The 70,927-nt window shown below is 48.3% G+C and overlaps 2 protein-coding genes across 3 annotated transcripts; both read left to right on the top strand.

The window, feature by feature from the left end:
- Window positions 1-13,773: 13,773 nt before the first annotated feature.
- Window positions 13,774-15,697, top strand: LOC121458453 (syncytin-B-like). Its single transcript, XM_041667765.1, is given in 2 exon segments — window positions 13,774-15,597; window positions 15,599-15,697. Coding segments are annotated over 2 exon segments (1,923 nt in total).
- Window positions 15,698-23,181: 7,484 nt separating this feature from the next.
- On the top strand, window positions 23,182-63,489 carry Slc25a37 (solute carrier family 25 member 37). 2 transcript variants are annotated; one of them, XM_041671506.1, is made up of 4 exons: window positions 23,182-23,480; window positions 55,957-56,185; window positions 57,817-57,873; window positions 59,949-63,489. In XM_041671506.1, exons 1-4 carry the CDS (start codon window positions 23,271-23,273, stop codon window positions 60,467-60,469), a joined length of 1,017 nt encoding a protein of 338 aa, XP_041527440.1. In that variant the 5' UTR covers window positions 23,182-23,270; the 3' UTR covers window positions 60,470-63,489. The 2 variants fall into 2 exon arrangements, with proteins under 2 accessions (XP_041527440.1, XP_041527448.1); XM_041671514.1 differs by lacking the exons at window positions 23,182-23,480; window positions 55,957-56,185 and adding an exon at window positions 56,223-56,727.
- The last annotated feature ends 7,438 nt before the right edge of the window (window positions 63,490-70,927 follow it).

The following is a 70,927-nucleotide window of genomic DNA, read 5'->3' as shown; positions in this document are numbered from 1 at the left end:
TGGGAATTTAAAGTAGAGGCCACAGGAAGAGACAGCAAAGTTCACTGGCATGCTGTTTGTGGTAATGAGAAACTGTAACCGTATATTACGCCTCTTTGTGTTTGTTTTTGTTTGGTTTGGGTTTTCAAGACAGGGTTTCTCTCTGTAGCCTCAGTGCCTTGGAACTCCTCTGTAGACCAGGCTGGCTTCAAACTCACAAAGATCTGCCTGATTCTACCTTCTGTGTGCTGGGATTAAAGGCGTGTGCCACCACTGCCTGGCATGTGCTAGCCATTTAATGCCGGGTTCCCCCATGGGACTCCGGGTTCTAGGAGGGAAAACCTGCTGGTATTTCTAAGGCCTGCGATGCAGAAGCAAGTGGGGAACACAAAAAGGAAACTAGGAAATTTAATCCATCCCAGCTACTAGTCAAGTAAAATGTGGTATAGCTATAGAACGGAATGCTAGATCACATACAGAAGACATGTATAATTACTTATATACAATTTAAAGTTCTTGCAAGAACTATACCTATATTCCCAGGGTGGTTAGTCTAGTGGGTGGAGGAGGACTTGGAATTATGGATAATTAGGTTCTGGGAATAAATGTCTATTTTTTAAAGGTACATACATTTATGTGTGACTTGCTCAATTAAAAATATTTTAATATAAAAAGTCAGAAGAAAGAACATTTTTAGACCTAGTTCTTGAGAAAAAAATAACCAATGATTTTTCACCATGCTCTTTTTCTTGTAAACATTTTCTAGACTGCCCACAGTGTTTTGTCTATCACATTTGCAATAATAAAAAAACAGTTCTGTTTGAGACTATTACTAGACACTTCAAACATTCTCAGAAAGTTAGATGGCGATCACCCTCTTTCTACCTTACTCCTGCTGCGTAGTCTACAGAACTGTGTTTGCCAGCAGTGGCGAGTTTCACTGCAGCATTACACAAGTCCCCAACATTTGGAAATATAGAGAAAAAAAAGATCCCAAGCTTCACTTAGCCAAGGCTAGTCCAGAGCTTGCAGGTAAATGTTCCTCTTCTTTAGGGTCTACCAACCAGCACATTCCAAAAATTCCACTTTGGAATGTAGGAGATTGAACTCCAGCTGAATGAACCCACACTCTGGCAGTGGTTCCTCTCAGGAAACAATGTTTTATCCTTAGTTGGTGTCCTCATTCAGGGATTTGGGAGCAGAAACAGTCTCAGAGATCCCTTCCAGTTCTCCTTAGCAGAACAGGTGTTTACTCCTAAGGACAGATGACCAGTGTCTGCCACTGGCTTCTCTCACCTTCTCTCCACACCAGAGTGGGCTTGAAAGGTAACCCTGTGGAATTGTTCATGAGATAGCCAGAGGAAGGATTCATGCCCAAGATGAAAAAACTCACTTTTCACGTAGCTGTTTCAGTTTCCTTTTTCAGTTCCTTTTTCTTTTTTCCCTCTCCCCTTTCTTCTCTTACTCTCCCCTCCCTACCCCCTCTCTCTCCTCCCTCCCTTCCTCCTTCCTTCCTTTCTTCCTCTCCTGCCTCTTTCTGATTTTCAGGGATATCTGAAGATCTGGCTTCAAGTCCAGCAAGTAGTTAAAAGGTAGAAAGCAACGAACAGCCTCCTTTCTTGCTGAGCTGTGCCTTTTGTGAGCTGGGAAGCTGTTGGCGCAGGGATCTTGCCACAGAATGAACTGTCTGTAAGGGATGATCCTACAAGGATGCAGCAGACAGGATCTGTTGTGAGGTTGTGAGGTTGCAGGCGAGAATATGTATAAATAACCATTAACAGTCTTCTTAAAGCCATGATGGGTATCTATATTCACAGCTACCAAAGGCCCAGAGAGATTGCACAGGGCCTCTGATCTCTGCTGCTCAGTCAGCCAAATCAGAAGACAAGGAATTCAGAGCATGAGGTAAATAAGATTCTTCTTCCTGTATGTTGCTCAAGTAGTCACTGAGAAAGGTAATTCATAAGAATCCCAAGCCTCTGAGTCCAGGAAGTTCTAGCTCCCTGGATGGTGTCAGGTGGGGGTGGAGTAGAACTAAAAAACCATAAATGATGCAAACACCACATGCGCTCTGGAAAGAGAGTCTCATTCGGAAGAGTGCAGGCCTATGCAGTTGCTCCTATCATGAGTTTGGCCAACATAGGCTTAGAACTAAGTACAAAATAAAAGTTAGTTCAGACACGGTGAGGAAGGAGACTCCAGGACTAGGCAAGGGTGTCATGCTTTGTCCTTCTGGAGTCCCTGGAGTCCAATCTGACCATAGGTTAATATCAGTGGTGTCCCTGGCCATTATCTGCACAAGAGGCAGCTTGTGCAGGATTGGAGGTTAGCTTTGTGTCTTTCCAAAGGCCTGATCCCAGATGAGGGTATCTGATCGGCCCAACTGACCCTCTGGGTTGCAGTTCAGTCTAGGACTATGTGATGTAGTAGGCTTGAGACATCCATAGCTTTGGCAGTGGCTGGATGGTGGTGGTGCAGGCACTGTAAGTGTGGCCGGAGACCTAGGGCAGGAATGTGGTCTAGAGAGATGGAGGCACTTGTCCAAGGCTTGAGCATCCCACGAGTCTGAGGCAGCGCTGCTTTATTTCCACCCCACTGTGTTTCCTTAGAGATGCTCTAGAGGACTAGATGCAGGGAGCTAACACATCTCCCAGAGACATATTAAGAGCAAGTCCTGTTGCCACCACTCAATGCCTTCAGTTAGCCACAGTGAGAGGCAATTAGCTTGATGTCCTTGAAGCCAAAGACATAGGGTTAACATTCACAAGAATCAAAACATATCTAAGAAATAATCCTTCCATCTTCCTTTTCCCTTCCTAGGCTACTCCCCCCTCCCCACCGCCTGCTCTGCTCCCAGCTCTGCAATGGGTGTGTCCCACCAACCAGCCCCTCCCTTCTTATCCGGCTTCACACGTGTGTCTCTGGCCTGAGAGCAGAACCCACCCTCTTGCTAATCAAGCAGCAAGGATGAGCAAATTCATGGGCGATAACTGTGGCTGGGCTCTCGCTAGAGGAGCACCAGCCTCCTGGGTTATTCACTCTGGTGTGTGAGCCTTTGATGGACAGTCCAGCAGCTTCCTCACTGTGCCCATGAAGGACCCTTTTCAGAGCTGTGGTGGGCTGAGCTGGGTACTCCCAGCCAGAATTAAGCTGAAAGATGAAACCTCTGAACCCAGCTGGGCTCCTGTCCCTTCACTGCCCAGAGCCTTAGGGAGATTTGTCCCCTGGGTTCCAGTGCACCTGAATGCCCTACCTGCCTCTAGGATCTGGGCAGCCAGGCTGGGTTACCACACTGTTCCTGGTGGCTCTCTTGGTCCATCCAAGCTGTACACAACAAAAACCGAGCTGGACCTCATTAAGGGAGCCCCTCACTCATAACTACTTCTGTTTGGTACACACAGCAGAAGCTCCCTTCAGCCTGCAGCAACTTAGTTACTTTTTAAAGTATGTTTCATTCTCTCTCACATGTATGGGTGTTTGCCTCCATGTATGTTTATGCATCACTTCTGCACCTGGGGCTGGTACCCACAGAGACTAGAAGAGGGCATGGGATTCCCTGGAACTAGAGTTACAGACAGTTGTGTGCTTCCACGTGGGGTCTGGAAATCAAACCTGGATCCTCTAGAAGAATAGCCAATGCGTTTAACCTCTGACACATCTTTTCAACCCCCTACTTCATCATCATCATCATTATTATTATTATTATTATTATTATTATTTTGGTTTTTCAAGACAGGGTTTCTCTGTGGTTTTGGAGCCTGTCCTGGAACTAGCTCTTGTAGACCAGGCTGGTCTCGAACTCACAGAGATCCGCCTGCCTCTGCCTCCCAAGTGCTGGGATTAAAGGCATGCGCCATCACCGCCCGGCCTACTTCATTATTTTTAAATATAGCCTTGATGTTTAGGAGGATTGGAAACAGCTATTTAAATTTGTCTAAGCTGATGCCCAACAAGTAGGGGCCTGGTAACCCTCACCCTAACCCAGCTCAGGCCCTACACTTTGAGGGTGCTCAGATACTATTTGTTTTTTTTTTGTTTTGTTTTGTTTTGTTTTTTAAACTTTTAATGATGTAAACAAAAATATACCTAAAAGCAAAGCTTCTGGAAAAACCATTTGTTCTTCCCTGTCTTGTATCGTTCCTCAAATTTGACCTTGGCTTCCCGCCTTGCCTTGTGTTTTAGGGCTGGGTCCCTAAATGAATGAATCACTCTTGGGCATTGCCTAAGATGGCTACTTCATTCCGGATAGTGTTCAGAAACTTTGGTGACCGGTCACACACATACAGAATGGGCTGCAGATTTCAATCCTCAGAAGCCTGGTGGGAACACTAGAAGCCTTCAGTTTCCACAGACCTGGTTTGTGCTCCAGACTTATAGAAGGGTCTAGAAGGCAAGGCCAGCTCTGAGTTTCCCAAGAGAAATGAGAATCTAGAATGTGATGATCATGGTGTTGATGACTCTTTGACAGGGTCTTTCTATATAACCTAGGGTGACTGTGAACTCCCAACTTTCTTGTCTTAGTCTAATATGATGTAATATTTAGTGATAAAATACATAAAGCAATCTCTCACTTTTGTATTTTTAAGTGTGTAGTAATGACATTAAGTCTGTGCACATTATGATGCAACCACTCCCTCTGCCATCTCCAGAACATATCTGTCACATCAAACTAAAACCAAACCAGATACCAGTTTCCCCTCTCTTCTCAGGCTCTGAGCACGACAATTGTTTCCATGTCTCAGACTCTTCTAGGTACCTCATATAAGTAGACTCATATAGCATTTGATGTTATTCATAACTAGTATGTATGTGTGCATTATGTGGATTTGAGGGTCCATGTGCCAGGGCCAACACCCGAAGGTCAGAGGACAGCTGACCTTCTCTTGAGTCTTCTCTTTCCACGTTTAGGTAAGTGCCTGGAACCGAACTCAGGTTGCCAAACTTGTGGAGCAGGCCCCTTTATCTGCTTGTCCATCTTGCCAGCCCCATTTGATCTCTTTTGAATTCCTTATTTTACTTATCACGATGCCCTCAAGGTTCTTCCACGGTGTAACATGCATCAGAGTGTCCTTGCTTTGTAAGGCTGAGTCATCTTCCTTGGGAAGCACAGTCCACAATCTATCCATTTATCTTGGGTGGACCCCTCGGTTTTGAACACTGCCCTGGGTTCCCCTGCACCATGAGCTGAGCTTTCTTCCTATGACTAACATCCAGTGCTCATCTCTGCCTTAGGGACCCCAGAGCTTCAGAGCCGACGACTCCCCTAAGGAATCACTGGATTTGAAGAGAGGGCCTGAATTCCAAAGGCCAGAATTTGCGCTGAGCGTTTCCAGATGATTTGTCTTTGTCACTTGAGTGTTTAGGCTTATGTCAACCCGCTTTTCTCCTTCTGAGAAGAAACCAACCTAAGTGGAGTTGATCTGTACCATGGGTACAACCGTCTCTTATCTGATCACTTCACTCGTGTATATAGCAATAAATGCCTTTTTTGGCTATATAGCATTGTTTCAGTCATCAAACATTTTTTTATTGGGTGTCTAATAAAGGTAATCAATGTGCTATCTTGGAATTTGACCTCTGGATCTAGATTTCCTGGGTCAGGATCTAAGGTACACCCTTAACCATGTACCATTCTGCAGGTTTCTTCACTTCGCAGGGCTTCTGGCTCCTTATCTGACCCACCTCATGGAGCTGTTGTGAAGATGAAATGAACTGGTGTGCTGAAAACACAGGAGGGCTTGGCCTTTCATAAATGTGCTATTTCACTGCCCAGGCAGAGCATTGGCCCAGGTGCTGGGAATGGCAGCCAGCCAGGCTGACCAGCAATAGACCCTTGGTGGTTCACAGTCTAGTGAAATGGCTGGACTGCTAAGCCATTGCATGACAGCTTGGATTTATGCATAGGCCAATGTGTAATTAAAAGATGTATTTTTATACAAAGACTAACCTCAGTCAATTATCCTTCAGCAAATCTTAGGATCAGAGAACAGAAACTGGTCCAGAAGAGAGTCCCGTGTCACCTTCTCCTCCTGCTCACAGTGTCACCCTTAGCCAACCGCCACTGGGTGCAGATACACATGGATCCAATCCATTTATTTGGCTCGAATGTCCCCATGCTTATTCTTTAATAACAGCTCTTGAGAGGGAAGGCAATCAGCGATGGGAAAGGGCTTGAAAGCTCCAGAGACCCGGGGACTAAGTGGGCAAGCTGCTTTCTTGGGACAAACAGTGACTTAAAGGACAAGGAGGTGCAACGCTGAAAGAACTTTTCAGCATGTCTACCTGTTTCAATGGATAAGAGATAGTGTTCTTCCACGTAAACAGGTGCACGTGTCTTGAGCGATGTGTCCATGCCCTTTGATAAGTCAAGTGCGCATTTCTGATGCATTCAGATTAGCGGTTGTGGGTCATACACACTTCAGCTTCAGCAGATACTACCAGACTGCCTCCCGAAATGACTGTATATTAATGCTGATTAGTTTTATAACAGGCTAAAAATGCTGTCTGTATTCACGGCCTGCCCTGATTTTTGATAAACGGCCCCTTTGTAGGCAGATTCCCAGGGGAAAGCTGTGGCCGTGTTCTGCTTCTTAGACCAGCTGGCTGAATTTGGGCTACATTTTAGAGAGTGTATGTATCTCATTAAGGGGACCCCTGTAATTGACAATGCCAAATTAGAGCTTGACAGTTTTTTTTTTTTTTTTTGGTTTTTTTTTCGAGACAGGGTTTCTCTGTGGCTTTGGAGCCTGTCCTGGAACTAGCTCTATAGACCAGGCTGGTCTCGAACTCACAGAGTGGAGCTGGAGCTTTAACCAAGGGGAAATGTCCCATCCAGTTGGTTCAAGCACAGTCCCTTGGGAACCTCAGATATTAGATCCTCCTACCAGCACAGCGGGTCATTTAGGACGCCTGAGGCTAAGACTCCTTACAGTCTTCTTTGTGCTAGGCTAATCTTCCTCCCTCCTTACTTCCTCTCTCCCACTTCCATCTCTCTCTTCTTTTACATTTTTGCAAGTAAGCAAGGTTTTCTGAGCATCAGAAGAACAGCTACTTGGAGCATGGAAGGAATATGAAAAGAGGTTGCCCTTTTTGTTTTGGAAAATTTATTTTTTAAGGCTAGCTCTCTTTCTCTCTTTCTTTCTCGTGTTTGTGTGTGTGTGTGTGTGTGTGTGTGTGTGTGTGTGTGTGTGTGTGTGTATGTGTGTGTACATGGAGAGCCGAAGAAGGTGCCACCCCTTGGAGTGTAGGTGTTGGGAATTGAGGGTCCTCACACTCTTTGCCCCCAAACCATCTCTCCACTACCACCCTTTTTTCTTTTCTTTAACTTCCTTTTCTTTCTTCTTTTTTCTTTTTTTGAGATAGACTCTCACTGTAATTCATGCTGGCATGGAACTCACTATATTTATTTCACCATATTTTTTTTATGAGCCTTAGACTTGTAGCAAGCCCCCCTGCTTCAGCCTTCTGAGTGCTGGGATTACGGGTATGTGTCACGCCCACCTCGACCAGCAAGAAAGACGCAACACCTGGAGCTCTTCCTGCTAGCAGTTTATTCAGGACCTTTTTTAACAATTGTATCTCTCTCTCTCTCTCTCTCTCTCTCTCTCTCTCTCTCTCTCTTCCCCTCTCTCTCTCCCAGCCCTTAAAAAGGCATGGGCCGCCAACCCCGGATTGCCAGGTGGGCACTGCCCATATGTCCATGCATATGCAAGTAGCTGACATTCATTGCGTGATCAGGCCTTAGCCATAATAGGAGTCAGGTCTTAGCCAATATTAAGAGCTGATTATCAGGTGTGTCTCCACGCAGCTCTCTATAGGTATGCACCACTATTCTCTTCTGTCCTCTGTTTCTGAAGGAACTCCACATAGGGTGACCCATGGTTACCCTTTGTCTCCATCACCTGAGAGTCTCTGGTGTTGATCCCGCTTTGCTAGGAGGTGACACAGGGTTCCTTTGCATAATCTTCTCCTGTGTATTCACGACTGCTCTGCCACGGTGCTCCACCAGCAGCAGAAATTTGGGAGAGACACGCGCCACATAAATAGAAGCTGCCAACAGAGGCTAGCAGCCTGAAATTCACAGGGACGGTTGTAGGGGCTGGTGTTCCCCATCAAGGGCAACCCTTGGAAGCAAAGGTGTTTCTTGACTTAATCTTGGTGTGTCTCCAAACACAGAAAGTCTTCTGACTTTCCTGCCACCCCCTGTTTGTTCTCCTAAAGTACACCTTTGCTCAGTTGTCTGAGGCATTGGAAATGGGGTACCCATGCTGCCTGGACGGATATAATTACTGATTATCTTAGCCATGGTGTGGAGCCTCTGTGTAACTCATCTGGGGGAAGTCAGCCAACATGGCTGCACTCTAGTGCTGTGTCAGGCGAGCTTATAAATAACTACTGATTTCTTAGAGCGCATATCTGAGCTATGACTCATAACAGCAATAAAGGTATCTTATCAGCCTCAGAGTTTATTACAGAGGTGAGAATATTGACCAGGTGGGAGTGGCTCGTGTCTAATTTCAGCAGTTGGGAAACTCAGGCAGGAGGATTACAGCAACTTCGAAGACATCCCGGATTACATAAGCTCAAGGCTAACTTGGGCTATACATTAAGATCTTGATTAAAGCCGGGCGGTGGTGGCGCACGCCTTTAATCCCAGCACTCGGGAGGCAGAAGCAGGCGGATCTCTGTGAGTTCGAGGCCAGCCTGGTCTACAAGAGCTAGTTCCAGGACAGGAACCAAAAGCTACGGAGAAACCCTGTCTCAAAAAAAAAAAAAAAAAAATCTTGATTAAAGCAAAACAAAACAAGAACAAAATCAAAATACCGCAAAATGAAACAAAGAGTGAGCGTGCGAAGGAGCTGGAATCCATACCTGAAGTTTGCCACTTCTTTTGTACTCTGAGACAAGTTCCTTTACTTCAGTGCCAGGCCTGCAGGTTAACTGGCTAATCTCCTGCCTCACACCTGTTCCTATGTCACAGCTCCTCCTGACTCAGCTCACTCCATTTTTCTGCTCTGTGAGGCTGCCTTTGCTGGAGGCCTCGTGCTGGTCCATATCCCCTTTTATGTCACCGATCTACTTCCAACAGAAACATGTTTGTTTGAACTCCTTTGACTCCAACCCAGAGCCTATCCCAAAGAATGTCAATCCCTTACCCGGCCCTTTGACCCAACCTTACATGACATTTGTTATGAGGGCAGGGAGGATATCTGGATGGCAGTTCGTGCACACACCAACATTCTCCATGCCCAGGCTAGGAATCACAACCCAGTTGGTACTGTGATAGTTTCAGGCACCCACTGGAATAGCCATACAACGCATTTGAGTTCCCAGATGGCTACATGGAAAAGGCTGCCCTTAAGGCAGTCAGTTATGACAAAAATCTAAGGTATTACTCAACGAGCTGATCAAAGTCCGTTTTTCTTTTTCTCCTGCTTACCCAAAACCATGACCAGATACACTAGTCTGACTCCTGACACCCGTGATGGGAGATCATATCTCCACTTTCATTTTATCTCCCTGTCAGTACCCGCATTGGGAAAAAAACTCCAGCTATTAGAGGAATGCCCCTCATACCTCTCAAAGACACTTTACAAAACAGCCTTTAAGGTCTTTCATCACACAGAGAAAAAAACTTAAACTCAGACTCTCTGAGGAGATCAAGCAGAATACCAAATGCTAGCAGCAGCCTCACACCAGGATTTATTGCAGGGTAACTCAAACAGGGGAGTGCCGCTGTTTGCGCTCAGGACGAGCCTACCTAGGGCAACTGAGCAAGAACCTGCCCCAGCCTACAACTGCTTCTCACTCCTGCTTCCCTGAGGGGAGAACAGGTTGCTGGAAATCAAACTGTGCTCAGCTAGACATGTATTCCTGACAAGTCCCAATCACCCAGTCCCAAACTGGGATTGCTGGGATTGACAGTTCCTGGGACTGACAACTGCTGCCGATTGACTGGGCCTGGGGAGGTGCTGCTTCCGCCACCGCCACCCTTGTTTGATGCAGGGAAACGCTGCCTGTAACTGGTAAGGTTGTTTCTTTCTTATCTAATAGAAGAATGAGTTATTCCGTTTTACCAGGGGAACCCCTTCCTCTGTGATGGGGGTGTAAAGTCTTTCCAACCAAACCTAAATGATTGTGTAACCTTTTGGGTCATCTCTTTCCCTGTTCCCCGCTGTCCAACCCCTCTCCTGGGACATTACATTCTGGAAAAGTTCTGTGTCTCTCATCTGTCCATCACAAGGCCCATCCAAAGCAACTCCTCTCCTCCTACTTTGCCACCAGACCTTACTGGGCCCAGGGCACCTTCATGGCTTCATTCTCCAGGTATCCTCTGGTCTGGGATGCTGCTTACCACGTATTGCTGCCTTTCAACCCTCCATACTGATTAAACTGTAGGCCCCCTTTGTTTTTGTTTTATTTTGTTTTGTTGTACACCAGGCCCAATATCCCCTTGCCCCCACTGGCCTCAAGGAACTTAAACCTATAATTATGCGAGTCCTTAAAGCCTCCAATTTAGAACTTACCAACTCTCTCCACAACAAGCCTGTTATGGCCGACTAGAAGCAGATGGTTCTTATCACCTAGTCCAAGACTTGCCTGATTAACCAAATTGTAAATGTCTCTTCCCCTGGTGCTCCTCAATCTTTATACCTGTCTATCCCATAATTCCATCTTCCACCTGTCAGTTCTCAGTCCTGGATTTCACAGCTGCTCTCTCTTCTCCTCCTCTCTCTCTGTCTTCGTCAAGAGCTTCCTGAGGTGACTTTGAAAGACCCTGTCACCTAAATGTCCACCTAGCTAACCCTGAGGATTCCATAAGGTCCCTAATCTCTTGGGCCTGGAAGTCCCCTCTCCCCCCGCACTTGTCTCCAATGTGCAGACAACCTTCTCCTCTGCAGCCCCTCATGACCTGTCTCCACAATACATCTCTGTCTTCCTTAACTTCCTAGCTGACCAGGAATGCCCAGAGTCTTCTCCCAGGTCACCTACTTTGGCTTCACCCTACTCCCCATTCCCGTTGCATACCTCAAAGCTTCAAAGCTATAATCCAGGAAATACTCCCTCCATCAGAAAACAAAACAGAACAAAACAACAACAACAACAAAACTAAGCCTAATGTGTAACTTTCTTATATGGATTTTCAGTTTTGGGGTCTCAGCCAAACCAATTTATCAACCTTCTTGTCGTACCTTCTCAGAACCTTTGGACCTCTCCCAACCTCCCTGACCTACCTTCTCCAAACTTAAGGAGGCTTTGACTTCTGCATTTCCTTTGTTCTGTTTGTTCACTCCTCTTATAACTTAGCCTTAGGTGTTTTCTGTCAATTTTATGGAGAAACACCTGCAAGTAGTAGCCTACCTGACTAAGCAAGATTCAGGAGCATAGGTTTGGTCCTTTGCTTAGAGACCCTCAGAGACTCCTGTCTTAATAATCCAAGCCCTTAAACTCACATTCTAACTCATTATCCATTACTGTCTCTGTCTGCAACCATCTCTCCTTAGGATCATAAGTCAGTGCTATTTTCTTTCCCGGTCACATTAAATAGACACATTCTTTTTATCTCTCCACTGCCCCCAGTCACCTTTCAAAGGTACAAAGCTCTTAATCCAGACACCCTTGTCCCTAAAACTTTTAGTCCTCCAAAGGACTCCGACTCTTGTATTGATCTCCTTGATTCTTTGCTCCATGTCAACCTGTCAAATATTCCCATTGCTGAGACCTCTAACTGGGTCATTGGTGGGAGCATATGTGTGTGTGTGTGTGTGTGTGTGTGTGTGTGTGTGTGTAATTTTTAGTTGCTTCTTTGGGGATTTCACATTATGAACCCTAATCCCACTCACCTCCCTGTCCCTCCATATCCTTCCCTCACCCCTGCAGCATCCCTCCCAAAAGAAACCCCCAAAACAACTAAAAACAACACAACACAAATAAGCAAGAAAACACCTCTCTGGTGGGAGCTTTTTTTTTTAAGGATTCATCTTTATTAACTTGTAATTACAAATGTGTGTGTGTGTGAGCGCACATATGTGTATAGTGTATATACATGTGAGTACAGGTGCCCCTTGAGGCATGAAGCATTAGATTCCCCTAGAGATGGAATTACAGATGGTTGTGAGGCACTTGACATGGGTTCTGGGAAACAAACTCTGGGCTCTGGATGAGCAGTGAGTGTTCTTAGACACTGAGCCATCTCTCCAGCCCCATGGGAGGAGCCCTTTTAAAGATTCCCATTAAGCTTCAGGCTTAATGTCACAGATGATACTACTTAATGTCACAGATGATACTACAAAAAAAAGTGCAACCCCTCTCCCTCCCCTTCTGCCTCCCACCACCTCACAGCAAGCAGAACTCTTTCCTCTTCCCCTGCCTTCACGTTAGCAGGAGGCCAAAGGCTACTGTCTACATCACTTCCAAAGAGGCACACTATACTCTAATTCTCATGCTGCAATTTGGCCAGAGAGAGGGGCTTTCAACAGGTCAACAGAGCACCGCTGTCACTCACGACAAAGTCCTTCAGGTTGGCCATCTGCCTCTGGCAATAGCAGTCATCCACCACACTGGCCGCCAAGGCAGTTCTGACCAGGTAGCCAGAGGCAACTCTTGAAGATGACACCCTCATTAAACAGGTACCACTGGTCTTGGCCTCAGTTTCTTCCAGTCCTCTGGAGTCTGCTCATCCACAGCCTGTCTTTCCTTTGTTCACTTTTATCTTTCCAGCCCTTGTCCCTTTTCAGCCTATCCACTGTGTGTGTGTGTGTGTGTGTGTGTGTGTGTGTGTGTGTGTGTGTGTTGGGGATGTCAGGCTACCCTTAACGATTCTTGAGACTCCCATTGTCCCCTTTTCTGTTCAAGAGTGGTCCCCTTTCCACCCTCCATGGTCACTCCCCTGTAGGACATCAACCTCTGCTCACCTTCTCAAGACTTATCTCTGCTCTCCACCTTGTCATAGACCCCTCCCTCCCTCACCAAGGCCCAGGACATCTCCTGAAACAGAAGTAGCAGATAGGCGTCACTCAACATGCTACCCTCTCCATGACAGAAACTTCCCCAACTAGGTCTAAGAGGAATGTGCAGTTTCTCTTATCCTTCAAATCGATCCTTGCTTTGGCCTGCCTTCAACTCTGCCATTTGACGATATAGCCATGTTTTTATTTCTATGGTCACACAATACTTGGCTGCCTCCTTAGGCCCAAACACTCTTTCCGCATCCTCTATAGACCTCCGTCCTCAGGAAAGGTGTACCATGTCAATGTTCTTCTCACACCACATTAGCTCATGCCATCTGTCCCAGCTATCTTATCTACCTATTGCTTGCCTTCATTTTCAGCTTCTCCCCAGAAATGCCCCTTAACCCCGGCGCCTTAGAATTCAAGTACTGCTGGCCCACCACCTCCTTCCCATTTCTGGATGTAGGAACTGCTTTACATTTAATGAGTCACATTCTGTGTTCATTTGGCTCACAGATACCTTCCTAAATTCACATCCATCCTGAGTCTTCTGGGCGGGAACTTCACCAGGTAGCAAAGGTAGAGGCCATCTCTCGCTGGCTACACCACTCTGAGCTCAAAAGGGCTCCAGATCCTAACTTTAAAACTCTTAATCCTTCCAGTGACCCTCCCCCGCCTCTTCTTTCACAGGTCTGACCTCTCAACGCATAACCTGCACTGCCTGGGGCCACCTGGATTTACCAGCCACCTTTGAACACCCCAACCGAACAAGTTCCAGGACTTGAGAATCCACAGGACCAAATTCTCTACGCCCCACACTACTGCCGGCCACTCCCAAAGCACCATGATCTGCCTTTGGGTCCTCTGTCTCGTCCTTTTCCCCTACTCCTTGTCCTATCCCGAGAGCTGGATGCCCCTCATAAACCTAACCCACCATATCCTGCGTGATACCAACTCCTCCTTTTTTCCCAACTGCTGGGTCTGCTTGTCCACCCGTACCCAGCGCTCCCTAGCGGTCCCAGCTCCTTTGTCCACTTGGACAGACTCACCCATGAAGCTTCACCTCACGTACTCAGTCAAGCCCTTTTCTGGCTCCTATCCCATCACTGACATTGAGAGGCGCCTCCAACTCTTCCCCCCGTTGACTGCCTCCTATTCTTTCCACAATCCTGACCGACGGGCTATTGCTTTCCTTCAGCTCGTCAGTTCGACAGGCATATTCCCGATCATCACCCGACTCACCTCTGTGATCTATCCTGATAAGGACCGCTTCTTTGAGTCTGCCCAGCGCCCTTTATGGGGACCACTCTTTACTGAGACGCTCCTCATGTCACAGGCTCCGCTCTGCATATCCCGCTCCTTCAAGGTCCCGGCTTACTCCACTTTTGTAGGCACGCTCTCTACCTCTCTCTGCAACTACACTCTTCATATATCACCTTCCAATAGTCATGTAAACCTAGATCTGTCCACTACCCATCTATTCAAACAGGCAATGAAAAGACCAGATGCCAAATGGAAAAACCCGCTCCGCTTTTCGGGACCTCCCTCCCTAGTCTCCCCAGAGCCCTCTTACTATCCGTGCCCAGCTGACATCAAACACTGTCATACCTCCCCAGCCACTCCCTGGATGCGCTGTCCTCTCTCCTTGTCTGGCACCTGCTATAATCTCACTCTATTTGAAACAGACAATTTAACCCACCCTGTTACTATGTCAGTGAACCCTACCTACTTCAAGCTCAAACTCCAGGGACACAGAGACCCCTATCCACTCTTCCACTACCAGCCCCTCACAGGAGCTGCGCTGTCTGGACAATATTCTGTCTGGGAAAATGAGGTAACTATTCAAGAAAACTGGGGTGTCACCTCAAACACATTCTCCCATCTCCTCACTTTCTCATACTCCTTCTGTCTCAACTCTTCAGGCGTTTTCTTCCTCTGTGGAACGTCAACTTACATGTGTCTCCCGGCCAATTGGTCCGGGGTCTGTACCCTTGTCTTCCAATACCCAGACATCGAACTTCTCCCCAATAACCAAACGGTGTCTGTCCCCCTTTTTGCTTCAGTTCTTGCCTCAGCTTCTCGCCCAAAGAGGTCCCCTCACCTCTTCCCCTTCCTTGCAGGCCTGGGTATCTCTTCTGCCCTTGGTACTGGTATAGCTGGCTTGGCCTCCTCAACTTTTTATTTCCAGAGGCTTTCAAAGGCTCTTTCGGACACCCTGGATGAAATGGCCGCCTCTGTCACTACACTCCAGAGCCAGATAGACTCGCTGGCGGGTGTTGTTCTTCAAAACCGCAGGGCGCTGGACCTCATCGTGGCCGAGAAAGGGGGCACCTGTCTCTTTCTCCAAGAAGAGTGCTGCTTCTATGTAAACCAGTCTGGAATAGTCCGAGATGCAGCAAGGAAACTTCGAGAACGAGCATCAGAACTTGGCCAACATTCTGACTCTTGGGGACAGTGGCCCGATCCTGGATACTGGCTGTCATGGCTGACTCCCTTCCTGGGACCTCTCCTCTTCATTGTCTTCCTGTTGACATTTGGGTCTTGTCTGCTTAACTGCCTAACCCGTTTTGTGTCTCGGAGACTTGGCTCCTTTGTCCAAGATGCCACCAAAAGGCATGTGGACAGTATCCTTCAAAATGTCCACTATAAAAGACTGCCCCAAGATGCCCCAGATGAAGACATCGCTCCTGTGTACCAGGGAGAAGTTGGGAGAGCACCAGCATTGCCCTCCTTACTTTCCAGTTAATAGAAACCAAGTTGGGTATTAGTCATTGCCACAGTGTTTTGTATCCATGACAATTCCAGAAACTAAGTAATTTTGCCTCCAGAACTAACATTACTTATTTTTCCAGACCCAAGCCCTTTCTGCCTTATCACTACTCCGTCCCCGAGATGTGGCCATGAGAGCTAGTTCTCCATCACCTGAGAGTCTTTAGTCTACCACTCAACTTAGTTCCTAAGCAACTCCTAGCAACAACCGAGTGGAGGCCAGAAAAGGAATATTTTCAATGTCCCTGTCTGTAAGTGGAGAGTGGGCTCTCTAGTTTCTTATACTAGAAGTCTCTGTTCCCCAGGTCTGTGCTGTCATGGAGGTGGCTTGCTCCCTTGTCTTTCTTGCTTTCTGACCTCAAAGAACATCAAGGTGGCAGGGACTTTCCAGAAGCTGGAAGGGGACAGCAAGCTCCCCTCTGACAGCTTTCAGAGAGAGTATAAGACGCTGTTGTCCCCTCAATCTTAGGCTTTAGGCTTCATAAGTTAATAAGTCTCTGTTGTCTCAAGCTGTCCCCTAGAAGCATTTTGGTACAGCCGGCCCAAGACACAAATCAACACTGAGCTGTAGGGTGGTAGAATATTCTGGAGCTGTCTGGGAGCACATGAACCAGGCATGAACAGTAGAGGATGGGGTAGGATGCAAAACTGAGATGGGCTTGGTAACTGGGATGGGCAAGAGGATCACGAAAAGGGAGGGAAAAAGGGAAGACAGAACCCGGAGAGGAATGAGAGGTGGAGTGGGTGGGAAGAAAGAATGGGAAATGAGGGAGGAATTCCAGGGGAAGGATCTAGAAGTTCAGGCTGGGGATGTTACCAGAGTTGTTGGGAGCAGAGCTGGGGCCCTGGCGGCCCTAACAAATTAGACTTGGCCACCTCTCTTCAATAGGCCAATTATCATCACAATTAATAGTGAAAAGCATAAAAAGACTTATCCAATGTGGCCATGGTGGAACAGAGAGGTCCATGGAGTAGCCCCCTCACTCCCCAAGTCTATGCTTAGGGTCCTGATGTGAGCTTTAGGTTTAAATAGAAAGCAAGAGGTGGGCTTAACTAAGCAGTCCTATTGACGGTACAGTTCCACCTGTCATCATTGTCCCAGTTTGGTCTCTTCTGCAAGGTGTTCTGACATGTTGTCATAGCTGTGTGACATCTCTTCCTGGAAGGTAAGCTCCTAACTAGGCACCTGGGCCCCAGCCTCTCCTCCATCTGGTGTGAGACTCCTGGGGAGATTCCAATTTCGTAGGAACCCTTTCAACAGCCTGATAGCAAAACAAAGAAGTCTAAGTGTCCTTTGAAACACCTTTATTCCTGCCAGGGCAGTGACAAGAGCTGGGCTCGGGGGTTCACTTAGCATTGAAGTCATCAGTGAACCTTCTAAGACTGGGAACCCACAAGAAAATGACAGGGGGTAAAAATTACCATGCAGGGTTTTGAAAAGTGTGCCGTAAAGGATTGAGGTAGAGGAGGTAACTCAAGGACTCTGGGATGGCGGAGGGGAATTGGCAGCAATTTAACGTGTGAAGCTGGGAAGAGAGATTTTATTAGATATAGGAGACATTGGTATGCTTGTGATAATGGGCTGAGAGGGGGAAAGATTATGGGTCAGCTGACATGGTGGGCGGCTGGTGGATTGTCTATGGTCCACCATACAGAGTTGCACGTAGGCCTTGTTTCAGACATAGTGTGTTTACCTCTTTGCCTTCCATGCCACCAGCACTGCCTTGCCCTCCCCTTTGACCACTCTGGGCCTTTAGCCTTCTAGAGGTTTGGCTGTGGAGTGAGAGCAAGGCCCACAGCAGTGCAGAAACATTGGTCCAAGCTGGTGTCTTCAGGTCATGCCGCATGGGGCAGGTATCCCCACGAGTGGAACCGAATCACCTCTCAGCACTTGGGCTTGGCTGACATCACGTGTCATGGGGACTTGTGGACTTGAGTGGCTGAGACCGGAGAAGGGGCAGACTCTCGTGAGGTGGAGTAGGCTAACAGGTCCCCTCAATCTGCTGCTGGAATTCACAACTCTATCCTCTCCCCGTTACCACCTGCCATCAAAGGAAGCCTGGAAAATGAGGACAGTTCTGCCTACCTCTTCATTTTGTTTCTGTTTCTTCGTCTTGGGGAAACACAGCCCTGAGGGTGAGTCACAGGTCAAGAGGCTATAAATAGCACTGTCCTTGGAAAAGCAAGGCATTCTGGGATTATAGGGGGCGGATATGTGCAGTTGTGAGGGACTGTATATGTTCAGAGGAATTTGTGGTCTTCTTAATATATACACTTGAGTTAAAATTAGTCAGCATTGTGGATGCTTTCATTCTCAATGTACCAATGTATTTCACTTGGTGTGTGGTTAAGTATCTGTGGCTGTAGCCTACAGAGGAAGCAGGTCAGTCCAGAGGCCAGAGCCTCATTGTCAGTAAATGGTGGAACCAGCGCTGGCACAGGTCTCTGAGCCAAAGTTAGAGGCTGTGCATCTTGCACGCTCAGCAACTTCCTCTTTCTAAGCTAAGCTTGGCTTTCGGTTGGCCTGGGGCAGGAGGCGTGCTGACATCTTCAGGCCTTCAACAGTCAGGAACTTTATTATGCAAGACTCCAGCAGAATCATTGCTCTTCCTCTCCTGACCTGACCCTGGATAGTAGATAAAATATCTATCTACTCAGCAGCAGATCTGATTCTGGGTTCCTGGGCTCCTTCCTCTGTGTGGGTGTGCCCAAAACACAGGGTTCTAGGGCTGGAATGTGGACCTTGTCCCAATAGGCCTTCCTCCAGAAGTGGAGGAGCAGGGCTGACTGCTGGATTCCCATGTCCAGCAGTGAGCCCTCCACCACCGGGCCTTTCTACTGCTATGCCTGGTATTGTTGGAGATATGGAGAGCAGACTCCAGGGTAGGTCTCTGAGGATAACTCTCAGATGCACACAGCCAAGATGGTTTCTTGAGATAACAACTAACTCTCATGTCCCTGAAGGGGAGGAATCAGGGGGTCATATATGAAGCTATCATGAAGGGCTTGGGAGGCTGCCATCAATCTTGCTATCAAAGCCTCTCAACAGCCATGTGTCTAGTGGCCAGACACTGTAGTGCTATCCTCCCTGACACCCCGACCCCAAGTGTCTGCATCTGTAAAGGGAGACTGCTTGTTTGTTTCCTTGCTGCCTGGGCCCAAATAGTCACACAAAACTATATCAATTACAACACTGTTTGAACAACAGCTTAGGTGTATTCCTACCTAGCTCTTATATCTTAAATTAACCTATTTATATTAATCTGTTTATTACCACAAGGCTGTGGCTTACCAGAAAGGTTCTGGTGGCATCTTTCTGCTTGGGCAACTACATGGTATCTCTTTGACTCCACCTATTCTTTCTCTCTCTCTCTCTCTCTCTCTCTCTCTCTCTCTCTGTCTCTCTTCCAGCCTGGCTATATTCTGCCTTGCTATAGGCCAAAGCAGCTTTATTCATTAACCAATAAAAGCAACACATATACAGAAGGACACCCACATCATGCATCCTTCTCAGGGGGCAAGAAACAGCGAGCAGCAGAAGATGACTCTGGCTGCACCTCTGCCTTCCAGATCTCTCCAGTTCATGGACCAGCTCCATGATGGACCCTTGACTGCAAGGGCATTCTAGAAATGTGTCTGCTGCAATGCAGTGAGTGTGAGATACACAAGGGTACACAGTCCATCACACAGAGAAGTAGAAAAAAAGTAATGAGCACTTACAGTAAACCCCTCACAGATTTGCACTCTTTTCATATTTTGATTTTTAATATTTTGTGTAAATTTGATATATAAGTACTATATACAATTTCCCCTCCAACTCCTCCAACTTTTCTCATGCCCCACACCCTTTCTCAAATTCATGGCCTTTATTCTTTTTTTAAAAAAGAATATGACCGGGCAGTGGTGGCGCATGCCTTTAATCCCAGCACTTGGGAGGCAGAGGCAGGCGGATCTCTGTGAGTTCGAGGCCAGCCTGGTCTACAAGAGCTAGTTCCAGGACAGGCTCCAAAGCTACAGAGAAACCATGTCTCAAAACAAAACAAAACAACACAACAACAAAAAGGATTATGTATGTGGGTGCTTTGTCTTCATGCACATCTGCACACTGGAAGAGGGTTTCAGATCCCATTATAGGCCGTTGTGAGCTGCCATATGGGTACTGGGAATTGAACTCAGAATCTCTGGAAGAAAAACCAGTGCCCCTAATAGTTGAGCCATTGCTCCATCCCCAGCTTCTTATTCTTTATTATTGTTACCTATATACATATACGTTTATAAATACAACCTACTGAGTTCATTTAGTGTGGCTCATGTGTATTTAGGGCTAACCTCTTTGGGACTGGATAGCCTGTCCGGGGCTCATCCCTGGAGAATCCTGTGTCTCCCTCTCTTAGCAACCATTAATTGCTTGAAGTTCTTCATCTGGGGGGTGGAGTCTTGGGAGAATTCCCACACCTATGTTGTCATGTCAATAGGTGGTGTCATTTTTCAGGTCTTGTTTAAGCAAACATATTGTTACAGTTTCCTTGGTGTTGCCTCCTGTCTTATAGAAGACATTGTTGAAGGGAGGTGGTGGTGCACACCTTTAATCCCAGAATTTGGGAGGCAGAGGAAGAGGCAGGAACTCCGAGTTCAAGGTCAGCCTGGTCTACAGAGTAAATTCGAGGACAGCCAGAGCTACACAAAAGAAATCCTGTCTTGAAAAGCCAAAACCAACCAACCAACCAAACCAAACACAAAAAAGAAAACTGTAGTGCCCACGCCACTACAGGACAGTATGCGAGCCAGAAAGTAAGCTGGAGACTTAAAAGTACACGCACACAGAGACAGAGACACGGACACGGGTCATCCTTGATACTAGAATGCCAACTTTATTGTGCTCAGGGGCAGCTAGGGCTCTGGCCATGCCCCAGCTCTTGTGATTTTTCAGTTGCAGGCCCACCAGAGACCACTCTCCTACCATCAAGGTCTCATGCTCAGAGCAGGGAAAACAAGTTATTTACAAGAAATTCAGGAAAAAAAAAAGCCGGGCGATGGTGGCGCACTCCTTTAATCCCAGCACTCGGGGCGCAGAGGCAGGCGGATCTCTGTGAGTTCGAGGCCAGCCTGGTCGACAGAGCTAGTTCCAGGACAGGCTCCAAAGCCACAGAGAAACCCTGTCTTGGGGGTCCATAACCCCCAAACAGAAAACCACTCTTCCTCAGCAGATGTTTTGGTCCCCTGGTTCTTAGACTCTTTCTGTCTGCTCCACCTTCATGTTCTGTGATCTCCCTCCATGTTTTGTGAACCTTACATATAGGGGATTCGTTGTATATCTATCAGTTGGGGCTGGGCACCCCATGATCAGTTATTCTTTGAAATTTGGCAAACTCTGGCTTTTTGTAATGGTATTTACCTGGTTCAAAGAAAAACTTCTTTGATGAGAGGTGAGAGATACACTGGAATGAATTTTTAAAAAAAAAAAATTTAAAAATCTTCTGACTCTGAAGATTATAGTCACATCCACATTTGCAGGAATCTCTTTTAATTAAAAAAAAAATCCCCAAGAATATTCTTAGTCACTGGTAAGTTGAATTCCTTCCACCCAGGCTGCCGTTGCAAATTTCAGTTTCCCATTTCCCATCCATTAGGAGGTAGAATACAAATCCTTTTATTTTTAAATCACAGAAATAATATATTAACTGAAATCTGAAAAACAGCAGTTACGAGTCAATTCATTTTTATGTCTATGCACAGACATTTTGTGAGTGTAATGGTCACAGAATTGTGCTTTGCCTTTTTTTTCTCCCAACAGTACATGAATCATTTCCTTTGTGATTGCCTAACAGAACCACCGTTTTTAGGGGCTGTGTAATATTTCACTAATACACATCATCATTTCTTCATTTCCCCTCTTACTGAACATTTAGATAGCTTCTACAAATGACACTTTCAAAAGCTTTCTATGCGTCTCAGGCCTTCAGAAGTGGAATGGGGGTTCAAATGTGTTGGCTGAAGAAACATTTTTGTGTGTGACAGGCTCTCACACTGAACTCAGGCTGGTCTGGGACTCACCATATAAGACAAAGTGACCTCAAACTAGTGGTGATCCCCTTGCCTCACCCTCTTGATTGCTGGGCTACATTCTGTGAGTGTCAACAACTCCTGATCAACAGTTCTTAAACACTACTCTTGTCAGAAGTTGAGCCATGTTTTCCGTCACTTTTGTTAAACAACACTCTGGTATCTACTTTCATAATCTTAGGACTCACCTGGAAGCCACTAGGACAGCTACCCAAGACTGGAAAATGGTTCCCTCGGCTTTGACCCCTTTATTGTTCTCGTTTGATGTGCCCATCACTGAATCTCAGATCCCTGAGAGCTGCTTGCAATGTACTGACCTGCAGCTTGGCAGGCACAGTATCTCCAGGGTCCCCCCAACCCTTGCATATCTCATTGCCCAGGCTTGCTGCTCTTGATAAGTGAGAGAGGCCCAGGCTCTGCAGATCAGCCCACCGCCCTGGAATATGTCCTAAGGCGCATAAGGAAGGAGCCTTCCATAAGCAGACAGACCTCTGCTTTTTGATTTCTACACTTAACCTCAGGCAATATTAAGTTAAAATAAAGCATCCTGGGCTCCAATTCATTGAAGGAGCCAGAGGGGATGACTTTAAAAGAACATCTTAAAAGACAGGCCGACTTTGTTGTAAAGCTTTATGCAGTTACTTGCTGTAACAGCAGCTAAGGACTTTACAAACCCAAAGAAAATGCCCAGTTGTTTAGTGAAGGGTTCTGTTCCTGCTACCATTGCCTTGGTCAATCCAGGACAGGGTGGACTTGGATCTTCAAGAGAACAAGAGGAACACACTTAGCCCTTTGTTATTTTCAGAAGAGAAACACTTCCCAATCAATGAGGCTGTCTCCAAGCAAAGCTTACTAGAAGAGGGACCGTGAGTGATACTGTTCACTCCCTGGAATGCGCCCTAGTGAAACACATAAGGTGCACCTGTTGATATCCAGTGTGCCCTTGAATATAGAACACACCTTTCCCTCGACTCGAATGTCTGTCCACCCACCATGCTTCATAACTCACATTCCCAGTAACTGTCTTCCTTTCCCACTCGATCCCCAGCCTTAGGAACGCTAAAGCTGGGTGACCAGGGTCTGCAAAACCACCGGTTCTGGGAACAGCTCCTGCTCCTTATTTTGCAGCTCCGCGGGTATCTCTTCTGCTGACTCTCCCCAGGAACCTGAGTCCCTTGCAGATGGTCACCACCTCCTAGGTAGCACAACTTCCCGGGACACCCCAACGTCGGGTTCTCGCCCCCATCCGGTTGCTTGGAAATGTGCAGTAGGCTGCGACGTCACACAGGGAGGCGGGTGCCCGCTGCCCAGCGCACCAATAGCTCTGCCGTGGCCGGCCTCTTCTTCTCCAGCCATTGGTGCTTCAGGCCGCTCGGCTCCACCCCAGCCCGCCATGGCGTCAGCCGCAGCAACCCGGGGGAGGAGGTTCCCACTTTAAGAAGTGAAGTTTTCCTCCCCCTCCCCCTTCTGCTCACCTCCTGCCGCCTCCCGCGCCCCGCGGGGCTGCGGATGGAGCTCCACCTCGGTGGCGTGGGGAGCCAGGCTGCGGGCCGGAGGATGGATGGGGACTGCCGAGATGGCGGCTGCGGCAGTAGGGACGCAGGGTCGGAGGACTACGAGAACCTACCGACCAGTGCCTCGGTGTCTACCCACATGACAGCGGGAGCGATGGCCGGGATTCTGGAGCATTCCCTCATGTACCCGTTGGACTCCGTGAAGGTGCGGCGCGCGTAGACTGTGGGGGAAAGGAGCCGGGGGCGGGGGGGGGGGGGGCAGCAGTAGCCGTGCGCGTTTTTTTTTTTTTTTTTTTTTTTTTTCATCCCGTGCAGCGCTAGCTCTAGGGCAGCACCGAGAAGCCACGCTGCTGGTCCCTCGGGGCGCGGCGACAGGCCAGGGGTCTCTCCCGGACTGGGCGTGTGCATCTCAGGCTCTGGGAAGCGAGCCGAGTTGCTCCGCTCCTTCCAGGATGCCCTGGGGGAGTGTTCCCAGATCCTGCTTGGGAGCCCCGCACTTTGGTCCCCGCCTCTGTAGCAGGGGATAAGGTGGTGAGCACTCTTGCACAGCGGAGGCTGTGGCTTTGAACCGTCCTACCCTGCGCGGGTGTAGCACGTGTGCGGCTTCTGAGGGAGCTGGCAGCCGGGAAGCGAAGCGCTCCTCGCTGCTCTGCTCGCTGCGCTCTGTGGAGAATTCTAACAACCCCCCCTCCCCCCCCCCACCCGGCTGTGCACCGCTGGCTCCGGCATGCCTGCTGCTCTGGTGTGGGTTAGGGGCTGGGGACGAGTCATGAAAGGCAGATCCCCAGGCTCTGAACAGCTCCTTTGGGGGGGGGGGGTACTGGATCGGTGACATACCCGTGACGCCTCCCATCCCACCCAATTCTGCTGGGAGGTAATGGGACCTACTGGGTCATTTGCTGTCTTTTGTTTGTTGTGAGGAGAACCTGCAAACTTGTATACGGGTTGTCTATGGGTTGTGTAATAGGCTTCCAGTTTGACCTGGTCACTTCCCTCCGGGTAGTTTCGCTTGTGCTTCTGTCAAGGGGCAACTTGAACAGGTGAGCTGCCTGTGCTGGACCTGGAGAGGCACTGCGAGAGTTCCAGGAAGTAATACCTGTACTGACTTTTAGGGGTGGAACTCATCTTACAGGAGTTGGGTGGGGGCATCTCTGGGAATTAACATATGAATAAACCGAGGTGCAAGGGAGGGGAGCACAGGAGCTTGCTCGGAGTCTTAGCCACTTAATTCCAGTATGGTTTGGGGAACTTAGTGGCCTCGCTAAGTGGCAGTTGTTTTGTAAGGCAGGGGGCCAGGTCTGTACACAACATAACAGTACCTTATTGCTGATGCGGGGTCCACCTGAGCAGGTATGAATATTGGGGTTTTCTCAGAGCTGGCAGTCAATGACTGGACAGGCCAAGTCCAGGGAGAACAGACACTGGGCATACGGCAAGGCCTGTCTTCCAGCTCGCTGCCAGACCCGAGTCATCTTTTCTGTCCCTCCACTGTCCTAGTGGGGAGTCTTGTAGTGCTCCTTGCCTGGCACTGTTGAGGAATGAGTTGGGGAAAAGTCTTAGATTTTTAAATTACCCCAGAAAGACCTGGGGCATACACTAGATGGCATTAGTATAGAACAGATCAAATGAAATGACATTTTTACAGTCATTATCTTGGGTTAGAGCCAGGGGAAAGTTAGGAGCTGTTCATTTGAATAGACCATAGACTTGGGAGATGACATTCCAGCAAAGGAACCAGTGAGGCCTGGTGCCTCTTTGTCATGAATTCTGGTTCAGGGATTTAGCTTACTTTGAAGGTTAGTAGCAGTTATTACTATTTCATTTATTTGCCAGTCAAGGCGTTTGTCTCCTCTGTGTAAGTCATGTGCTGTGTGTTTCATTCCCCCATACTCTTCCCTGCCGGTTTTGATTCAGACTTCATCTGTGTGCTTGGTCTTTTCCAAAAAGTTCCCATCTGTGGAACTTTTTGTGGTGTGTGTGTGAGAGAGAGAGCGAGAGAGAGCGTGTGTGTTTGTGAGTTGTGAGCATGTGTGTGCTGTGTGAGTGAACGTGTGTGAGTGTGTAAGAGAGACCATGTGAATGTATATGAGCTGTGTGTGTGAGAGAATGTGTTTTGTGAGTGTGAGTTGTGAGCATGTGTGTGAGTGTGTGTGTGTCTATCTTCACTGTTGTCAGTATTCACCTTAGGGGGCTTGGTTACAAAATGATGTTTTTCTTTGCCAGTCAGCAAGTTCTCCTAGGTCTGCCATTTTGATCCTGGCTGTGGGTAGAGACCCTTGGGCTCTGCAGTTCTCAGCCTGGGTGTGAAGTTCCTTTGTGTTACCCTGTAACTTTCTTTGGGTAGCAAGGACTCTTTCTTTCTTTCCTTCTTTCGTTCCTTCTTTCTTTCTTTCCTTCCTTCCTTCCTTCCTTCCTTTCTTGTTTTCAGCAAAGACAAAAAAGCACAGAGATAATTACGTGACACAGGCTTTTGAGCCAGTGTCTACCCACATCTGCACGGTTGTCTGTGCCTAGCCTGAGGGGGCAGGGACACATCTACAGCCCAGTCCTGAAAACGTTCCACGTGGGGAAGACCACAGCTGCGTCCCTCTTAAATATTTTTGGATGATGAAGACTGAGTAACTGAGTCAGGAGGCGTTGGTTGGGCTGGCAGCCCTTCAGCACCCTTGCTCTCTGCCTCAGGCACTGATGTGTGCCTTTGTTTTGCTGTGGGGAAAATGGGTACTCCGTTCACCTTTAACCCACCCCCTTTCTCTGGCACACCTATTGTCCTTTCGTGTTAATTATTACAACAGAAACCAAATGTATGTAAATCATGTCTTGGAAAGAAAAAAATGTTTTCTTTGATTTTTTTTGAAAAGGCATCTATGATCTGTGTCGTGTTCTCCCCCCGCCCTGCCCACTTTGAGCTTGTTGTTGTTGTTAAATGTGAATGTTGAGTCAGTCTGCTTTTTTCAGATTTGCTATCCTAGGATGTGTGAGCTGTGGAACCCAGGGCAGGTTCTTTGCAGCTCTGAGCCTGTGGAGCTCCTTGGTTTTGTATAGTAAGAGGACTTATGGATGTTTACTGTTCTAATACTGAAGCTGTTTTTTCATGAGGCTCTATCACCTTCCAATGCCACGTTCATGCCCAGTGTTTTTCAAACTGTGGGTTTTGACCCACTATTGGGCTGAGCATTTGAAAGACAGATTGGTGACAGCATGGTATATAAGCAGTTATGGCGTTGGAAGGAAGAGACACTGTCGAAGTTTTGTTTGGGGCATGTTTCCCAGAGACTGAAAAAAAACACTTCTGGCCAGGCCGGATAGTGCACGCATTGAATCCTAGCACTTGGAAGCTGGGACGGGACAGTGGAGAATTTGAGGTCAGCCTGAAGTCATAGTTCAAGGCCAGCCTGAGCTACCACCTAGCAAGACTCCATTTCCAAACAAAGTATGGGCATCTTAGATGGTCCATTATTTCTCTGATTCCCCAGCAGCAATAGCCTTAGGTTGTTTAAGTCCCCATTGGGAAGACTTGCATCAATTTTTCTAACCTCTTTCTTTTTCCCTTAGTCTTCACAGTCTGTGGTAGATACAAATGCTTCATTTAAAGAGAGCCAGATTGGTGAGACCTCTGAGTGCCCTCGGTTGTAGCAACCAGCAGAGGGAAACCAAGTCAGGGATCTAGGATGTCTGGGTGTCTGCAGGCTCTTGTTCAGCCATAGCATCTCTCTAAACTGGGCTTGGCAGGATTTTCCCAGAAGCCTTTAACTGGTGGGCAAGTGATATGGTGGTTTAGACTGGCCTGTGAGGTGGACGCAAGAGCCCATGGTCAGAAGTGCTTAAGACTGTAGGGTGCATGCCAGGTGGGTGGAGGAGGAAATTCCATCCAGATTAGGCAGAGACCAGGCAAGTCAGCGTGGTAAGTACAGGGAAGAAAGGAAACAGGAAAGATTTGAAGTGGGGAACTTCCGCTGACCCTTTCACAGCCCTTCTTGAGTGGCTTGTCAAGAAAGCACTGCTCAGACTCTTCCTGGGTGAGCCCTCTGTCTTCCATGCCCAGAACGGCTCCTCAGGCTGTCCTCATGGGTATCTCGTGGGGGATGGCCTAGGCATGGTCACAATCCAGCCTGCCTCTGGGACACCCCACAGCCCTTGAGTTTTTCTGGTTGACTGACAGAGAGTGCTAGCAGCTGCCAGAGCGCCCCCCTCACTACCACTTCCTCATGCTTTAGAACAAAGTGTAGGACAGGTGATACCAGTGCAGTTTAAAGACCATGGAGTCCCGATTTTCTGGAGCAAAATGACGGTGCTTTCCTGCTCTACCTCTGTGTCTTCTCTTCCCTGCCTTTCCCTGAGAAGCGTGTTTGGATAGGTGGGTGATAAGCAGTCATGGAATCAAAAAAAGGGTTCTCTTCAACCACAGTTCTTTCCTTCTTTCATGACACCCCAGTGCACGCGGATGACCGTATCTGCTGCCTGCAGCCCACTGCAAAGTTGCTACTTGACCCCTGCTCAGGAATGGAGGGACAGGCTGAGTGGGGCCCAAAGATTGGAGGATAGTACCCAGAACAATAGTGAGTAGTGGAGGGGACTCAGCATTAGAAAGAAAATAAATTACCTATGTTTAAATTGATTTCTAAAACTGATACGTAAACTTTATTTATTTAGATGGAGTCTCTCTCTATGTAACCCTGCCTGGCTTGGGACTCACTGTATAGATCAGGCTGGCCTAAAACCGGCAGAGATTAACCTGACTCTGCCTCCTGAGTGCTCGGATCAAAGGTGTGCATCTGTATGCCCCACCGGGGATGCTGGAAAAATGAGGTGATGGGAAGATTTCTCTCCTCGTTAGGGTTACTCTTGCTGTGATCGAACGCCATGACCAAAGAAATCTGGGGAGGAAAAGGTTTATTTGACTTACATTTCCACAGCACTGCTCATCACTGGAGGGACGTCAGGGCAGGAACTCAAACAGGGCGGGAACCTGGAGGCAGGAGCTGATGCAGAGGCCATGGAGGGGTGCTGCTTACTGGCTTGCTTCCTACGGCTTTCTCAACCTGCTTTCTTATAGAACCTAGGACCACCAGCCCAGGGATGGTACTGCCCACTATGGGCTGGTCCCTCCCCCATCAATCACTAGTTAAGAAAATGCCTTACAGCTGGATCTTAAGGAGGCCTTTTCTCAGTTGAGGTTCCCTCCCTTCAGATAGCTAGCTTGCGTCAAACTGACATAAGATTAGCCAGCACACCTGGCCAGCTTTTCAATATGGAGCGGTATTTGAGGTTTTATTATTATTATTATTATTATTATTATTATTATTATTATTGTGTATGGGTATGATGTGTGATTGGGGGCGTGATCATGATAGGGTACACATGTGGCGGTCAGGGGACAACTTGGGGAGTCAGTTCTCTCCCTCCTTTATGTGGGTTCAGGGGATGGCACTTGCACCATCAAGCACTTTACTGCTGAGTCATCTTGCCTACTGCGTACTTAAGAGTTTAATGGTGTGTGTGTGTGTGTGTGTGTGTGTGAGAGAGAGAGAGAGAGAGAGAGAGAGAGAGAAAGAGAGAGAGAGAGAGAGAGAGAGAGAGAGAGAGAGAGAGAATTGGCTGTGTTTCTTAAGTCACACAGGGCAAGTGTTCAGGGCTTGGGTGTGTGCTCTCCAAACTTTTTATTGGCCAAGTCTTTGCCACATTGATCACCTCCTTTTGGAAGATCCTTTTTGTCCTCTTTTGCAGTGACCTACCTCAGGCCCCTATTTCCACTCACTTTGTTTTGTCTTGGGCTTTTGTATGTGTGTGTGTATGTATGTATGTATGTATGTATGTATGTGTTTAAAGATTTCTGTAATTATTTGTATGTGTGTATTCCTGTGTAGGTATGTGCACATGAGTGCAAGGGCCCACTAGGGGTATCAGATCCCCTGGAATTGGAATTACAGGTGGTTGTGGGTCACCTGACATAGGTGCTGGGAACCAGACTCTTGTCCTCTGCAGGTGTCTCCAGAACCGCCCCCCCCCCCCCCCCCGCCTTTTCTTTTGAGGTGTGAAATTTACTAGGTAGCCTGGGCTAGTCTCAGACTCATGTCAGTCCCACCTTTGAGTGCTGGGATTGCAGGTGGGAGCCAGCAGGCCTACTGGACTTTTGCCTTTTGGTTGCAGATGACTGCCTTTTCCCAATCATTGTCTGAGTCCCTCCCCTCCTTACCCCTCTTTCTCCTTCCCTCCTCTCCCCTCCCTTCACTCTTCTCATTAAGCCATTGGGGGAGCCTCTCTGGAACCCCAGTGTTTCCCTTTTCCCCATCTCCTTTAGTACTCACTCTTTCCTTTTTGGGGCATTGGTATTTGTAATCTGAAGAAGTCAGGTCCCATCGGTGCTGCCCAGGGACATAGCAGTACAGTCCTGTGGTTTGGCCTTGCTATTTTGTGCTCTGTCTTGGTTGAACTCCCAAGGCTTACCTTACACTGACTTTTTCTGTCCTTGGACTTCACATCCCAGTGTTTGGCTTACATGACTGAGGCAAAGCTCATAGTTCTCCTGAGTAGTTCCTTATTCGATGTGGGATTCCCCTCTGTATGCTGTGAATATGTCTTATTACCATTGGTTAATAAAGAAGCTGTTTTGGCCAATGGCTTAGTAGAATAAAGCCAGGTGGGGGAATTCAAACAGAGAGATATATATATATATATAGAGAGAGAAGGCAGAGTCAGGGAGATGCCATGTAGCTGCCGAAGGAGAAAGACATCAAAACAGAACCTTACCCCAAAAAACCACAGTCTTTTGGCAATACACAGATTAATAGAAATGGGTTAATTTAAGATGTAAGAGTTAGTTAATAAGAAGCCTGAGCTAATAGACCAAGCAGTGTTGTAATTACTATAGCTTCTGAGTGATTATTTGGGTCTGGGCAGCTAGGAAACGAACGAGCAGCCTCAGATTACAGGTGGTGCCCAATGTTGGTTGCCCCAATGTTGCAAATGAGACTTTGGCTGATTGCCCAGGTAGCCAGTTGTCTCTGTCATTTACTGTACAATTTGAAAGTTGCTTCATTGCATATCCTGTTTACTCAAGTCCTATTATTTCCCTTCTCAGGGCCTTGATGGGGTTGAAAACTAGATAGTCATAGTTACTTTCCTCTTACGACTTAGCCAAGCCATTTCTTTTTTTTTTTTTTTTTTTTTTTTTTCCGAGACAGGGTTTCTCTGTGGTTTTGGAGCCTGTCCTGGAACTAGCTCTTGTAGACCAGGCTGGTCTCGAACTCACAGAGATCCGCCTGCCTCTGCCTCCCGAGTGCTGGGATTAAAGGCGTGCGCCACCACGGCCCGGCCAAGCCAAGCCATTTCTAACATAAGACTTAGACTCCTTAGGATAGGCTTTCTATCGAAATATTTAGCATATATTTCTTGCTTGATGTAGTTCATGCCACTTGTAATTCTAACTTTTATACTTGATATTTGTTCTTGTTGTATATAGTTTTGTATTGGGCTTGGAACTCTCTTATTTGGACAAAAGGGAGAGGTGCAGTGGGAACTTCTTCTTTGGGATGCTAGCCCACTTTGGGCGTGGTCTCGTGTACTTTATATGCAGATGTAGGGGCATGCAGGAGCCCCTTGGCTGCTGGATTCAGTTTCTGTTCCCAGCACATGCAGAGGACTCTGGACTGCTACCAATTCTGTGAGTTGATTCCCTTATAAATAAACCTGTATTATACTGCATTCTGGGCTAGTGTGGAAATATTTCTTATTGCAACACTTATCTATAGAGGGAGAACCCTAATTTCCATCTTGCTTTCTCTTTCCTGGCCCCACTTCCCATTGATTGCTTCGCCCCTCGTCTTTTCATGGGCCTATGGAAATGTCTGGTTGACATCTTCCCCTGTCACCGAATGCTGCTGCCTCTTGTTCTCATAGAAGTTCGTCTCTCTTCCTAATGGTGGGAAAGTATGGGGACCTTTTACTTATCTTGCTGGCAGTGGGCCCCGGTTCTCACCTGTGTGATCTTGAAATAGTTTCTTAGCCTCTCCGGGCCTGTTTCCCACTTGTGGAAAGAAGTCATTGTTCTCTTGGGTGGTCAGAGAAGGTGAGATCCTTACCATGCCTAGAACAGCAATTGATACAAAGGTGTTCTCCAAGAACGAGCGTGCTTCTTCCTCCTCCCCTCAGGTAATGTGACTGCAGTCACGGTCCCTCCTCCAAGGATTTGGACCCTTGGCAATCTGCTTCTCTCCAGATCTCTATGGATAGGTATGGATGGGCCTGACAGTGCAGGCCCCTGGACCCAGTGCGTGTGTGTGTGCGCACACACGTGCAAAGTACATGCATGTGCCTGTGGATTTCATTGGCCTGGAACTTGCTGATTCAGCTAGGCCCCAGGGATCTGCCTGCCCCTGCCTTCGCAGTGCTTGGATTATAAACATACCCCACAGCGCTAGCTTGTCTTCTTGTAAGTGTTCTCTTTCTTTTCTCTCTCCTCCTCTTCTATCTGTCTATCTATCTATCTATCTATCTATCTATCTATCTATCTATCTAGACAGGGTCTCAGTATATAGTCCTGGAACTCACATGTAGACCAAGCCAGCCTCTAATTTACAGAGCTCAGCCCACCTCTGCCTCCTGAGTGCTGGGATTAAATCCCAGTGTGGGTTCTGGGGATCAAATTCAGATTCTTCTGTTTGCAAGGCAAATGCTTTGCCAGCTAAGCTGTCTCCCCATTCCCACTCTCCCATTCTTCCACCCTGGAGATCACTGACTTTCACTTCCATGGGTCCTAGTTCTCACCCAGAACCTCCCTGCCTCATCGTCTGTTGCCTTCCTTGGTCCATTACAGCAGCTGCTGCCAGGCCTTCAGCTTCCTCACCTTTGCTTCTTTACACTTCGTTCTGGAATTGAGGCCTTGGGTAGTTTGGCACTGCCCCCACTGGCACCCTTTGGGCCCTGAGCTCTGGGTCTGCCCTCCTACGCCCCACCAACTGCTTCTGACCACCTAACTGCCTCTGCTTTCCTCACTGCTACAAGATACATCTCTTCCTAGCTTACAGAGAAACCGGGATCCCAGACAAGCCCATTTTCTGGTCAGTGTCCTTCAGGCTCTTTCGTTTTCCAACCCTCACTGTAAGGGAGCATAGGCTGGCGGTTCTCAACCTTCCCAATGCTGCAACCCTTTAATACAGGTCCTCATGTCCTGGTGACCGCCAGCCATAAAATTATTTCGTTACTACTTCATAACTGTAATTTTGCCGGTGTCGTGAATCATAATGTAAATATCTGATATGCAGGATATCTGATATGCGACATTGGGAAAGGGTCTTTCTGTCCCAAAGGGTCGCAGCCCACAGGTTGAGAACCGCTGCTCCAGGGGACATTGACAGTGACAGGGAGGTGTGATGTTCATGAACCACCCAGATACCACAGGACCGAGTCCTGACTTTACACCTGGGGCATGTGACCTAACCTCTATCACCTCAGGTCCCTTCCTTGCAGACTGGGGGACATTATTAACCCCAGACGTACCTTGCGAGGTTACCGAAAGAAAAAAATGTGACAATGTCTGCCCTGTCCCCTGCGTGGTGATGCTCTCAGTACATGTGCATGAGACAGTCATCTATTTCGCCTCCCTTGGGTGACCCAGTCCAGGGTCTTCAGCCCCTCCTCCATCCAATGGCTCCTCCAGAGCATTTCTGCAGACCGGGGCCAGCTTTGTTGTCTCAGATAAACAAGTCCATCCTAAACTTTATACTGGCATTGTAAGAGGATTGTTGTCATGTGATCTCCCCTTCCTCAGGTCCCAGTTTCCGCCTGGCTTGTGTCCTGGCTTGTGTTTTGAGACCGTATCTCTTGTCGTCCAGGGTGGCTTTGAACTCACTTTGTAGCTAAGGATGACCCTTGTACTTCTGATTCTCCTGCCTATTCCTCCTTAGGGCTGGGATCACAGACGCCCTGCATGGATCCGCCGGCTTCTGCACTCACCACTCTCTGTATTCTGCTAGTGATCTTCTTGGGTTTTGCAACTGACTCCCTCCTGGTCCTTGGGTCCTTGCCCGGCACACCTTCGTCTCCCAAGCTCACAGGGAGTGTTCTGGTCTTAGAGTGTTCCGGTCTTAGTTTCCATTCGGGCTGATAACTCCGCCATCCCTTTCGATCTCTCCATCTCCAGTCCAGGCGCTCAGGAACTGAAGCACCAGTGGTCTCGAAGACATCATGTGTCTCTTTTCGGGGCCCTCTCCAGCCACTCCTGGACTCAGCATGTCTGGACAGCATAACCTATTTATTGGTTTAGGCTTCCCTTTTCCTCACCTCAGTGGTGTCCTTCTGAGAGCGTATTCCCAACTCTTTGGTGTGACGTCTTCAGCTTCTTCCTGGCTCCTGCTTTTGTATCTCCAAGTGCAAGGTCTCTCTACCGCGCTTCTCCACCCCGCTGCCATTCTTTAGGGTCTTCGGATTTGCTGATGGGTCTTGGCTTCCGGGATGCCCCCTCTCTCCTTCTTGATTTTTCTCTATGGTGTCTTTTCCTTCTAACACACATTACCATTTGCTTGTTTATAGTGTTTAGAGTTTATTTGCGGTTACAGCATTCTTTATAATTATTTGTGGACTTCTCCTCTTTAGACTATCCACTTCCGGGAGGCGGGGCTTGTGTTCTGTAAATCTCTGCCTTTCCGTGACCTGAGACCGAATAGGTGCCAGGAAGCATTTGGCGAATCCGTTTCTGCTGAGACCATTCTCCATTCTGCAGAGCTCGCCCTTCACAGCTGCTCCTGGGCACCTGACCTCAGAGCCCTCTAGGTTGATTCCTCTGAAATCCGAAGTGCGGCAGCACCAGTTGCGAGTCACATCTGCTGAGACACCGTGACCAGGATTCTGGGCACCACGGTTTTCAATAGGGAAGGTCCTAGGCCTGGACAGCCTACAGCATTTATGAGAGTCAAACCGAGATCCTGCTGCAAGGGTCATCTAGTTGGCTTGCATGGTGCCAGGCCCTGGGGGTGGGGGGTTGGGGGTGGGAGAAGCAGCTCTGCCTTCCTTCACTGGACCTCAGGGTCCAGTGACTTGGGCTAGAAGGATGAGGTGGGAGTTGTCGGGTTCTGGGGTAGCCAGACTGCTGCTTTCTTGAAGGTCTGGAGTTTAGCGCACTGTGGCCTGGCCTCCTTTGGGGACACTGTTGAGTAAAGACAGTGATGGTGGGTCCTGACTGCCCCCACCCTGCCAGTCATTCTACAAGTTGACACTGGCTCACAGAGGCGCCTTTGAAAACATCCCCCTGCCGTGCTGTCTCCCAGACAGCCCAGTATGCTGCAGCTTAGTCACCCAGGGGCCACAGCCTTAAACCCGTGTCTTTTTTTTTTTTTTTTTTCAGAGAAAATAAAATGTGTTGTAATTGGGAGAAATCCCAGCCGGCTTGGGGCAACAGTTGCATAACAGGTTTAGGAAATGTCTGTCCTCTGATGGTCAAGCTTACCCTGGGTCACCGATGGCACTTCCTGTGTCTGACGCTCCTGCGTCTGTCAGACATGGCTGGGCAGAGTCTAATTCCAGAACCCGGAGGTTCCGACTGTCCACATAGTAGATAGTGCATGCTGTGGCTGAAGGAAGTCCCTGCTCCTGTATTTCAGTGTGCCGAGAGTTTTTACCCCCCAGGATGGCTGGGAAGGGTACTTCTGAGATGTACCTGTAGGCTGGGGCTCAGAAGAGGTGCGCATATGTTCTGTTTATGCTGGCATTGAAGCCTTTTTAAGCTAGGGGACAGACAGCCTTCTGTATTTAATTCCTGGTCCTGCTTTTAAGCAGTTTCAGTGTTGAGGAAGTCATCTCTCTGAGCTGTGTTAGAATTCTGTTGTCCACGAGGGCTGTAGGCTTCTCATCTGAAGGTGGAAAGAGTGGCCATGCTTGGCTTGTCTTTCATTTGCTCCATTTGCATCTTAGAGATGATGCAGCCAGTTTCGTCAGGAGCCCAAAGTGTTTTTTTGTTTTTGTTTTGCTTTGTTTTTTGAGGCAGGGTTTTTCTGTAGCTTTGGAGCCTGTCCTGGAAGTAGCTCTTATAAACCAGGTTGGCCTCGAACTCACAGAGATTCACCTGCCTCTGCCTCCCGAGTGCTGGGATTAAAGGCGTGTACCACCACTCCTCCATCCAAAGTGGCTTTTTTTTCTTTTTTCTTTTTTGGTGTTGTTGTTGGTTTGTTTTTTTCTTGTTTGAAACGGACTTTTGCCATTGTAGCCCATGCTGGCCTCTGACTTCTAATCTTCCAGTTTCAGCTTCCCAAAGTGCTGAGATTATGTATTACCCTACATACAGAGAACATAGGTTTTTTTAAATTTTGCTTTGTTTTCTGTTTCTCCCTCCCTCCCTCTCTCTTTCCTCCCTTCTCCCTCCTCCTTCATTCCTCCCTCCTCTCTTAAGTGTGGGTGTTGGTGTCATGGCATCAGAAGTCAGAGGTCAGCTTTGGGTGCTGACCCTTACCTCCCCTCTTGTTGGGACAGTGTCTCTTGTTCACCACTGCACAGGCCAGGCTAGCTGGCCCAGTAGCTTCCAGAGACTGTCCTGTCTCCACCCCTCATCTTGGGATAGAACAATGAGATTATAGACAGCACTATGCCTGCCTTTATGTAGGATCTGGGGATGAAAACTCCGGTTCTCACTTGTGTGACAAGTGGCTTTTCACTGAGCCACCTCCTGCGCCTGGGATTAAAGCCCTATGCAGGCTGCTCCGCATATTTTATTTATTGTTAAACTGGGCTTTTAGGGAAAAGGGTAAATTCATGTAGGACAGTGGGATTCCCTGTGGCTTTGACCTCGTACCCCGTTGAGCCCTCAGCTGCCTGCTGCTGTCTTTACCTGGGACACAAGGGAGGAGGAGGTGACCACTAGAAGGCCAGGGCTGTTGCTTGGGGGTCCTCTATGGACTAGCATTGCACACCCTCATTCTCATTTTGAGAATGTCCTCTGGAGCACAGGACAGATGGGTCTGGGGATGTCTTGGGGAGGGAGACCCCGGGATCAGCTGGCTCTGAACTGTGTATTGTCCTGGTTTCTGTGCTAGCTGATCTGTGTAGAAACAGCTGTCGTTGTCTTGGGGTCCCCTGGCCTCCCTTTCTTCATGGTTTTTTTGCTGGTATTTGGCATCAGGAATCAAAGGTGGGGATGAGTGCTGGCTTGTGGGTCACAGGTCTTGCCCTCACAGCCTCTGACTCAGCTATGGCCTGAGTGCAGGGTGCTCTCTGTTGGGACATGGCAAGGTGGTTAGGGGTGCCCCCAGGCTCTCTGGTACCTGGATTAAAAGTGCCGGGTAGCTGGTAGGTGATTAGTTTCAAGGAATTGGACCCAAAAGGATGTTTCTCGTGGTGGTGGTGGTGGTGGTGGTGGTGGTGGTGGTGTGTGTGATCTGCCCTGTGCCTGGGTGTGCAAGTGAGCTGGGTGCATCTCAATGAAGAAGTGAGAGGTGGATTTCCATAGTCACCATCTCTGGGGTTGGTTGCTCCTGTAGCCTCCAATCTGTTACCTCCCTAATTCATGGTAATGTCTGGCTACCCTCAAGCATTGTAAGATGGATGCCTCACCCATGGGGTCTGATAACCAAGAGGATAGGCGCTTATTACATCAATTCCTTGAAGGGAGATAGACCATTCTCAGGGACTCTGCACATCAGAGGGAAGGAAAGGGTCTATGAGGCCTTGTGCTGGTTCCGTTGTATCTCAGCTTGTGTCTAGGCCTGAAGCTATGAGTGTTAGAACAGAGATGAGTGCGGCTCATTCTGCTACATCACAGCAGGTCCCCTAGACACCAGCTCATCTTAGGGATCTCCTGATGATCTGCTTTGTGGACTAGGTCCTGATCCCTGGTGAGAACGCTTTGTTGTTTTGGGGTTCCTGAAGCTCAAGCTCAACATTCTCCGTCAGTTCCCTTTTGGGAACTTCGTGGTGACTTGCAGAGACCAGCCTGTCCTAGGGGTGAGAACATTGTCTGAGCAGGGGAAGGTGGAAGCAAAGGTAGGAAAAGGGAAACAGAGCTGGGCCAGAGGTATTGCTTTTCAGAACGGGCCAGAATTAGTGAAAGCAGGAGTGGCCATGAAGTTTCGGGTTTGCCTAAGTAACCCTTACTGCCCCAGGTAGCGGGAAGGGAGAAACTTGAAAAGGCACAGCAAAGATACAAGGGTGTTTTCCAGAGGTGCCAAGGACACCGGAGCTTGTTTTGGAGGTGGAAACTCATAAGTGGTTACTTGTTCCCCGGGAAGGTGAGGGTGTGGCTGGGCATGCTTCCCTTGTTAGCTTTCCTTCGGTTTACTGCCCATAGCTGCACTGATGCAGTGCAAGAGGACCTTCTGCTCCTGCTGGCCAATCCCAGGTGAGAGAGGGGCACCTGAAACACGCACTTGATGGAGTCCCATTTCTCCTGGGGGCAAATCCAGCACCACGTGCACGGACCTCCTGACCACACTACCATGTGACTGTGGCAGTTCCTGGCCCAAGAAGAGGCCTTGGTGACTCAGTTTGTTTTCTGGTCGCTCTGGTGGGGGATGGACCCTTTTCTGTGTCTAGCCAGTGCTGGGTAGTTCCACAGAAGACACAATAGAAGAAGAGATTTAGTCTGATTGAAGTCGAGCCCAAGAAAGCACCAAAGTGTAAGAAGGGAGTCTCTCTCCCCCTCACCCCTTCTTGTGCATGTATGTATGTGGTATGCATGTGTGCGTACGTATGTGTGTTTGCACATGCATGGACACGTGTGGGCAGATCCAAGTGTGTTTTTAGGGAGGCTTGAGCTTGATGCCAGGTGTCTTTCTCCATGTATATGGAGGCAGGGTCTCTCAGTTGCGCCCCCCCCCACCAGTTTGTTGCGGGACAGCTGCTTTCACCTCCCATGTGCTGAGGTTATAGGTGGGCCACCGTATCTGTCCAGCATCTACATCAGGTTCTGGGGTCTGCACTCTGGTCCTCGAACTTGTGCAGCAAGCAGTTTGCCTGTGGAGCCATTTCCCTTGGAGCCTGGAGTTCCCTCCTTAATGAAGCCGTACATCAAACTATTTTTCCCCCTTTAGTCTCATAGCTTTTCCAGAAACATCTAAGTTTCTAAGCACTTGGGTGTGCTGGGAAGGGAGAGGGTTCAAGGAATTCACTTCCAGAATTATTGAAGATTGACAAATGTGTGTTAGAGGTTTAAGGATGTCAGCTCAGAAATGGCCTTTAATTATAAACAGAGCAGCCCTCACAGTCTGCGAGTTGCTTTAGCCCTCAGCTACTTGTTTACTTCTGACAGACCCTTTCAAGTTTTGGATTGGAGCAGGAGAAGTTGAAAATGCAATGTGCTGTCATGGGGTGCATAGCGCCAGGACTACAGATAGCAGTGGGCTCTGGGGACCCTCAAATGTAGGGTTCTCCTCTCAGGCTTGGGAGCGGGCCTCCATCAGTATGGCGACACGTCCCAGACCTTGCTCCTTGTGTTTTATGACAATGACATCCTAAGAAAGTTCCTGAAAGTCCCTTTCAGACCTTGGAAATCCAAAGTGACTGTAAAGATGGGCTGTCCCCAGAAGCCTCTGCACAATTGAGAGCAGATGTCTAATCTCAGAGCAGCCAGAGAGAAGGGACCAGGAAGTATAGGGAAGTGATTTTTTTTTTCATCCCAGAGGCAGGACCCCAAGGAAGAGAGGTTAGGCTCATCTTTCCTTGCAGTTCAAGGGGTGTATTGACTGCACAGCAAGTGTGACTCAGACTCATGGCCTCTGTTCCTTGGGGCAATGTGACTTCTAGGTGCTCTATTTAGACTTGGATATTGATGTAGACTCCCAGCCAGAGCAATTCTGCCTTGAGAAGAACACTGGGATGGAGGATTGTTTGCAGTGCATTCTGGGAGAAGAGCCAACTGCTCATGTCCTTTTTTTGGGGGGGGGGGCTGCCTTGTCCCAGAATTCCAAAGTGCCCGCCTCAAAATTATAGTTTATTTTGTTGATTTGAAATCGCCAGCAAGAGCACAGGCCCTTCATTCGGGCAGCTCCAGAATGTTGACTGACTCCAGCCCCGCCCTGGAACCTAGGGGAGAATGTCCCAGATGTTTCTGGAGGGCTCTGTTTATAGCACTCTGACTCTTGCCCGCCAGAGACCTTTCACAAGTTCATCACCAGGAAGCTGAGTCATCCAGGGGTCAGCGGGCATGATCAAAAGTCATCCAGTGCAGCAGCACAGATAGCGTTGGCTGGGCACTTGTGGGGAGCGGTGTAGGAGTGGCCAAGTGGATGAGCTCAAGCTCCTCCTCCCACAGCATCCCCTCTCTCGGGATGAGGATTGGGGTGGCAGCTGCACATCCTGGGGTAAACAGCAAAGAGCCATCTCCTTCCATTCACTCAGATTCTTTCCTTCTCTGAATCCAAGGCCAAGGTCAGAACCAGACAGAAACACAGTGCAGAGGATAAAATGCCTTCCTTATGTCTCATGTTTGGGTTCAGCTCCCAGGCTCATCTCCCCACCCTGACCAGGTTTAGGGGCCAGCAGTCCCCTAAGTCACTCATCCACATTCCCGTTCCACAGTCCCACATGCCCGAGCCCCTTTCTTTTCTTTCCTGTGTGTGTATGTGTGTGCATGCGTCTGTGTTTATAGAGGCCAAAGGACAATGCTTAGTCATTACTCCTCAGGTACTGTTCATCCTGTGTATGTTTTATACACACCAGCTTCACCTTTCCCAGCCTTGGCATTGTTACTGCTTTGAGTCAGGGTCTCCTATGTAGCCCAGGCTGGCCTAGAACTCACAGAGCTCTGCTTGTCTCTTCATCATGAGTCCTGGGATTTAAAGGCTGGTGCTACCATGCCTAGCATTACCTTGCCTTTGTGAGACAGGCTAGGCTATTTGGCAAGCTAGCCCCAGGTTTAACCTTCCTTTCCCGGTGCTGGGATTGCAAGAGTGAGCCGATGTGCCTGGCTTTTTTTTTTTTTTTTAAATGTGGATTCTGGACATCTGACTCGGGCCTTTTGCAAGTACTTTACCAATGACTGAGCTATCTCCCAACCACAGGCAACTTTCTCTTTGTCCTACACATCCTCCAACTTTCCCATCCTCAGCCTTGGTGTCCACCTTGCCATCACTCCCTAATCTAAATTAGATCCCCTGCACCTCATCTTATAGCACTGCCTATTTAAGACAGAGTTTGGGGTTTGGGGCTTGGGGTTTCCTATTTCTCCCCTACTAGATCATAAATACCTCAAAGGCCGGAACCCCACCCACCTTGCTGGGCTTTGCCCCCAGGAGCATACTAGTGGGTAGCCTGTGGGAAGATCTCTGGCAGGACAGCCATTTTTCCCTGCTGGGAATTCTGCAACCTGGGCTCACTCTCACCCTAGTCCCTCATCTTTCTGTCACCCCTGGGAGCTCTTCTCTTAGGCAGCTTTGGTTTAAATCACACACCCTCCTCGTTCCTTCTTCCTAGGGAGAAGATTTTAGTTCGCCTTGGCTCTCACCTGTAATGGAAGCTTTCTGCCTTCTTTGCGTCCAGAGAAAACTTAACTCCAAAGTGTCAGGAATACATTGTGCATGCCACATAACATCGGTTTAACGAGCGGGCCCCAGAGACTGAAATCTGGATCTTGTGATTGATCCTTTGGGGTGTCCTTTCCCGAGGCCTGTGCATGTGATGCTTAGGGTTTCCTACCTGGTATCATCCTTCTGGAGACGAGGTAGAAGGTCCGTGAAGGAAGGACACTGGTCCAGGTAGCATGGCTGGCCTGACCGCACATGCATCCCCTTGTGCTGTCGAGATTAATAGTAGAGTTTGTGCCAATTATGAACCCGGGAACTTATCTCCAAACCTTGGACCTCTGGGACCCCCTGGACCCTGGGACTCAGCTTTGCTGGTGTTCACGGCTTTGGCCGTTTCCCTGTGTGTTGTGCCCCGGACTCTGGAGGCATACATGGTAGTCAGTCTGGGGAGCACTTCAGACCCTGCTGTGTGCATGTGGGTGAAACCTTGTTGGCCCCCGACTCCTTGGCTATTGTTAAAATGTCTCGGTGAGGCACAGTGACCAACAGTGGATGATTCTTACAAGAAGCAGCCGCACAGATGCCTCGCCTGATATAATTACACGCAGAGGAATGAGCAAGCGAAGGCTGGCGGCAGGGCCGCTCTGAATGCTGCTTTCTTCCTCTGTTTATTGGGCTAATCACTGGGCACACCGTAGAAGGTGTGGTGGCTCTGTGAAGGGTGTGGAAGCCGGCCTTGTAGAAGCTGGCAGGGCCGCACCCAGTTTGGAGGCATGCTCAGGGTGCCCGTCTCCCGATGGGGTGTGGGTTTCTGCTGAGCTGCACCCCCTGAATCCCGGCCCCCCCTCTCTTCCTTGGTATCAATGCCAAGGGCTGTGTCTCAGGGCCACCAGCCTTGTCACCCACCTGGTCTCTCACACAGACACATTGCTGGTTTTCGTCTGTCCCCTTGCACCTGAACAGCTGGAATGTGTCCTGGGAGGGTGTCTCCTGGGGAGGCAAGCGACTGGCACAGGCTGGGGAAGAAGTGCTGTGTCATCCAGGCAGGTTGGCCTATGGGAGGAACAGGGCTCGGGTTTTGTGGCCTAAGCATTTTGTCTTTCTTTTCAGATGCTTTCTCCATACACTTCTGGGCTAGGGACAGTGCTGTGGGGGGGGGGGGGGGAGTGCGGGGAGGGCTGACCCCGCAGACAGCCTGGGCAGACAGATAGACAAAGGCTAGCTCCTGGAGGACTGGCCTGCAGGAGACCTCAGGGAATTCTGAGTCCAGACTCTTGAGACACATGCTTGGAGCAAACTGTAGATTAAATCTTTTTGAAATTGAGACTAAATATACATATACATAAAATATGTTGTTTTGCCCTTTTTAAAACTCTGTGTGTATGTGTGTATATGTTCACGTGTGGGAAGGCCAGAGATAACCTGGAATGTTATTCCTCAGGAGCTGCCCATCTTTTTTTGTAAATTTTTAAATTACATTGACACACACACACACACACACACACACACACGTGTATGTGCTTTGTCTATATGTATGTCTATGTACCACATGTGTGCTTGGTACCCACAGAGTTCAGAAGAGGGCATTGGCTATCCTAGAACTGGAATGACAGATAGATGTAAGCCATGATGCAGATACTGGGAACTGAGCTCAGGTCTTCTATAAGAACAGCAAGTGCTCTTAACTGCTGAGCCATCTCTCTAGCCCCTGATCATGTCTTTTGAGAGAGGGTCTCTTTTTACCCAAAACTGCTAGGCTGGCAGGCCAGAGAGCTCCAGGGATCCTTACCTCCGTCGCCAGTGCCTCTTTCTGCATAGTTCTGGGGATTGAGTTTGGGTCCTCGGGCTCGTTTGGCAAGCACACATTACTGACAGAGCCATCTCTTGCCTTTTCCACACATACCCGTCACTGCTGTTTAATGCTTTTCCTTTGTGATGTGGCCAGACTCAGACATCTTTTCATCTTGCAAAACTAAACCCCAACTCTTAAAATAACCAACTCCTATTTCCCCGCCCTTCAGACCCTAGCAGTCTCTATTCTGCTCCTCTTTGAATGTCGTTCCTTTAGTGCCCATGTAACCAGAATCTGCCCTTTTGCAATTGCTTATTTCAGTCAGCATAATGTCTTCCAGGTTCACCCATAATGGAACATGTCAGAATTTTCACCCTTTCTAAGGCTAGACAGTATTTCATTGTACGACTAAGATCACATTTATCTTTGTCTGTGATGGACAACTGGACTCTTTCTGCCCATCCAAATACCCCGAGATCCTGCTTTCATTTCTCCTTGGTGTATCCCCGCAAGTGGAATTGCTGAATCCTTGGAAACTCTGCTTTTAACTTTTAGAAGAACTGTCCGGCTGTCCTTTCAACATCCCTACAGTAGTAAATAGTGTGTCTGAAGGAGGATGGCTCCCAAAGGCTTCTGTATTTGGATGCTAGGGCTCCTGTTGGTAGAACTGTTTGGGAAGGATAAGGATCAGGAGGTGTGATCCTGTTGTAGAAGAGGTATGTCACTAGGGGTGGGATTTGAGGTGTCAAAGGCCCTTATCAGATTCTCCCTCCCTCCCTCCCTCCCTGCCTGCCTCTATTTTGAGGATAAGATGTAGGGTTTCAGCTAGTGCTCCAGCTGCATCCTTACCTGTGTGCTACCCTGCTCCCCACCATGACCATCTACCCTCGGAAGCTGTAAGCAAGCCCCCAGTTAAATGCTTCTTTGTATGAGTTCCTTGGTCATGTTCTCTTCACAGCAATGGAACAGTAGCTAGGACAAGTGCACGAGGGTTCGCGTTTTCCCTGGTTTTCAGCCTCTCTACACCCTTGGTTCTTTTTCTGACAGCGTCTCCCTGTACAGTCCTGGCTGAGCTTGAGCTTATATGCTTCCTGCCTTCACTTCCCAAGTGCTGGGATTTTAGGTGTGCACCACCATGCCTTTCTAGGTGTGTTTAAAAACGTATTTTTAAATACAGGTGTTTTAAAGCTGCAGATAAGTCCATTGTACATTAATTACTGTACATTAATGTTGGAGGCTTACCTCCTTCAACTAAACATTCCTACACACTGACGCACCTTTGTTTACCGATGGTGCCGCCAGTTAAGCAGATTCTGAGCTTGACATTCTGACTGTGTCCTTAGAGACAGTTAGCTTCGTTTCTTCCTTCAGCCTGTGTTTGCAGTTGTACATGATGGTGAACAAAAGCACTAGGAGTCTGCCTGTCAAGCCTCCATGCCAGTGGGCTCCCAGAGAGGTGACGCGACCGCTCAGTGTCTCTGTAGTGGCCAAGCTGCACAGGAAGTTGGGTCTCCTAACTTCCAGAACATTTTGGGGGACCATCTGTTTGGCAAAGTGAGTTTCACCACCATGTCAGCATTTGTACCTGGTGTGCATTCCTAGAGAATCTCAGGCCAGAACACCTGCATACCATCTCTGGGCTGTGGGGGGGCTGAAGTCCTCCAATGCAACAGGGGTGGGGGTCATGGGCAGGGGAGGGAGGCTCTCCTATGTGCAGACCTGCAGCTGATCTCGACCCTCACTTGTCTGCCATCCTGCGGCAGCCACACTTCCCTGCATTCCAGAAGTCATCCAACGAGGCCAAAGGCTTGCCATTGAGGGGAGCTTGGCCATCACACACCACACAGTGGTCTCAGTGTATCTTGTTGCACAAGGACCCTCTCCAGCCCTGGGCTGGAACTTTAGTACCCAGTAAAGGTGAGCCAGGAGGCCAGGTGAGCAAGCTTCCTGGAGCACTTTGTTTGCCACCCTTTTAGCCTATGTAAACCGATATTAGTGGCAGCTCCCCATCCCCCACACTAGGTAGCTGTCCAAGTTCCCTTTGTTATATAACCAGGATTAATTTAAGCAGCTCTATCCCTTCATTCAGAAATGGCAGGGAAGAAGAATGACTGTGGGAGTCTTGGTGTCCCAGTGGGACATCCTGGGCAACTTCCCTTCCTCCTGAGTCTTTGCTTTCATTCTGTTGAGTGGGATGGCAGAACGGAAGGGTACCTCAGGTGTGCCGGAGTCTATGTCTATAGGCAGTGTTTGATGGGTGGTTTCGCTCCCACCCCGGGCAAATAGATCTCAAGAGCGTCCTTCTCCAAGCAAGGAGTGTTGAAGGAAGGAATTAGCACAAATAACAGTTCCTGGGACTCTGGGTTTTTTTGTTTTTTTTTTTTTTTACCAAAAACCAAAACCAAACCAGGATTAGGTAACTGCTTGCCAGACCCAAAGTGAAGGGCTTTTGTCTTCATACCCTTTCTGGAAGATGATGCCTTCCAGACGGGGAGACACATCATTGCCTGAGACCATGGTTGGTGGAGGAAGAAGCCTTCACTTGAGATGCCTCTCCAGAGTCTACCCTGTGGTCGTCAGGAAATGGAGGTGGCCTAGCCTCAAGCTCCTTTGGTCAGAGAGGATAGGAAATTAATGCTGTGGCCTGGAGTCCCCACCCAGGGCCCTGTGGCTAGGAACTTCCCCTTATACCTGTCCTGAAGTCCTGGGTGCCAAACATCTAGTTCTTTAGCAGTCAGCTAGGAGAACACTCCTCCAGGCTGGGTGAAGCTAGTCTGCATGGTGGATCTTGGGGAGAGTCCAGGCATCTATATTCATAGAGATGGTTTCCCTCTCCCGCGTAGGGAACACACTGGTGGCTTCCTCCTCCTAGGTTGGGAACACACTGCAGACTTTCTACAAGTCACTGTAGCAGAGACAAACCCTTATCGATCCATTGGTCCCTGGACTAGCTGACCAACGTGCTTCCGTTTCCTCATTCCTTCAGCAGGGGGAAGCCTACAAGGTAAGAGGTCTCTGCAGGTGAGGCAGCCGAAGGTCAGAGAGGTCAAGTAAGTTGCCAAGCTACAAAGTTGAATCAGGACTTCAGTGACTAGGTGGTAGAGGATTGGGCCATCTTTGTGACCCGGCTTCAGATCAGCTTTCGCTATGCACCTGATGGATGGAGGCATGCATTGGTGGAGGATGAACTTGTAACTGTCCCTGCCAGGCATGGAGATATCCTAAGGAGATGTCCCTTCCTTTGACTATCAGACTGTTGAGACAACGCAGCCCAAGGTATTGGGATTTCCCCCAGGAGTCTCCCGCTTGGAGAAAGGAAGAGACTGGAGGCTGGTGGCAGTGTCCCCTGAGGGAGCTTATCTCGGGGGAGGAGTTCATAACAGTTGTCAACATTTCAGATCACCTTGTAGGAGAGACCAGAGCTGAGGCAGTGATTGGCACTTGGCCTAAAACTGCCTAACTAACTCTACATTCCTCTTCCTTCTGTGTAAGCCAAAACCTCACAGCAGGACCCCGACAATGGAATGGGGTGCCACTGGGCCTCTGTGTTTCTCTTCCCAGTGTGGGCACCTTGAATAAATCCCCTTTCCTCTGCTTTCCACAATGACTTGTGTATTTAATTGACCCATTTAAGACAGGTGCCTGAGTTTAGGTTGCTGGGACTGGCCCTAACTCGGGTAATGAACTGCCAGCTCTTCTCCATGCCCCACTGTCCCCAGACTTTCGCCCACTGCCCCAGAGTGGCCATCCTCGGGCATGAGGCCTCTCACCTGTCTCTGACCCTCTGACCCCGTCTCTCTATTCCATCCTGTCCCATCCTGTCCTATCCCATCCCTTCCCATCTTTATCGCACTGAGCTATCAATTAGCGTCCCCGGACAGAGAGTAAAAGCCGTGTCTCTGTGACGTCTTGTGTGGATGGTTGACGTGGGCTTCCACCGGACCCCGAGACTGGGTTTTTCAGCAAAACATAGTTGGAGGACAGGCAGAGGGTGCAGTCCCTGACCAGCTAGCTCTGTGTTACTTTTCCTTTGGAGCAGAACAAAGCGGGAGGTCCATGGTGGGGGGGGGGGGGGTAGAGGGGTTAACACTTAGAAGGCAAATGAAAACTTTGAAGGTAGCCCTACCATGCCAGACAACCATTGCTGGCAGAGCCTCAGCCTGACCTTGCTTATCTTCCTGGATCCTTGTTCTCTCAGGCACGCAGAGTGAACCTGCCCCAGTACAGGCCAATAGGCTTCTGTGGTGCCAGCATGGGGACTCTTGTGTTAAATTTGTTCTTTTGTGGTCTGCCAAGCTTACCTATGCTTTGTGAAAATAACATGCTGTTTCTCCAGTTTGTCCTGACATCTTGTCCTTACTTGTGAATGGAGTGTTTACAAGCCATTCAAGTCCTCAAGACTGGCTGAGTCAGTGGGAGGCCTCAGAAGTGCGCTTTATTAGCAGGGAGTTGAACTGTGTCTCTTGGACGCATTAGCCTTTGGATACTGGTACGTTTCAAATATCCTGTTTAAAACACAGTGTTGGAATTGAGCTGCTGCTGTTTGGATCATGGCACCTGGCAAGACGGGCAAGTGTCGTGGTCTCTGGACGGCCAGGAAGTTCTGCAGTCCTCAGTGGAGTCCAGAGCGGCATGATGAACAATATAAGAAAGCCCACGTGGGCACAGCCCCGAATGCCAATCTTTTTAGACCTACTTCTCATGCCAAGGGAATTGTGCTGGAAAAAGCAGGGGTTGAAGTCAAGCGGCTAAATTCTGCGGCCGGGAGGTGTGTCAGGGTGCAGCTCATCTAGAATGGCAGGCGTCTGTGCCCAGTGATGGCTGCTTGACCTTCACTGAGGAAAACCGTGAAGTTTTTGTTGCTGGATTTGGTCCAAATGGTCACGCCGTAGGTGATGTTCCCAGAGTACTTTCTAAGGCTGTTAAAGGAGCCAGTGTGTCTCTTTTGACCCTGTTCAAAGGCAAGAAGGAAACACCGAGAGAGCATGTGTTTTGACAATGGAAACACAATAGTAAATTTACATTTTCTGAAAATAAAAACAAACGAACTGCTATTATAGCACAGTTGAGAAACAGGTCCTTCAAGGGGGAGGCTGAGACAGGGCTCTGACCTACTGAATGGATTGATGCCCTGATACAGGAAGAGGTCAGTTACCATGGGAGTGGGGGAGGGCCTGATGAGAGTGTTTGGCTAGATTTACTGTGTTGCTTGCCTTTGCCCTTTGGCCTTCCAAAATGCAGGGACCCTCCCCAAATATTGGCATATGCGCTTGGACTTCCCGGGCTGTGATCCCCAAACATGGCTGCTGTTACAGCTAGTTAAAAATGTTCTGTTATAGCAGAAGATGGCCTGAGACAATTACTGGTTCAGCTCTATGTTTCTATCTCTCTAGATACCCTTCCTGCCCATGACCTCAGGGGGTATCTGGCCCAGATTCCTTTTCCAGAGACCAAATGGTGATATGTTGATTCAGCACTATATCTAGTTCGCCTGGAGACAGTGGCCATGAGGTCTTTGGGGGAAGTGGCTCAGGACTTAGCCTGTGAGGACGCTGGTGTAGGCCATGCGTAGACAGAGCCCACTAAGAGCTGCCTGGACTTGAACTTGGGGGAACTGGGGGAACTTAGACAAAGGAGATGGTTCTGTGTGGCTTAGTGTGATCATAGAAGCGGTGCATGCTGGGGACAGGCAGGAATTTGGCTTAGAGCATCCCCGGAGTTGCGTCACTTGGTTCTCTACGACGATTTCCTCATTTATAAAATGAGGATGGCTTGCCGTTCTTTTCTTGTTTCTCTTATAGTATTTTCGGTAAATAGGGATAAGGGCATAGAGTCTGCCAGTCTGTCAATGACAGAAGCAGGACTAGAGGCTCTGTTCTGAGTGGGCAGGAGTGACCCGTGTCTCAGGTTTCCCTTCTATCTCCTAATGAGGTCACAGTTGCCCCCATGAGATCCCAGGCCTGCTATCTGGTATCCTGGGAATTTGCCTCACCTGAAAGGTAGAGATCAGTTAATCCTTGGGGTGTGTCTCACTTGGGGTGTTCTGAGAGTGTCTTGAGTAAACTGGCCAGGCATGGATTCTTTTGTCCCTCCCCGCTGGCTGTCAGGCCTTCTGGAGAAAGGATTAAACCCAAGTCCAGCTCCCGGGGTCAGGAATGGGAGCCGGAGCCTCGTATCCTTGGGCCATAGGCATGCTATGAGCTGCTGCCCTAGGTAGAGGGGACACCCAAGTGGTGTATGTGACAGTGGCCACAGCTTTGGAGAGAGCAGCCAGTCTGTCTGGGGACCCCCAAGGGAGGGTTTCTGTCTGTCCAGCCGAATGTCTGAGATTTCCTGCTGGCTGTTTTAAGTAGCATATAGCCATGCCCGGGAAGTCAGCTGATTCACGGGCTCAATTCTGGCCCTCCTTTCCGTTGTCTGGTCCTAACCTGCCTTTCCTAGAGCCATCTTCAGATGCCTATGTAATGTTCCAGCTCTTCCTCTGGGTCTTGGTCAGTGCTCCTCCTATCCCCATACCTTCCCGAGGGACATCCCTGCACATCATATCTCAGTCACACGATCTTGTCTGCCGGTTAACTCTGCTTGTCCACATGGTCCTCTTTCCTCAAATACCCTCCCCCATGCCTGTGCGCTCCTCCAGCTGGTTCATTGTCTCCATACCCTCTGTGAATGGGCTTGCTTTATATTTTTCTCGGAGAGTCTAGAAAATTAAATAGCCTAGAAAGAGCTGTAGTGACAAGTTCTGACAGCTCGATGCTCTGTCCTTTTTCCTAGCTGAAGCTTGAGTGGCCCCTCCCTGGCCACCTTGGAGGTGAGAGTCTTTGTGCCCTGGTGCGCCCCTGTGTGGCCATAGGGGGAGAAGCAGGCTTGGTTCTATGACTCCTTCACACAGCCTGAGGAACTTTGTTACTCTGGCCAAGGTGGAATTCCATTCAACACACGATACAGTTTGTCCCCCAGAAACACCAAGTGTCTTGGCTGGAGCCTAGTTTAGTCAGCAGAGTGTTTGCCTGACATGCACAAGGACCTGGATTAATGGCTAGCACAGCAAGCAAAACTAGCATTACCACCGAAAGCACACCCTACTGGACCCTGCGGGTTTCAGTGCTGTCCCAACACGGGGAGTGGCAGCTGTGAGGATCCTTCTTTGTCATAGGTAGCCAGGAAGGCAGGACTGCGGGACATGGACATAATGCCAGTCAGAGGATGGGGATCCCTGAGGGTCGGGAGTGAAGGGAGGGCAGAACCTTTGCTGTTTGCATCTGAACACACTTTCTCTTGGCCGCCTCCTCACACTGGGGCCACCTGAAGAAATTCCGGAACTTCGGCGTGGTATCAGGCTCCTCCAGGCCCGTTCTCCTCACTGTTCTAACTCTGTCCTCCTAGCTGGTATTGCAGCTGGACCAGCCTTTCTGCTTGCTCCCAATTAGACGTTCTCAGCAGAGGCGGTCCAGCCAGCATGAGAGGTCTCTGATCAGAATACACGTTCTGGAGCGCCCCCTGTGTGTGGATTCCTGCTTGGCCACCGTTTCGGAAGACAGCAGCGACCACTAGGGTGGTCATCTTCTCTTGCTGCTCCCTAAACATCGCAGGACGCGGATTTCCCCCTGATTGAATAGACACATAGGCCTGTCTTTATTTTCATACATCTGGATGGGGAAGTATGTCTTGTGGGTGTGGTTTCTACATCGGATGGTGTAAATTCAAGGCACGGCGGATGAATTAGAGCAAAGCGTATCGACTCTTATGAAAGCAGTGTGATAAAATTCTTTACTTTGTATGCTAATTTTAAAGATTAACTTTTTATGAAAAGCAAAGCGTGAGCTGGAATTCAGAGCTTATGGGTGAGCTGAGGTGTGTGCAACGCATCGTCGACGTCATGGTTTCTCCTCCAGGACTTAGCCCACTGCGTCATTCTTGGTTAGTGGGTATGGGAATGATGCTGGCTGCTGGCTGTTTATACAGGATTTCAAAGGACCAGGATGGGACCACTGTGAGTCTGTCTTCTGTAGAGCAAAATGAAAAGGGGTGCAGGTTCTAATTGAGCAATGCTGGTGAGTTAGGGGTACTGGAAAATTAGGGGTGCTGGTGTGTTTGGGATACTGGTGAATTAGGGGTGTTGGTATGTTAGGGGTACTGGCGAATTATCAGTGCTTTTGGGTTAGGGGTACTGATGAATTAGGGGTGCTGGTGGGTTACGGTATTGGTGGATTAGTGTGTTGGTGGGTTAGGGGCATAGGCAAATTGAGTATTGAGGGCTTTACTGCTCATGCTGCTTCTAGTGTTTTGGGGTTCCACATTTGTAGTATTTGTATTATTCCACTATTTGTAGACATCCCAAGGATTCTGGAAGAACTGACATGGCTCTACAAGGCCTGGGTGAATTTATAGCTTCATTCCAAAAGACATTGCTTCCCACAGAACACTTGGCCAGAGGAGCCTCTTCCTGCTGGCCTTGGGCTGTGATCCACGGTGGGGTGAGTCATGAGGAGGTCTCTACTTGGGAATGAACTCCTAGGCCCCATCCTCTGTGTTGTGGATGGCTGTTGGTGGAAGATGGCCTTGTGTGTCTGCAAGGCAGCCTCGGCTCCCAGTGTGGCGGGAACTCAGTGGAGCGCATGAGCCGAGCGTGTGTTTGTGTGTGTGTGTGTGTGTGCGCGTGTGTGTGCACGTGCGCGTGCATATTCACACCAGGGCCTTGGAGCCCGTACCCTGGCTGGATCCCCGTGGTTCTTGGCTTTCACGTTATCTTCTGACCCTGGAAATGCCACATGTACTTTGAACCCGGGAAGGTCCGCTCCCCACCCTCTTTTGAGAAACGTGAGATGGGAGATTGAAAGTCGCCAGCGGCTTTGGTGATGACACACTGGTGCCTGGGCTGGGCAGCGCCCCGAGCAAGCGCTCTTGGCAGCTCCGGGGCCTCCCTTCCAGGTTTTCTTTTGTTCTTTTGGGCTGGACCCAGCTTCCATACCCCCTTGTGTCAGGTGGTGGGGCAGGTGCTTCTGGGGTCCTATGTTTTCTATCTAAAGACAGGGCTGAGCTCCACGGGCTCGTTGCCTCTGGTTATATGATCCACGAGCTCGCCTGGGACAGCACACACATTTTCCACTCTCCCTCCTCCCCTCTCCCCGCCTCCCCTAGGTAAGAGAACAGGCTACCTGTCTTGTCCTGGGGAAGGTATGAGAAAGAGATGACCCCTCTCCTAGTCTCTCTGGATGCTTATAGAAGGAGCCTGGCCTATGCATGTGTCGTTGCCTGAAATCCCTCCTATAACGCAAGTGCCTGGTGCCCAAGGGGGCCTGAATGAGTGCCACACTCATGAGTGACAGAGCTAGGCTGAGTCCCAGAGCACTTTGCTCTTTGCTGACCCCTTGAGAGTGGGTGGCGGTAGTGCAGAAGAAGACCGGGGGAAGCTCAGAAGCAGAAGAGGCTGCGCACCTGCTGTTGGCTACTCCTGACTGCTCCCTGCTGACCATCCTGTCCTCTGTCTTTCCTTTAGAGGGGCTGCCCCAGGGTCTCTTGACACATACAGACTCCCTGTATTTCCTGCCTCAGAGGTTTGTCTGTTGGCTCCAGCTGTGTTTTCACAAGTGTGCTTGGCCAAGTGTGACTGCTTATTAAATGAGAAAAGCCGCTAGTGCTGCCAAAGACACATGTTTAGGAAGTGCCTGGTTAAAACGAGCTAAACAGGTTTCTTTCCTGAAGGGTTTCCCAGAGCCTACCGCATGCTGATGTGTGGAATAGATTTTCTAAGAGGTAGGAGTTACAGCCCAAACATGGAAACTGAGTGTAAGGAAAGGCAGCTAGGTCCAATGCAGGTCCTGAAGTCCCGATGGGCTGGGGAGCCTTGCTGGAGAAAGGCACTTGCTGCAGAGCCTTGTGGCCTGAGTTTGAGCCCCCTTACCCATGTGGTAGAAGGACAGAATTCATCCCTAAAGGTTTGCTCTTACCTTCACATGTGCACCGTGGCACATGCGTGCTCACATACATACACACATACACACAAATGAATGTAAAATGATGAAGATGAAACTCCGTCAGATCCTTTCTCTGGTGCGTGTGCGTGCGAGCGTGTGTTTTCTGCATCTTTGCGTAGCCACATTTGTTCATTTCCTTCACTTTTCTCATGTCTTTTTATTTTTAAAAATTGTAGTTATATATAACATATAGATTGTATATATTATATACCATAATGCACATGTAATATGCATATTACATATATGCACACATATATGCCATTTTCAAGCTGGAGCCAGAGAGCTAGTACTTGCCTTGCAAGCATGTCTAGAATTTGGATTCCAGCATCCACATAGCAAGGCAGTCATCCTATGCAGGTCTATGACCCCGGCTTCCAGGTTCAGGAAGAGACCCTGTCTCAGAGGAATAGGTGGAGAACAGTAGGTTACATTTCAGACACACACACACGCACCACACACACACACACACACACACACTTGTACAGACGCGCGCACACACATATGCACACACGTACACACGCACACATATGTACACACGCACCTTTCATACATGTTGCTATCCTCACCATTGTTAAGTACCTACACAGCTCAGCATCATCTCCCAGATTCATGTTGTGCTGTAGCCATCGCCACTGTCAACCTACAGAACTCTTCCTATTGCAGAGTCAAACTCCTGTGCCCACTAAACATGTCTCCATCATCCACCCTCAGCCCCTGCCCCACCCCCCAGCTGTGGCTGTGTGGATCTGACTGTGGTGGGTCCCGCCTGTCAGTGCAGTACTCTGGGAAGTGGATAGCTACATTTTTCGCTAACCCTCATTCTTTTTTAAATGTTAATATTTTAAATATCGGTATGTCTTGTCTTTATCAACAGTGAACAACACATTGATTATTAATGTGCTTCAACTTCTGACAAATACTGGTTTTGTGATAAACCAACCATGAAATAGTATCTTTTCCCCATGTGCCTTCAAACCCAGAAACTCATTTTACTTTTGCCTCATTTCAATGTTGTAGATACCGACATATTTACCTTTCTGTATGTCATCAGACTTATTATTGAAACTGGAGTTCACTATTGTTTATACATTGTTGGTAAGAGTTATTTTACATCCAGTGCAATACATAACATACAGTATGCCATTTAATGAATTCTAGTAAAATACATAGTAAAAAAATAAGTTTTCTCTTGTTAAAGTCCTTTTTTTTAAAAAAAAATGTTTTTATTGAGCTATATATTTTTCTCTGCTCCCCTCCCTGCCTCTCCCCTCCCCTTCAACCCTCTCCCATGATCCCCATGCTCCCAATTTACTCAGGAGATCTTGGCTTTTTCTGCTTCCCATGTAGATTAGATTCATGTATATCTTTCTTAGGGTCCTCTTGGTTGTCTAGGATCTCTGGGATTATGATTTATAGGCTGATTTTTCTTTGCTTTATTCCTAAAAGCCACTTATGGGTGAGTCCATGTGATAATTGTCTTTCTGGGTCTGTGTTTCCTCACTCAATATGATGTTTTCTTGTTCCGTCCTTTTGCCTGCGAATTTCAAGATGTCGTTATTTTTCCTTGTTGTGTAGTACTCCATTGTGTAGATGTACCACATTTTCCTTATCTATTCTTCAGTCGAGTAAACCCTCGTTCTTTTGGGTTCCTTTTACCCACCTTTTCTCCACTTCTGGCCCATGAGACAGAGACTTTCAGCTCTCTTGTTTACATTTAATAGACAGAGTTACTGAGACCCTTACACCCATGACTCCTTTATCACCAACTACAGAAATGGAAATAGACACAATGCCATATCATCACCCCCCTCCACCTCCCCGACATCCTCCCAGGGAATGAACTCACGCTTAGAGAGATGAACTGGCTGACCAGGGTTGCATCAAGAGCCATACATAAGATCTGAATCCGCTCCAGCCCCACGCTGCCAAGGCCCAGGGCCGCAAACAAGGCATCGCGCCATCTGTCGGGCTGAGATTTTGGCGTTCTGACAGCCACAGGAGACACAGCCTGGTGAAAGACAAGACCTCATTTGCTTGAAACTTTGAGTGATTTCAGATCTTTTCAAATAGAGAATGAGGCCGAGGGATTTGTTTTTTTTTTTTTTTTGGTTTGTTTGTTTTTGTTTTTGTTTTTTTGAGACAGGGTTTCTCTGTGGTTTTGGAGCCTGTCCTGGAACTAGCTCTTGTAGACCAGGCTGGTCTCGAACTCACAGAGATCCGCCTGCCTCTGCCTCCTGAGTGCTGGGATTAAAGGCGTGCGCCACCACTGCCCGGCATGGGATTTGTTTTAAGGAACTGGCTCACAGCACCGTCGGGGCTGCATCCTGCAGGTCAGCAGGGTGGACAGCTACCAAAGTCACACAAAGTCAGGAACGACTGACTTTGTTAGCCTTATCTAAACAAAGCAAAACAAATCTTAGAGAACTGTTTGGAGCATGCTGATGTTTGATCAGGTAATTTGTGCATCTCAGCCTCTCCAGGTTGAAATAATGAAATTAACCCCTCTCTCCTCACATGCCTTTCATACCTGTGGGAGTTTTGAGGCAAACAGAGCTGGAGAGGCCATGGCCTCTCCTCATGCACACTTGCCTTTCTGTGCTTAGGAACTGGTCAGAGCGAAGCCTAACTTACTGAGGGTTGCTTCATAAAAACACAGTGTCACTTAGCGGTGACAGCGTGAGTGAGGCCCAGGGGTCTGGGGAGATTTCCTGGTAGGGCCTGAGGAAAAATGGACAGGACACAGAGGTTTGGGGGTAGAAGGGTACACAAGACTTGGGAACCAGAGTAGACCAGAGGATGCGGGGAAGCAGAGTAGAATAGAGGATGCTGGGAACCAAAGTAGATCAGAAGGATGCAGATAACTCAGTTGGTTTTCTCCAGACTGTGCATCCTAAGTCAGAAAAAGGTGCACCCCCGTATTAAACACATGCAGACCGTTAGATCGTGTCTTTAGTGCCTGAACAGGGCACTCTGATAACTTCCTATAGCACTTCTTTTGGTGGTGGCGGCAACTTTTGTTGGTGGGTTTTTTAACTGTTGGTTGGTTGTTTGGTTTCGTGGAGACAAGTGTAACCGAAGCTGGCCTTGGCCTTGCTGTAGACGAGTATGACCTTGAAGTCCTGATTCTTCTCCTGTCTCCGGGGTGCTAAGATTGCAGGCATGCCCACCGTGCATGGTTTATATTTATGGTGCTGGGACTCAACTCATATGGCCTTGTGCACGACAGGCAAGCATTCTCCCAGTGGAGCCACATCCCACAGCCTTCATATAGCATCTTTATTACATTATCTATCATCTGGGGACAGGCGCGTAGGCCGAAAGCACCGTAGCATTTTACACAAGGTTAAACATTCATGAATGTTGGTGTCCTTAGTGGGGGACTCCAGGGTCAAGTCCCCCACAGAGACTGGGGATAAGCGTCTGTCCATATTAGCTCTCCTGTTCATACCGACTTTCTGTCTCCCGCAGACACGAATGCAGAGTTTGCATCCAGATCCCAGAGCCCAGTATACAAGCATCTATGGCGCCCTCAAGAAGATCATACAAACGGAAGGCTTCTGGAGGCCCCTGCGGGGCCTGAACGTGATGATGACGGGCGCAGGGCCCGCACATGCCATGTATTTTGCCTGCTACGAAAACATGAAAAGGACTTTAAATGACGTTTTCAGCCACCAAGGAAACAGCCACCTCGCTAATGGTATTTTGAAAGCGTTTGTGTGCAGCTAGGAAGCTCTTCTCTTCAATGTTTGCTCCCTGGGTCTTCTTCCTCCCCAGGACCCAGCAGCCTTCGTCTCTTCGGCAGCTTGCTCAGGAACAGAGAACTCTAGGGTCACGTGATTGCACACGCGCGTGCGCGCACACACATACACACGCACTCGTACACATGTTTTATTCATTCCCTCTTTCTCTGGGGGAAGCTGGTGGTAGAGGTGTTTTGGTATTTATTGTTGTGTGGGCTTTTTTTTTTTCTTACAAAAACCACTCAAAACAATTAATGATCAGTCATAGGAAAAAAAATCTTTTGAATGCTGGATTGCAAACCAAACAAACAACACAGAAAAGGACAGCTTCTTTGAGACTATTTAAAAACTGGTCCAACAGGTCTCTCCAGCCCCAGGATCTAACTAAGTTTGGAAAGGTCAAGACGGTTTATGCTGACAGAGGACTTGTCCACAGCAGAAGGCCTTCCCCGCTTTAAGCTGCAGGAGATTCGGGCCTTTGACCCCCCCAGCCTCCTCCGTGTGTCTGAGTCGCATCTTTCTGCAAGCCAGGGCCGAACTAGTTTCCTGTGGTTGATCTGGGGGAGGGGAGAGGGTGGCTGGGAACTGGGCGTCTGTGGGTAACTCATATGTGAGTCAGGAACCAATGGGCCAGGTCAGGTGGTACGTGGGGCGGGACTTTAATGGGCTTTTCAGTGGGTGAGACAGGACTGTGGATAGCAGGCAACATAAGGTATGTTTACTTTGACATCATACATTTTGAGGCATTGGAGGAATGGATGTGACCCTCAGTAAAGCTCGCCAGAACAGAATAGCGTCCCTTCCATCAGCCACCCTTAGAAACAAGCATCCTTGGCTACTTTGATGACTTGGCTTTTCAGCTGCTGATCATGACCAAGCGCCACGCCCTCGTGCGTCTCTGAGGCGGTACTTACAGGCCCAAACCGCCTTCCGTAATGGCTCAGCTCTTTGAAGGAGACTGTCTGCCCAGTGCTATCCCTGTAGCAGCGTGCCAGATCCTATGGTCACTGGCCCCTTTCTGGGGTCTGTGTGTGCAGTCGGCAGGAGCCGCTAGGTGCCTTCCTGGTCATTGTAACTGACAGGCAGCTGCGCGGCAGCGGGAGGCACTAGGAAGCCAGAAGCAGAAATTGCAGGGCTGGTTCAGGCTTTCAAAGCCAGGCCGGGAGAGACCTTAGATGAAGATCACTCACAGGTCCAGTCCTAAGCGTGCTTGGACTTCAGTTAAGGCAGCCAGTCATATGCGTGATGCTATCCCCATCAGTAGCCTCAGAGATTTCTCTGTACTGAAAGGCTCAAGACAAGAGAATCAAAGTCTAGGCAAAGTGTGGTTTCTGGGCTCCAACCTTTCCCACGGTTGACTTACAAGGAAAGGAAAGGTCTTCGAGATGTGTAGAACAGACGCCCTGGTCCTTGGTGTAACTCAGCATTCCTACCTCCGCTTTGGGGTTTTAAAGTTTGCTCACCTCGGGCTGAGCCTCTCGCTAATCAGTTTTGAGCCTTAGAAAGCTAAGTTCATCTGACCGTAAGTTCAAGGAACTTTCCGGGGCACCTGGAGTCAGCAGTTGATTTTCTGGAGTTTGTTTTGCAGGGATAGCTGGGAGTATGGCCACCCTACTCCACGATGCAGTAATGAATCCAGCAGAAGGTAATGTTCCACGGCTCCAGGGCGGGACAGTGGGGGACAGGTGGAGAGGCCGGAGGAGCTGGGGGCAGGAAGGTGGGCAGGGGCTCACTTCATTGGCCTGCAGGAAGATTGCATTCTTTATACATTACTGGGAGGTCTCAGGAAAGCCAGGGAGCCCTGGGGTTCTAAGCACTTCCTGCCATGGAAACAGCTAAGCAGAGCTGTCTGCCTACTTGGCAGCATCCTAGGAGAAGTTAGAAACTACTCTTCAGGCCCTGCCCCAGGCCCACTGGGGCAGAATCCTTGGGGATGCTTTGCGTGGTTTTCAGTACAGCACAACCAATGTGTTCAAGGGCATGCTCAGTAAACACATATACACGTTGGACACTTTGCGTGTTTAAGGGCGTGATCAATAAGCACATATACACATCAGACACTGTTCGTTCTTTCCAATCACAGATGTAGGGGAATTGTTTCTATCTCATTCACTGTGGGTTGCATCACCCACCCACTTCAATACAGAATCTCATCGTACAAACCAGGATGCCCCGGAACTCCCCTGAAACCCAGGCTTGCCCAAACTCCAAACCTTTCTGCCTTAGCCTTTTGAGCACTGGGATTACTGGCATATATACATCACCACCACCCTTGATTTGTAATGATTATAGAACATTTTAAGAAAAAGTGAATATATAGAATTATTCCCCCTATGTACCTCTAAAATTAATATGTGGCCATTAAATCTGTGGATACAGAATCATGGTGTAGAGGGACTGACTAGCTGTATCTATCTTGGGATTTGTTCTTTTTTTAAAAAGCTGCTCCTACAGGGACCTGACAACGACAGTCACATGGTCAAGGTTAAGTAAGCAGAGTTTACTTAAACAGTACTTTTGTTTGTTTTTGTAACCCAGGCTGGTCTTGAAATCTCTATCCCCCTATCCCAGCCTCCAGGTTTCTGGGATTCATTCTAAGTAAATGCTACTACACCTGGATGTTTGTATTTTTTAAAGAAATAATTATGTCTGTGGGTGTTTTGTTTGCATGTATTTATGTGTACCCAGAAAAGGGTATGGTATCCCCTGGAACTGAAGTTACAGACAGTTGGGAGCCTCTTTGTTGGTGCTAGGGATCAAATGTGAGTTCTCTGGAAGAGCAGCAAGTGCTCTTAACTTGAACCATCTCTACACACACACACACACACACATACACACACACACATACACACACACACACACACACATACACACACACACACACACACACACGTGCGTGCGCGTGCACGAAGCTCATCTCCCTTGCCCACTTGGCTTTACTCTTGACTCAGTTGGGTCCCTGTTTAAAGATGGACCGCATCATGAGGATGCTCTAGGCCGTGTGTAGGTGCCGTCCAGACTCTAGGGAACGCACTTCATTTTCTCTGGTCCTATGAACCATTGTTTATTTTGTCTTAAAGCCAGGATCTGCACTAGGGGATGCCACTCAGCTTGGACAGATATAATTCTAGTGTTGTCCCAGGTGAACTCTGATACAGATTAGAATCAGAGAAGTCAGGGATACTTTTGTTTTGAGACAAGATCTCACTATGTAGTCCTGGCTGGCCTTGAGCTCATAGAGAGCCACCTGTTTTGTTCCCCCTAAGTGCTGGAATTAAAGGCATGTGCCAGCAGGCTCAGCTCAGGGACACTCTTAACAGATGGGCCAAAGACAGGTCAGGGAGATGGAGATATTCGTGGCCAATGTGTAGGCGGCTAGGACCTGGGGATCAGGTTGTCTGATTGAACCTCAAGTGAATGCCTGATTTGGGGGTGACCTCTCATTCGAACGTCAGACAGGAAATTCTTTAGATGTACGCACTTTCCTGGCACGGGGTCCCGGAGGTAGCAATGAAATGAAGTTGAGGCAGGTTGCCTGGAGCTGGCCCTCCATGGCTTCTTGGCTGGGGCTGTGTGTGTGCTGTCTTGGTCCCTGTCACCAGTGTGTGTTCTAACATGCTGTTTCTCTTTATTGGTTGGCTCCCCATTCCACTCCCATCTGGGATGGGAGGGCCAAACCAACGACCTGCCTGTCGGTTGCGCCTCCCGGCCCGGACACAGTGGTGAAACAGCGTTTACAGATGTACAACTCGCAGCACCGATCAGCCCTCAGTTGTATCCGGACGGTGTGGCGGACCGAGGGGTTGGGGGCCTTCTACAGGAGTTATACCACCCAGCTGACCATGAACATCCCCTTCCAGTCCATCCACTTCATCACCTACGAGTTCCTGCAGGAGCAGGTCAACCCTCTCCGGAACTACAACCCCCAGTCTCACATCATCTCAGGAGGCCTGGCCGGTGCACTGGCTGCAGCTGCCACCACCCCGCTGGATGTCTGCAAGACCCTCCTCAACACGCAAGAGAACATGGCGCTCTCCCTGGCCAATGTCAATGGCCGGCTGTCGGGCATGGCCAACGCCTTCAGGATGGTATACCAGCTCAACGGCCTCACTGGCTATTTCAAAGGTCTCTATGCACGGGTCATCTATCAGATGCCTTCCACCGCCATCTCCTGGTCCGTCTATGAGTTCTTCAAGTATTTCCTTACGAAGCGGCAGCTGGAGAATCGAACTCTGTACTAAAGGAACGGGCAGTGGGAAGTGGTTCCAGCATCTTTTGTTCCTGCCTCATCCCCTTGTCTTCACACCCAGGCCCTGTCCTACAGGGTGCTTGCGCCGGGCCCTTCATTCCCTGGTGCCCTAGGAAGGGAAGGACCAGCCTCCACTGCTCAGAAGGCTGGCTGTGGGGACACCCCGGGTGGTGGTAGGTGGGGAAAACTTGGGAAGGAGAGTGAGAAGTTGCTTTTTCTCCTCCTTCCTCGAGAGGAATGTAGCCTTTCTGCATCCCTGTGGCCTCCTCCCTAGATCTTTCGATCAACGCCGCAGAGGAGAGCAATGACCCAGTAAGAAGAGTTCATATACATAAAAGGACCATTACCCAGTCTAAAATAGGTGGATAATGTTTATCCTTTATTTTTCTACATAGAGATTTTTGAAATTGTGTGTGCTTGTGTGTGTGTCCATAAATAGTATTAGAGTTGGGATGATATACCTGTTTTTTTTTTTTTTTTTTAATAAGAGGGTTGAATTCTTCCATCATAAGAAGTAAAACAGAACAAAACAAAACAGGAAAAAAGGCACCAAAGTAATAAATGGCTGCTGTGGCCTGGAGTTGTGTGCGGCACCTCTCCCAAGGGAGTTTAACTTGAATGTAAAAATAATAAATACAAAGTTTATATTTTGAATTTTCTCTTTTCATGGGGGAAAAAGGTACGTTGAAAACAAGTCAAAATAATGATCTATCACTTGGAGCTTTTTTTTTTTTTAATTCTTTTTAAACAAACAACAAAAAGTCACCTGTGTGTGCCTTTCTGTCTTTCCTAAAATTTTCAGGACCAAAGCTATGGCCCTGGAGCATTTGCCTCCGTCTGTGGACACAGCTGTACAGTACTAAGCATGCTGGTTGTCCACTCTGTAGGGTAGTGGGCCCAGGAGCATAAGAATGTCTGGCCTTCACCTTTCCCAAGAGTGATGTGAGCGTGTGCCCCCCCCCCGATCAGCACTTAGCATTGGATTCGCCATCATTTGCCTAGCAAATTAGTGGGCCGACTCCCGCCTTGGTCTTAGGACCGATTTCTGTAGCGACCTCAGTCTCAGGCACTTCAGCTAATTGGGTCGTCATGTGTTTTTATCAAAGTCACCTCTTAACCCAGTTCCCCTGCAGTCTAGGGATTTTTGAAAATCCCATCTGGACTATTTCTGGCACTCATCTGTCCCCTGCCCTGTTGTAGCCTCGGGTCTTACCGGTACATCACAGCCTCTCACAGCACTGAGGCCGGCCTTCCAGCCTGGACTGCACTGCTGGAGCCTGCTAGGACCCTCTCTCTCTGCCTCTCCAGAGCCGCTCAGCGGCCTTGGCTCCTCCTGTGTCACTTGAGAGCCTATGTCCTCTCTGCTCTGGTCGATCATCTCTGAGAGAACACACAAGCCTGTGTCTTCTAGTCTGTCACTCTCAGGAGAGGACAGAATGGTCTCAATGTCCCTCTTCCAGCTTGTCTATGAACGAGCAGGGGACACACTGGTGTTTTGACTTCCTTGGCCCTGGTCTCGTTTGGAAGCCATGGCTAGCATGCTCCTTCTCACTGGGGAAGCATGAACCTTAAGTTCCTGTGGCTAGGTGCCACTGCTTGGGAAAAATTCAGCTTGAACTTGGAGACTTTTCGTCTTGGGGCCACACATCACCCAGTGCCCTTGGGCACAGGTTTTGATTTTGTCCACTAACTGAGAAGTTAGATGATGGTCAGCTGTCTTCTTTTTTTCTGATCAGAAGGAGGAGAGAACCACCTCGAGTACTTACAAGTTCTCCATGAGGGCTTGGTGGCTGGCTGCTGAGCTGTCATACCACAGGGTGACAGGTTTCTGTGCTTGCTGGTGTCTGAGGCTAACTGGTGCCCTTTTATCACTGATCATGTTTCTGCTGTCCCCCTGCGAGTGTTGAGTAGTGTTAAATATAAATGGAAGGGGGAATCAAAACATAGAGTCTAGAGTAAAATTGAAGTCAAGTCTGAAACATTCCTACCACACCCTGTGGTCCATCTGGTGACGAATCCTGCTGCAAAAACAATATTCCTGTTGGGTTTTCTTTACAGCTACCTTCTTCTGGAATAGCCTCTGTGGCCAGGGCCATGTAAGATGGAGAAGTAAGACCCAAACTTAGCAACTCTGTGTGGGCTTAAGTCCTCACTGTCGCCTCCCTGTAGTGATGGGCAGATTCACAGGGAGACAGCTTTTTAACCAGCCCTGCCCACCCGAGCCATCACAGGTTGAGCAAGTGAAAGGTGGTTAAAAGTTGTGAAACCCTAAACAAACGTGTTTCTCACTCCTCTAGGGGTTACGTTGTCCCCTCTCACCCTTTGCTCCAGGGTTGGCATTGTCCGTGCGCCGGGCGCATTAATGGCCTGTGTATTGTGATTTTTGACATCGCAAAGATCTAAATAGGAAAATGCTTCCCCTGTCCAGTGGCCAGGTTAATAGAGTTATCGGCATCTTTGGAGTGACTCCCGAGGATGGACCATGTGACCTGGTGCGCTGTTAACACTTTAGCTGTGTGTGTGTTCTCATGATCAGGCCTCATGACAGTCAGCCACTTAATAGATGAGTGTTAATTTATTATAGAGTAAAACACTGATCTTTAAAAATGGGAATGTTTTTAATTCATGACTATTTTTTTAATTGGAATAACTATAATTACTTTTATGTGTGCTTGTGTGTGTGCCCCCCCCCCACCATGTCTTACAGCCATCCTCCTCCGAATGTCACCCCAAGGCTGTATCTCCCAACACACTGCTATGCCAGTAAGGTTCTATTTAACTTTATTTATGGGTAATTGTGTCTGTAAAGAACAGATGTGCTGCCGCCAGTCCCACACTGTGGGATAAGAGTGGCCCAGTGTTATTCTCTGAATGTCTTTAAAATGCCTGTGGTCAAGATTGTTTTCGCCTTGTGACTTCTGAGCACGGGGAGCTGCAGTGTGTTCCCATGTGGGGGTGTCTGCTGTGCTGCTACCGTTGTAACACTGGAGCTGGAGAAAATAAAGCATTGTTCTGGAAAGCGTCGTGGACTCTTTGTGAACACAGGGGCGGGAGAGTGGTCGTAGAGGAGACTGCTAGACCGGGAACTAGCCCAATTGACTGCAGATCACCACTTTTTCAGCAGAGGGCGCCCCTGTACATCACCATAACAGAGGGTTCTCCTGTACATAGATCACATTAGCTGGAGGTCTGCCTTTTTTCTTTTTCCTTTTTTTTTTTAAATTTATGTGCATTGGTGTTTTGCCTGCACATATATTTGTTTGAGGGTGTTGAGTGCCCTGGAACTTGAGTTTTAGACAATTGTGAGTTGGCCATGTGGGTGCTGGGAGTTGAACCTGAGTCCTCTTGAAGAATAGCCAGTGCTCCCTCCTAACTGCCCGGCCATCTCTCCAGCCCCTCTTGCATACGTTGAACACCTGGAGGACCATGACTTTTCTCTGCGTACACCTCCGTGGAGAGTCAGCTGGGAACCTCTTTCAGAAAAAGCCCCCAATTGGCCAGAGTCCACACTCCCAAACCACAGCCAAAGCCAGAGAGTGGAACTTTCCCAAGAGGAGCAAGCGAAGAAGCCTGAAAGGAAAATGTTTGCTTTGAGAACCCTGGATGCTGCCCGCAGAGTCAAGGTCAGTACGACTGCTGAGTCCCTACCAAAGGTATAACGTTAGAATGGAGGCTGAGCCTGGGGTCCAGCCGTGGACACGGGTGCCAGGTGGGCAAAGGTGCTGGGCAAAATGCGTGGGTAGCAACTTTCTGTCTTTGCCCACAGCCAACTCTGCACTCCTCAAAATTACCTCATGGCTCGTAGCTGGTGTGTTTTGATACGGGGTGTGGTGGAGTGGGTTCAACCCATTCTTCTCCGTGCCTGGATAAACTGAGCCAGCAAATATGTGGTAACTGCTGATAACATAATCCACGCTGGAGCTGTAGGACGGATGTGAAAGATGTCCTACCCTCAAAGACCCTGAAACCCATACTGCAAAGACAGCCAGGCCTGTCATCCCAGCTACCTGGGAGCCAGGAGCTGACAAACTCAAGGCCAGCTAAAGTGCCTATTCTTGGTGAGGACCTGGGTTCAGTTCCCAACACTATGGGTGACTGACAACCCTAGCTTCAGGGAGTCTAATGCTTCTGACCTCCATTGATTTTGGCACTTACGTGTAATACACATAATGGGAAATAATTGTAAAATAATTTTTAATGTTTAAAGGGGACTAAGTTAGGCTGAGTGGCAGAGTGTTAACGTATGGGAGATTCTGGCTTCAGTCCCTACCACCAAAAGGCAAGATAAGGGACTTTCTTATTGACACACTTTAGTCCCTATTCCCCAGGATGGCAGTGGAGGAGGTTGCTATGGAAGTTCCATGCAGTGCAGAACCTCTTTATCTCCTGGACGGCCATCCCAGCCTGAGGTGACTTCGGTGCTTGGGCCTGGCTCACCGGTGCTCACGCTGCATCTCTTCCTGTGCAGGGACATTAGGCTGGACCTCTGCAATCTGCTCCAGTAGGTCTGTGTTCACCACAGAAACTAGTAGTTTCTGCAGATCTCGGCTCTGCTTTCCTGAGAGCTGGCAGTGTACCAGCACATGTTCGGTGTGTAGTAACATTTTGTGGAGAAAGATAAAGCTTTGGGGTCCTCTCTAGAACACCCATAATTCCTGCCTTAAAGAGTTCTAAAAGGAAGGGTTTTCTTTTTCCTCAGCTCAGATCTCCTGTTGTGATTTTTTAGTGGGTTAACTACTCTTCTGGGAAGACCTTAAGGTGCCAGGGCCTCGGGGAGAATGTCATCCTAATACTGAACACAAGACTCAGGTGTGTGTGTGTGTGTTGGGGGCGGCAGGGGAGGAGAGGAGGAATATTAAAGGGGCTTGCTCACTCCTGAGAGGGAGGGAGGGACGGAACAGAGAGATGAGAAAGGAGTGCATCTGGAACTTTTGGTGTAATCCCCCGACTTCCCTTCCAGGTAGGCTCCACCTCCCACAGATTCTGCCACCTCCAAAGAAAACCGAAGATTAAGTGTTTAAACACTTGTGCCTGTTGGAGACATTTCACACCCAAACCATAGTATTGCTCTTGCAAGAAGTTTGACCCTTAGGTAGCAGGTTATGGGGTGATGCTGAAGGTCTTTGGAAGTCACAGGGTGAGTGGGGTTGGTGGGCATCTTAGGTAGTTTGGTGTCATAGTGAAACTTCCCAGAAGGATGGCTAAGAGTCAGGCCAAGAAGATGGGAATGAAATGCTAGAATCTGAGATTCAATGGAGATTTGGGGGGTGGGACTATAGTGCTGGCTGAGAAACACTCCTGAGGGCAAGAAGGCCCTCACCAAAATGATCAACAAGAGGTGATACCAGACCCTCTCCAAGTAGCTGTACCTCAGTGTTCACAGAGCATCTGAAGCCAGTGAAGAGAACAGAGAGGCTGGGAACTGTGAGTGACCTGGGAAGGGCAGAGAGATAGGAACCAAGCTAAAGAGAGGGCCAAGTGTTCCCCATTCACAGAGAGAACCACCAAGGGAAGGCCTTGGAGCTCAGCTCCTCAGCTGCCACCTGCTGATCCTGGCCGCCACTTGTCGATCATACACTGAGTGCTGGGATTACAGGCATGTACCACCACCTGTTTTGAAAAGCTTTTCACTTGAGAGAAATACATGTGGCTATAGAAATGATTATTTTAAAATTATCCCATATTCATGTCCCATGTGTCCTGAGTAGGGGTAGGGAGGTCACAAGAACATGGACGGGATAGAGGTGGCTGGAGAAATGGGCGGGGGGAGCACAAAACATTTTTTTCAAAGCTATTATAGTGGTACCTAATGTATATTGACTAAAATGTATAATTTAGATATATTTTATGTGTATAAATATTTTTCCAGCATGTATATATTACATCACTTGTGTTCCTGGTACCCTTAGAAGTTAGAAGAGAAAGTTGGCATCCCTAGAAATGGAGTTATCAATGTTTATGAGTCATCTTTCCAGTCCCATATTCTGATTTTAAAAAATGACCAGGGCCGGGCGGTGGTGGCGCACGCCTTTAATCCCAGCACTCGGGAGGCAGAGGCAGGCGGATCTCTGTGAGTTCGAGACCAGCCTGGTCTACAAGAGTTAGTTCCAGGACAGGCTCCAAAGCCACAGAGAAACCCTGTCTCGAAAAACCAAAAAAAAAAAAAAAAACCAGAAGTCCTCATTTGACCAGAAGTGCTCATGAAAATAAAATCTACTAATAAAATAATTTATAAAAGGATTCATCACCATATTCTGATGAATTTGTATAGTGTTCTAAAACTGAATTCTTTTTTTTTATGAAAATGTTCTGAACTGTCCCAATCTTGGATTACTTCATATAGCCGAGTTGCTGGACGATAGCTTTTCCTTCGTCCCTGAGATGTCACACAATAAAATCGTATTGCTCCCAGTTTTCATGACAATGACCGTTCTCCGGTGTTTGTCATGAGTAAATCCACACAGGTGTGAGTAATCACTCCACAGATATGAACAGGGAGTTTAGGAGCCTCTGAGACGTGCGTGCACTAGGAATCATGGAGGTTTTAATGTGGTAACACACTGTTCTCACTGGACTAGTACACGTAGATTATGGAATGCAATTAAATATTTGATTCCCAGCTCAATCCTGAATTTCTATGTCTGGCCACAAGGTGGTGTCTAGTATTCATTAATACTGGAGCCAGGCACCTCATTGGTTGTCAGTTCAACCAGGAGACCCTCCCAGACCCACCTCTTCGCCCTTCCTATACCTTGTTGCACCAGATTTTTTTTTCAAGTGGCAGCATTTCTAAAAAAAAGTTTGGTGACCATGTTTTTTTGTCGAGGAGACTTGGTTTTGGTCAATTGTATCTTTGGTATGATACGTATATGTACTTTCAATGTTTTTAGTTCATTCTTGATCATGTATCAGGGTCTCTTTCATACAGCCTAGAACAGAGGCATGTATGCATTTACAAGTGCCTGTCTTGGGCTGCACACTGGTTAGCTTGCGAGGATGATGTTCCAGAGGAGCCTGCTCAGAAGGTGACTTTACAACGAGGTATACCCAAGGTGCATACACCAGATGGCCATAGAAGGAAGCACACAAATCCAGGTGTCTAAATTCTAGACTTGTGTTCAGTGTAAGGTCTCTAGATCCATGGGGGATTTATTATTTTAGATTTATATATTTTATGTGTATGAGTCTTTTGCCTGAATGCCTTGTACATCCTGGCAGAGGCCGGGAAAGGGCATCAGATCCTCTGGACTAGAGTTACAGATGATTGTGAACCATCATGTGGGTGCTGGGAACCAAACCCAGGTCTTCTGCAAGAGCAACACACCAGCACCCCTCATCCCCCTGCATGCACCATGAAGGTTTAAGATGGATAGGAGCTCACTGATGCTTTACATGGTGATGTTACCACATGGAACTAAAACCAACAATAAATGAACTTAGAAAAAATTCACAGGTTTAAAATAATGGATGTGCCTTAGTCTCCCTAGTGCTGGGGGACAGGCCAGTGTCACCATGTCCAGCTGTGACCTGTATGTTCTTGGGAAAGGAAATCTTGGACAAGAAAGTATAGACCAGGGAGTATGAATATTATAAGCTGAATGACAGGGCACTATCATCATTGAGATAGGTGCGTCTTTTTGGTGTGTACACCCGTGTGTGTATTTTCACTGGTGTGTGTGTGTGTGTGTGTGTGTGTGTGTGCACGCACGCGCATGCACGTGCCCACATATGTAAGCCAGGGGGCTGTCTCTGCTGGTGTTTTTCAGATTTTGCTGTGGTTATTCTTAGTTGCCAACTTGACATACCTGGGATGAGGGACTCTCGACTGAGAAATTGCCCCTATCAGACTGGCTCATAGGCTTTTCTGTGGGACATTTTCTTAACTGCTAATTGATGGAGGAGAACCTAGCTCACTGTGGGTAGTGCCACCTTGGGAAAGTGGTCCTGGGTTATGTAGGAAGCAGGTGAGTGAGCTGAAGCAGGTGAGCTGAAGCAGGAGGCAAGCCAGTAAGCAGCCTTCCTCCCTGGTTTTGCTTTACCCTCTTGCCTTGAGTTCCTGTTTTGGCTTCCCTTGATGAGGGACTGTAAACTGTTACAATAAACCCTTTCCTTCCCAAGTTACTTTTGGCCATAGTATTTACCACAACAACAGAAAGCAAACTAGAACAGTTGGTGTTCACCTTTTTTCGAGACAAAATCTTTCAATGGCCTCAAACTCACCAAGTAAGCTAGACTGGGCACTGAGGCAATTTGGCAACTGCTTCTAGTTATTACATAGCCACACATAGTATTTCATGTGAAGCATGGATACATTTTAAAATCCTGATTTGCCGTGACATGAGGACTCCAATGTAGGAGACCCATAGGCCTAGAAATTTGCAAAACAGATCCTATGGCTGGTTCAGGTCAGTAGATTATTTTGGTCCCCCTGACCTAGCCTTTTCCTTGGACCCATGGAAAATTAGAAAGTTTAGGGTGAGCCCTGAGCTATTCATACTGCCATCACAAATTCATTTATAAGCAAAAGAAACTTATTTTGCACCATTCAGAGGCTAGGAAGTTCTGTCCTTCACAGGAGTCCAGAAAAAGAATTCCAGTGCATGTGTGTACTCTATTTCTCCTGAGTGAGTCAGTTGGCCCACCTAAGAGGCTGGAGAGATGGCTCCATTAACCAGAACACTTGCAGCTCTTTTGGAGGACCGAAGTTCAGTTCCCAGTATGCATATGGTGGCTCCAGCTCCATGGGATCAAACGCCCTCCTCTGGCCTCCTTGTGCACTGCAAGACACATGGTGCACATACATCCACACGGGCGAACCACTCCAACACATAAAATAAAAACAAAGACATCTTCTAAAATTTTAGTTAAAAGTTCAGTTGCCAATGATCCCACCCAAAAGAGAAAAAGGAAGAGAGAAACCTTAGTAGTGTCTGTTGTTTTATATCCTAACAATCTAGCATTTCCTTTTTACTTACTACATATAATCTTCAAGGGTATTATTCCCGCTGGAGTTAGGGTACCATTTTCCCTTTTCAGGAAGGTGTATTCTGTAGGTGGGATCCTGGTGGAGCTGTGGGGGCTGCTGGGTGGGAGAGGCAGCAAGAGGAATAGAACTGAGAGACATGTCTTTCAGACTAAGGCTCCTAGAGGTGGTTCTGACATCGAGCAATAACTTGGTGCTAATATGGACTTAGTAGCTAGAGAGATTGGCAAGCCTGTGTGTGCGTGCTTGTTTGTGGTTGGGAAGGGTCTGGGTTGTTCCTCTACAAAAAGAGACTTCAGATGGTGGAAGGAACCATCCAGGCTTGCTTTCTAAGATGCCCCTGTACATTTGTTATTCTGTGTGATTGGTAACAATGAGATTTGCATCCATTGTTTCTTCAGGAAGTTACTAAGAAAGGTGAGGAACACCTTCTTAGGAGGGGCCAAGGCACAGGTGTCTTGCAGTGTTTGAAGAACCACTGAACCTGAAACAGAGCTTGGGGAAGCAGGGCCTGAGCAAATGTGTCCAGGATGTACGGACTGGCCAGATGGAGCACCTGAGCTAACTGCAGGGCCTGAAAGAAGCCAAGAACAGGAGTGGAGAGTTTACCTGCTGTATTGAACAGGTGTCATCTCCAGCAAACATAGCTAAGCCCAGTCCTGAGACAAAGGCGACTTCCTCCTTCTGGTCGACCTCATGTTTGCATTTGACATCTGGGCAGTTCTAACACTGGCAGGCTAATAGGAAGGATGTGGCCTTGGTCTGGCTCCCTGGGGCTCAGGCCCAGTGATCTTAAACTGTGAACAGAGTTTGAAAGAAACGATGCGGCCCTTGTGCTCTTGTGGCCCACCTCCCAATAGCCTTGCTGCTGACTTCAGCCGTGATGGGTTTTTCCACTGAGAGATACTGGGTAGAAGAACTGTTGAAGAGGGCCCCAGTTCCTTCCTGGCACAGATCTCACATGGAACAGACAAGGAAATCCCAAATCTCTGTTTATGTAGATAACAGAAGAATTGAATGTGCTGACCAGGTTTACTCTGCAAGAGTTTCCACCAAGCCCACACTGAAAGTCACGTTTTATGGATGACTTTTTATATTGTTAAATTTAGGAGAATTCAGTGAACATTTGGCTTCTACATATTGTATCAATTGTTTTAAGAGATTAAATACATGGGGTAGAAAGTTTAGCATACTTTTAAATATTTATATTTGCTTAATAATAAATTATAAATAAACTGTATAATAAATAATATAAAATATTATAAACAATATAAATATATAAAATAAGTATAAATAAAATAATATAAAATAAATGTTTTTTTATTGGCTCTGAATTTTGAGAATTAGGCCAGGTGTTGGTGGCGCATGCCTTTAATCCCAGCACTTGGGAGGCAGAGGCAGGTGAATCTCAGTGAGTTCAAGACCAATCTGATCTGCAAAGCGAGTTCCAGGACAGCTAGGACTGTT

The sequence above is a fragment of the Microtus oregoni genome, unplaced genomic scaffold, assembly GCF_018167655.1.
Source record: "Microtus oregoni isolate MIOR12 unplaced genomic scaffold, Mior012 000001F_ref0000356, whole genome shotgun sequence".
NCBI lineage: Eukaryota > Metazoa > Chordata > Mammalia > Rodentia > Cricetidae > Microtus > Microtus oregoni.
Note: the sequence above shows the minus strand (reverse complement) of the source record. Positions and strands in the feature narration are given on the sequence as shown.

Coding starts and splice junctions, on each gene's coding strand:
- Slc25a37 (XM_041671506.1), top strand. CDS start 23,271: ATGGAGCTCCACCTCGGTGGCGTGGGGAGCCAGGCTGCGGGCCGGAGG. Junction 23,481..55,956: donor ACCCGTTGGACTCCGTGAAG/GTGCGGCGCGCG, acceptor TGTCTCCCGCAG/ACACGAATGCAGAGTTTGCA. Junction 56,186..57,816: donor AAACAGCCACCTCGCTAATG/GTATTTTGAAAG, acceptor TTTGTTTTGCAG/GGATAGCTGGGAGTATGGCC.